Source organism: Clytia hemisphaerica, unplaced genomic scaffold (genome assembly GCF_902728285.1).
Source record: "Clytia hemisphaerica strain Z4C2 unplaced genomic scaffold, Clytia hemisphaerica genome assembly, whole genome shotgun sequence".
Taxonomy (NCBI): Eukaryota; Metazoa; Cnidaria; class Hydrozoa; order Leptothecata; family Clytiidae; genus Clytia; species Clytia hemisphaerica.
Window position 1 is genome coordinate 1,078,386 of NW_027104441.1, and position 72,089 is coordinate 1,150,474.

The 72,089-nt window shown below is 35.5% G+C and overlaps 6 protein-coding genes across 6 annotated transcripts in view; 3 read left to right on the forward strand and 3 right to left on the reverse strand.

Moving 5' to 3' along the window:
- The window catches only part of LOC136820975 (26S proteasome non-ATPase regulatory subunit 1-like), a 15,751-nt gene extending 13,543 nt beyond the window's left edge, over window positions 1-2,208 (forward strand). Inside the window, exons 27-29 of the mRNA XM_067077207.1 lie at window positions 322-567; window positions 906-981; window positions 1,878-2,208. Of these exons, the coding sequence (XP_066933308.1) occupies window positions 322-567; window positions 906-981; window positions 1,878-1,957 (402 nt within the window). The 3' untranslated portion in view covers window positions 1,958-2,208. The remainder of the gene's footprint in view (window positions 1-321; window positions 568-905; window positions 982-1,877) is intronic.
- An 8,200-nt stretch (window positions 2,209-10,408) lies between these two features.
- On the reverse strand, window positions 10,409-12,127 carry LOC136820880 (uncharacterized). Its single transcript, XM_067077119.1, has one exon. The coding sequence runs from the start codon at window positions 12,125-12,127 to the stop codon at window positions 10,409-10,411; it is 1,719 nt and encodes a 572-aa protein (XP_066933220.1).
- A 222-nt stretch (window positions 12,128-12,349) lies between these two features.
- LOC136820881 (uncharacterized) lies at window positions 12,350-13,333 on the reverse strand. The gene has a single exon (XM_067077120.1). It carries the CDS (start codon window positions 13,331-13,333, stop codon window positions 12,350-12,352), a length of 984 nt encoding a protein of 327 aa, XP_066933221.1.
- A 9,935-nt stretch (window positions 13,334-23,268) lies between these two features.
- LOC136820882 (adenosine receptor A3-like) lies at window positions 23,269-24,318 on the forward strand. Its single transcript, XM_067077121.1, has one exon. The coding sequence runs from the start codon at window positions 23,269-23,271 to the stop codon at window positions 24,316-24,318; it is 1,050 nt and encodes a 349-aa protein (XP_066933222.1).
- Window positions 24,319-26,224: 1,906 nt separating this feature from the next.
- Window positions 26,225-54,097, reverse strand: LOC136820843 (intraflagellar transport protein 80 homolog). Its single transcript, XM_067077078.1, has 25 exons — window positions 53,999-54,097; window positions 53,723-53,780; window positions 53,199-53,250; window positions 52,393-52,504; window positions 51,889-51,999; window positions 51,446-51,514; window positions 47,066-47,175; window positions 39,434-39,523; window positions 39,151-39,232; window positions 38,815-38,870; window positions 38,510-38,634; window positions 38,144-38,235; window positions 36,471-36,552; window positions 35,889-35,963; window positions 35,080-35,128; window positions 34,699-34,813; window positions 33,415-33,479; window positions 32,593-32,725; window positions 31,966-32,113; window positions 31,086-31,172; window positions 30,804-30,888; window positions 30,393-30,482; window positions 28,443-28,615; window positions 27,708-27,831; window positions 26,225-27,268 (listed from the first exon to the last, which is right to left on the reverse strand). Exons 1-25 carry the CDS (start codon window positions 54,033-54,035, stop codon window positions 27,167-27,169), a joined length of 2,322 nt encoding a protein of 773 aa, XP_066933179.1. The 5' UTR covers window positions 54,036-54,097; the 3' UTR covers window positions 26,225-27,166.
- On the forward strand, window positions 42,167-46,796 carry LOC136820951 (uncharacterized). Its single transcript, XM_067077183.1, has 6 exons — window positions 42,167-42,290; window positions 42,793-43,032; window positions 43,347-43,493; window positions 43,722-44,189; window positions 44,677-45,147; window positions 45,634-46,796. Exons 1-6 carry the CDS (start codon window positions 42,236-42,238, stop codon window positions 46,119-46,121), a joined length of 1,869 nt encoding a protein of 622 aa, XP_066933284.1. The 5' UTR covers window positions 42,167-42,235; the 3' UTR covers window positions 46,122-46,796.
- Window positions 54,098-72,089: the final 17,992 nt, after the last annotated feature.

A 72,089-nucleotide genomic window follows, 5' to 3' on the forward strand; every position in this document is an offset into this window, starting at 1 on the left:
TAACAATTCTATTTGTCCCTTCTGCCTCCTACCTCCCTCCCATTTATTCATTTTTCTCACTCGCAAACCGATATTGCTTTCCCTTACCAAACCCCATTTCTTCTTTCACGTTTCACCTTCCTCTTTTCCCTCTTTTTTCCCTTCCCCTTCTCTCTTCCCAGCTTTCCCTTCTCACTCCAACACTCAATTACTTTTAAACGTTTGATAGATGAGAAATATTTCCCATCCGGTAATTTGATGCTGAGTTATCGGACTGATACAATCGTTCGCCGAACCTGTTGCGTAATTCGTATCCTTTCACCAATCTTTCTCTATGTGCAGGACGATACTAAGTCAACATCAAAGAAAGAAGAAAAGAATGAAGCCAACAAGACGTCCGAAAAAGACGTCGACGAAAGTGAAAAGCAAACTTCAAATGACTCAAAGAAAGATTCTACTGATAAAGAAAGCGAAGAAAAGAAAAAAGAGCCTGACTTTGAAATGATCGATAATCCAGCACGAGTCATGCCAGCACAATTAAAGAAATTAACATTGCCAGCTGATTGTCGTTACAGCCCTGTAAAATCGGTAAAAACATAATGTTCGTTTGGCTAGCATCAATCAGTCGGAACCCACTTATATTCTTAGCATTCATTTATTTCATGATATTTCGGTCGAATCTTTTCCGTATTTTCTAGAGCACTTTGTGATTCTATTTATTTTACTGTTTGTTTCTAAATGTTCTTAAAAACTGAATTTGGTAGATGTTTCTTAAGAATTTGCTCGTTTTTAACTCCACAAAACCTATACTTACCAAGTTCTTATAAAGTTCCTAGTGTGATTTAGCCTCTGAAACCTTATGTATGTACCTAGCCTAGGCTTACTTTGTTTTTGTATAAAACGCGTTATTTTTTTCAACCGTATAGGTGATCAATGGTGGTGTGATCGTGATGCGTGATTTGAAGGAGACTGAACCCGAAGATTTGATCGAACCATTACCAGGTGAATTGTTGTTAATCTCACAAAATTGTAAATAAAGTTTGTATCCAAATAATCCGCAACAGAGATAAGAAATGCTGTAAATTTTGATCTAATTCAAACTAGAAAGTAATTTGTTTAGACTAATTATGGTGATAATAACACAATTCTAGATTTTATTCCCTTCTATGGAGAAACTTTTCAGAAAATCTAAAGACGCTTTTTTTCTTTTCAAAGAACGGGGATGAGATTCGATTCTAAATAAATACCGGGTGCAGCAGAAAAAACTTTGGACGTTTGGCGAGCCACTGAGGCCGAACAAAGTCTTGTTTAGACTCAAAACCACTTTTATTAGAAAGAGGACATGCTAACTTAAATTTTGCGGTATAACTTTTTAAGTTTGGTCAAGTAGTTGTCAAGTTATAAGCTTTTGAAGTCAAAATTCACTTTTCGAAAAGTGTAAAAAACACGTAAAAAAAGGTGTATTAAATTTATGCAAATAATGAAAAAATAGCTCAGTATTTGACTTATTTAACGACTTTTACGACATAATTAATTGTTAAAATACTTTTAAAAGCAGTTTTCGTTTACAACATAGTCAGTTTTTAGTAAATAGTCAGTTTTTAGAAATATTTGAAAAAAATTCTTATCGAAAACGCTTAAAAATGCTTAATTTAATGCCCTTTTATTACGTGTTTTTCACACTTTTCGAAAAGTGAATTTTAACTTCAAAAGCTTATAACTTGACAACTACTTGACCAAACTTAAAAAGTTATACCGCAAAATTTAAGTTAGTATGTCCTCTTTCTAATAAAAGTGGTTTTGAGTCTAAACAAGACTTTGTTCGGCCTCAGTGGCTCGCCAAACGTCCAAAGTTTTTTCTGCTGCACCCGGTAACATTTCTTTTTCTTTTTTTTTAGCCTCGGCCACAGTACCGGGAGCAGAAGACGAAGGTGATGAACCAGAACCACCAGAGCCTTTCGAATATACGGAAGAATAAAATTACGGAAACATCCCACCTTCACAATCTGAGAGATGAACACTTAGGATCAACGAACGGACCCCTTAAACAACGTTGTCTACGAGATAAGTATCTAATTATCTCGTCATCTGGAAAATTATTTAAATTTTTTAGAATTCTCCTCTGTAATTTTCATTATCCTTAACCTTAGGTTTGTTTATTAAAAGAATTTTTCCAAATTTTTATTGTTGAAAAGACAATAGCTAAACTTTAATGCCTTTTTATGAAAATTTATATTAGCACTTTTTCTTTTTCCAAGCTTTTCACTGTTTCGGAAATAATTATCAAGCGAGGCTTAAAAGTCATCATTCAAAATAACTTTTAAAACAAAATTGGATTTAGTCATTTCTATTTCGATGATTCTACATGAAGGCTAAACTGTTAACCAACTGTTTTGTCCAAATTTCAAATACTATAGATTTATTTCGATCACTCGCTTATTTCTTCATGCAATATTTCTTGTTTCAAAATATCACCTGCTGGTTTAATAATCTGTTCTGTGATGTACATAAAATCAAGGCATTGTTCGAAAAATGTTTTTTTCCACTTCCACCTTTTAATCGGGTGGGGTAAAAAACAGCGTGACCTAAGTGGTGCTTTAGGTCTAAATCTTCTGGTGGACCAAAATATCTTGCGATCACACGATGCCAGTGGTACTGAAAGGGTTTAACTAATTAAACCTTGGCTTGGTACTGCTTATCTATGTAGTTTGTGTAAGCAATGTGTTTGATTTTCATAACACGAACCCGTCCAACTAACAACTGGATGTGTTTGTGTGCCTGAGACAGCAACTTCTCAAATTGGAAGGTCCTCTGGTTTTATTTCGTAAAATTGACTTCTCAAAGTGACGATTTAATGGCGTGTGTTGAACTTGAACTCGATGTCTGTCTCATTGGTGTATATTGAACCAGATTGTAATGCTCTCAATGAAGCCTCCTTTTAGATGATATGTGTTTTTGAGAAACCAACCCAACAAAGTGCCGATTCAATGGTGTTGGTTGAAATAGATTTCCTTGCACTGTCTATCAACGTTTTAATTCCATTAAATCGATCGGCGCATCAAAGTGACGATTCAATTGTGTTTGTTGAACTCGATGTCCTCGCTTGGTCTCGATTCTTCATTATGGAGTCTCCTTTCAATCTAAGCAACCCATATAGAAAGAAATCCTTCAACTTCTTATTACCATAAATGAAAATAGCAGCATTGACCGCACCATTGGTGTGTATTGCGAATACACCAGCGATAAGGATGAACTCGAGATGTCCTTTCCAACGTTCTGAAGCATGCTGATGGAACACTAAATTAAAAATGATAGATGTTAGATAGATAACTGCAACGATTAACATTGTGAGCAAGATTCTCTTGGCGATTCCAGCTAGATACTGATCTTTGGTAACAGAATTTTGTCCAGCTTGTGATATTTGAGCTTTCTGAGTCATGGTTCTGGTGAATACGATGTAGCATCTTATAGCAAAAACAAAGACTATAAAATCAATAGTTAAAACAATGGAACTAGAAATGGTTGTGAATTTGTATATTGTCGATATAACTGAGATTGTCCCATCTAAGAATGATACGAGCATTAATGCCCCAGTGATTATGTTAAATTTCTTTGTAGATAGTTTCGAGTTTCTATTTCGACTCGTTTTAACGCAAACATATCTATCATACGATATGAAAACGACTATGAAACACGAGACATGCCCACAAAATGCTAATAGGAACATTGTTACCAATTCAAGCGTCTCATTGACGCGATCTTTGTATCCAGTTAGAATTACTGTTAACAAGCTAGAAACTGAGATTGCTCCAACAATATCAGATATACTCAGAAAGAATACAAGTTGTATTGATTTGTGCGAGTTTGTCGAGTCTTGATAAGACCAATAACGATAAATAGATTCAAAGATGAAGTTAATATTCCATTGATGAGTAAATTGTATGTAACCAATATTATCCGATGATAATCGGTCATGTGGAAACGCGGATAGGGTGTTTCACGGTACTCCATTCTTATAATATACACGTCTGCTTTTTCAGATGCTATAAGAGGTAATTTTTATCCTAACCTTTCAATTCTCTTGGCTATGGCAAAAAAATTCAAATTCAGCCAACTGCTAAAACTATTTTTCAACCAAAATTTTTACATTAGACCTCTCTATGCTCTCTCTACGATTTTTCCATTATCTCATACTAGAAATTTTAATAAACTCACAGTACGTAAAGTCAAAGACAGAGAAATCGAAAGACTTTAAGATAGCAAAACCCCTTAACTAAATAAAGAAATAAAAACATATTTCCCTCTCAAGGTCCTATACAGAGTGTTAATTATTTAACTATATACTTTGGTCGGATTTTTATTTATTTAACTATATATTTTGGTCGGATTTTTTTAATTAAGTCACAAAAGCGATCGTCTAAAATTATTAATATTTTAAGAAAACAGTCTTTCTTGCACCTGCAATTTAGTTTAAATACCTTTCTCATAGACCTACCTTAAAGGAAGAAATTTTGGCGGGAATTTAATTTGGCGGATGGCCAAAAAAGTTTTTTCAGAGGGAATTTAATTTGGCGGATGGACGAAAAAACTAAATTTGGCGGGAATTTAATTTGGCGGTCGCTTAAAAATTTAACCTTAAGATGGCGTCAAAACAGCAAAAAAATAGCAAAAGCACCTTAAAAGAGATCATACTGTATTTTCAAAATGTTTAATTTGGCGGGAATTTAATTTGGCGGATGGCGGAAAAAAGAAATTTTGGCGGGAACTTAATTTGGCGGATTTCAGTCAAATCCGCCAAATCCGCCAAATTTTCTTTCCGCCAAAATTTCTTCCTTTAAGGTACTGGGACCCTTTCCCACTGGAGAAATTGGCCAAAGTATCTTCCTCGGTGTTTCCTCCAATTTCTTTCCCTACTATAAATAATGGAATAAAATAAATCCTCACTGCAAATTTTTTACTATTTTTTCCATCCCCACTGAATTTTCGACTTGAAAACAAAATCCCCAGCCTTAAGAAATACGAGAACATCAATCCCCATCGAGTTTCAGTATATTTATCCCCACTGGCTGAAAAAATTCTACTGGGTCTGTGAGAAGGGGGGTGTTTCAATCACTCAGTTCCCCAAAGGAAATATTCAAAACTTTCAATTTAATCGAAATTGACCCTTTTTTATCGGATTTGAGAAACGACTACCTTAACAAAGATGGATCATTTATTTTTTAAACAAGTTTTAAAAATAAATGCACAATTTTTTGAAAATAAAACTGATTAGTATAGATGTTATCGGTCCGGTCACGTAATTTCGGGGAATCTACCCATTTCTGATTACACATTTTTTTTATAAGAACATCCAAAATTTTTGAAGCATTCGGATGCTCTTAGGCCTAAAAATGTTCTTAATATTTTGACCATCAAAGCTTGTGTTCTTATATACTTTGTTCTTACAAAAAAACTTGTAGCAGACATTATTTAGATTTTAAAATCCAAAAGCACGATAACTTGGAAAAGTTTCTTTCCTACAAACCCTTTATAAACAAAAGTAACCGAAATAAAAAGGATTTAAAAGTCAAGTATCAATAATTCGAACTTCTTTGATCCGAATTCTCTGTAACTCAAATAATATTTCTTAAACTTTAAGTTTCTGTTCCAAAAAATGTCCGCACCAGGGGATATCTGGAGGATATAGTGTCTGGAGGGGGGGGTAGTAAACTTGCTCTGTTTGGGGGTAATTTTGCTCGGTTTGAGGGTTATTTTGAATGTCCGGGGGGTTAGACCTGCTGACTGCTGAAAATATTATATAATTCTAAAAAATGTTATATCCTCCACCCCGCATATTCAATTTTTTTCTGGAAAGGCCCATTAGTTGAACGAAAGTTGTAATGATTACTTTTACATCCCTAGTTTCCTAACAAAATTGTGTTTTACAAACTAAACTTACATTAAAAACTCATTATTTTTATAGAGATGCGCAAGATATTTTTTTCTCTTGTACCAATTTGAATAGATAAGCTTGAATTTAATTTGTTATGCCTTGAATCAGGGCCTGAGCAAACATTTAAATTGATAAGTTAGTGCAAAATTTAAAATGAACCTGAAACGAAACTTGATTACAGGCTTTTTTTTTAATTAAAATATAAATTTTTTTATAAGAACATGAGGCTGAAAATTAGTCAGAACTCGAAAGAACAATCGTAAACCTCAGATTTTAACAGATTTTAAACTTGTTTTGATTTTTAAGTAAAGAAACTAAGCGTATTCAAAAGCATCGTAAGAACATTTAAGCATGAAAATCTTAAGAAATTAAGAGCAGCCAAACCTGAGCTAAAATTTACTGGTTCTATTAAAGAAAGTGTGTAGCCTTTCCTCATCCTTCAATAGAAATGTAAATTATTAGAAGCAACTTAGGTAGGAAATTAATGGTTTCAGCTCTAGCATTCGGCTATACCTTTTTGGTGCGGATTCCGTGAGAGGCTTTTTACTCTCCCTTGGATGTGAACTTGAAACCTTAGTTTTTGGTGATAGATATTTGAAGGGGGGCTTTGGATGGTTTGATTGATTAGTACTTTTGATGAGTATGCGTTTTTTTGGTTGTACAGACCAGAAAATGGAATTGGTTTGGAGGATCAAACTGATTCATATCAAAGTTGTGTCTAGTTCTCAAATAATAGTAGGGGGGATTTGTAAAACCGTGCGACTTTTTTAGTCAAAGCACTTGTTATACATTTTTGGAAAGTTAAGAGGTAAGGGAATCAAAATAACATAGGACCCAATTTTTTTTCGGGCACTTTGGTGTGATTTTCGGACAAATATGACAGCCCCAGGCAAAAATCATAGGGTCAAAATTTAATGAAAATTTTAGCTTGAGAAAAGAGAGACCTGTTGTATGTTTTTGGAAAGCTCTAAAAAAATTAAGACTAGAGATATATCGCGAGTATAGGTAATTTCTGTACCTAACTCGAGATATTGAGCTTCAAAAAGTGCAATAAGTAAACAAAATAGCCGTTTCTGGCTGAAAAAAACTATTTTCAGGGTCAATGTCTTGCACGTGACGTAACCTTTGACGTGAATGACGAGACTTATCATGTGATCGTTCTCAATAAGAGAGGAAGATTAAGCCCTGGCCTAGAATAGGCAGGGCTAAAAGTGGGCCGACTTAACCAGATCTAAGTTAGTGGTTCATGAGCTGAGGGCCAAATTTTGAGATTTTGGGCTCAACAAGGTTATACCAGACATATCATGTACCAAAAGATTCCAAATTTTACGTAGAATGGAAATTTCTATTATATGTTAGCAAGGTCAAAAAGTATGGAATCGAAATATATTCGCGCAAGTAAGACTACACGTTTTATAAGAACACATGGCTTCGATGGCCAAAATGTTAAGAACATTTTAAGGTTCTTAAGACTCTAAAACACCGCTCGATTTCTTAGGAAAACGGACCAAAATAGTCACAAAATGGTGAAAATAATAGCATATATTAAGAACTAGGCTTGAAACTCGAAACATGCGAAGGCTTCAAAATTTTTGGATGCTTTCATAAAAAATCTTGTACATATCATGAATAAAACAATACAATTTCTTAAGCATTGCTGCTATTTAAAATATTAAGTAAGAATAAAATAAATTACTGCTCGATCTTCAAAATTGTTTCGAAGGTTCCATTAAGGTCTCTAAGGTTTGGCAAAGGTAAATAATATGCGCAATCATGGAAGAAAACATTCGATTTGCATTAGCAATCACCACTTCATACACGCTCGTTTTTTTTATAAGAATGGTGTAAATCCATTTCATCATGAATATTCTTAACTTTTTTGGAAAAAGCATCCTAAAATATTCTTACAGCATTCTTAGGTTAGGATCCTAATTCAGACTAGATTTAACATTTAGTACATACGTCTCAAGCATAAAATGACACTTTTGTAAAAGAAATGAGCCTTACTTAGGGGTAATTTGCAATTTATGATTGAAAATGCTCTTAAAATGGCTTTCTTAGCTTGAATAGCAAAATTTCCTTGATGGTGATATTCTTAGCATATTCTTAATTTTTTGGCCGTTTTCATCATGGACATACAAAGTGTATTCTTATATAAAAAAGCGTGTAATGGAATGTTTCTTCCATTGTGGTTTAAATGTTTGATGAAATCCTTGCCAAAACACAAAAGACGTTTAAAGTTTTTTTTGCTGATATCATCAATTATTCTCAAATTCCAGTCAATAGTAATATTTCAATCATGTGAAAGATATGAAGATTACAGGCATTTTCATGCAACAATGGCGATCTTGGGTGTAAATTGTTCTTCAAAGTGAACGTGATTCACATTTCCATTGTTTGGTCACTAACTGTTTTTAAAGCTACGCTGTTATCGTATCTTGAGACTCTGATGCTTAACATAATATCTTCAGGGACAACCTTTGTTGTATTCGGTTTAGCAAATCGCAGTAGATTGTGTTTTAAAAATATCCTTAATTTACGATTACCATAAATAAAGATGGACGCGTTTGCAGCACTATTTGTGTGTATTGAAAATACACCAACCATTGAGATAAATTCTAAATGTCCTTTCTGTTCAATCGGTACTTTACTGTATAAAGCGAAATTCAGGAAGATAGCAGTCATATAAACCAACCCTATAATCAGGAAAGTCAATAAAATTCGTAAAACTACGCCACTTAAGATTCTTTCTTTTGATCTGGCTTGCCAAGAATTTTGTCTAACAATAGTTTTCTTCTGTCTTTTCAAAACTTTGGATAATGAAAAATAACATTTGATTGAGTACATATAAACCAAAAAGTCAATAAGCATGATAGAAAAATTAGCATATGTAGTTAAGTTATATATTGTAGCTGCCACAAACCAGGCTCCGTCAGCTATGGATAAGAGAATTATTAGCAAAATATAAATATGGATTTTCTTGTTTGACTTTTTTGGTTTGCCATTTTGACCATGTATAACACATAGATAACGATCATGTGATATAAATACAACTGTAAAACCAGAAATATGTGCTAAACATACTAATGTAAACAGTGTTGCCAGTTCAAGATTAGCACATAACTCACCAGCGAAATTCGTTAATACTGGTGTTATAAGTCCTGAGATACTCAATGATCCTAAAATATCTATGGTACTTAAAAAAAGTACAAGTTGTATTGATTTATTTTTGCGAGTTTGTTGAGTCTTGATCAGACCAATAACGAGAAATAGATTCAAAGATAAAGTTAAAATTCCATTGATGAGTAAATTGTATGTAATCAATGTTATCCGGTGATAGTCGGTCATGTGGAAACGCGGATAGGGTGTGGTTATGTTAAACATGCCCCTCAATAATATATGAAGATGAAATTGTCTTTTACAGTTCTTGATGTGTCGATTCCTACAATGTTTTGATAGAACTTAGGCTACGTCATATCTTCTTTCGTTTCGAGCGCAAAACTCCTCTTCTGGATATGAATATATATATAATATAAAACTCTGTCTTTGTAACAGACGGGTGTTCACCAATTTTGGCAAGCTCTTTGCAATCTTTCAAAGAATGATTCAAAACTAAAATAGAAATACAAAAGAAAAATAACTAACTTGAACAAAAACAAAAGTGTGAAATTGACACGCCTACTTGTGGAAAATCTAAGTTCTAGCGATAATGTATAGTATATACAAAAGAAAACTCATGTTGAAAGAAAATTGAATGCCTGAGTTTAAGTATAAGTGAAAATCTAAGTTGAAAATGTAAGTTGAAAATGTAAGTTGAAGTATAAATTGAAAGTATAAGTTGAAAGAAAAATGTAAAAATATATAAGTTCTATTTACCAGCATGCCAGGAAATTGATATTGTGATGGTCCTGAACACAAAAGAGCTTGAGCTTGAAGTTGAACAAAGTTTGATTGATTAGAAGTGCTATCAACCTAGCTTAAGAGCTAACTAACTTGAATGATGTAGCCATCTTGAATTGATTTGAAAATTGAGTTTGAGAGATGTTAACTCCTCAAAAGCTAGTTGACAACTGATGACAAAAAAACAAAGTGCTGGTTTTGTATCAAAAAGCAAAGTGGACAAAAATTATAAAAAACTAAGTTGATATGTAATAAATTATGAATAAATAAATTATTTTTTGTGTATAAATTATATAAATTATTTTAAAATTGAATTGTGTGTAAAATGCAGAACAAACCAAAGGACAAAGACCAGAACAAAGTGGACATGCAAGAAAACTTACAAAATGTGTCTAGACCCTTAGGAAAGCTCTGTCCACATGTGGCAAAAACAGAAAGACACTGAAAAAACACAGAAAACTCAAATATGTATATTTTTTGTAAATTTTGAATAAGAATAAGATAAAAGCATTTCAACCAGACCAAAACATAATAAATGAAATTTTGCATTTCATGAATTTCTTTAGTTTACACTGCCCGGCCGGCATATGCAAAATTTCAATTGCTCAAGTTATCAATATCACTTATAATCAATTCATGAAATAAAGGCAATTCATCCACAGGGTGTATCATAACCAAGCCACGTACTGCACGAAAGGTGGTACGATTGACATTTTCGGTGTGGTTACGATATTCGACTTGGCACCTTCGAATACGATCATCCTTGCTTGTTTCGACGCTTTTGATCTTTCCATATTGATATGTGTTGCATAACTGGCTTTCCTGCTTTAGGAAAAGTACAATATCACCAACTTTCAAATTAAATGTGTTATCAAACCATTTTGGCTGATGCATAAGCTTTGGCAGATGAACGGTTAGCCATACTTCAAACCAGGCATTGAATAGCTCCTCATTTTGTTTGAGAAACTTGTCGGGTTTTGAGGTGATATTGACAGGAAATGATGGACTCCTGTTATTGTTACGACCTAACAGAAGTCGGTTTGGAGTTAAGATGTCGGAGACTTCAAACTCTGAATGTCCATAGAGGGCCAGTGGTGCGTCGTTGATGGTGTTTGACAGCTGGCTGGCGACGGTTTCCCATTGAAGCACGGAGAAACGATACTTGTCAAAGTTGATGTTGAGTGATTTCTTGATTTCCTGGATTTTCCGCTCCACCTTGCCATGCATGTGATGACCGGATACAGGACAGGTTTGAAAATCGACAAGAACATCTTGAAACAGGCGGTTTTGGATATCCCGAAAGGAAAGTTTAAGCGTTCCGCATCCCTTGACTAGTTGACTTCCTTCGTCAGGTAGTAGGTACTTGGGATATCCAACTTCGCTGGCAAATCGTGTAAATGATAAGATGAATGCTGGCGTACTATAATCATCCATGATCTTGATCTTTGTAGCGGATGTTGTTGTGCAGCAAAAGATTACCATCCATATTTTGATTGTGGTACGTTTGTGGAAGTTTGAGTATGAAGTAAATGGTCCACACAAATCCACTTGTGTTGAATAGAATGGAGGGGCGATGTTCAAATTGTGGTCTGATATCGGTCCCATTTCCACATTGATTGTTTTCTTTGCGATGTATCTGCATCTTTCACAGCGTCTTCGGACGAGCTTGACAAGATCACGACCATCAATGATATAGGATATTTGAAGGACATAACGGAGAACAGTTTCAACTCCAGCATGTTTGGCAACTGGATGGTTCCAATGGACATGATCGACAATGCTGTAGGCAATCGGTGAGTGTCTGTCGACCAGTGGGACGAAGAATGATGATGCGGTGAGGTCAAGCATTATGTTGGTGAGCTTTCCAGTTGCTGTCACATTGTTTGTAGGTAGAATTCTGCCAGTGTAATGTAAGATTCCATCCTTCATTGTTGAGATTCGTTCATACTTCTTTTTCAATGAGAACGATTGTACTTCCTCTGTTGCTTTAGTGAAGAAGTATTGAAAAGTTGATTTTTCACATGGTTGAAGAGCGATACGTGACAATCTTTTCTTGCGACATGCAAAGTTTGATACAAATTGAAATATCGCGCTCATGATTGCCAATGATTTTGTCCAACCATACTTCATTGGGTTCACAAGGTACTCTGAGAAGTCGAACCGTTGATTTATGGATGAAAAGTGGATGGATGGAGGTATAGTGATTGGATCAACAATTGGGAGAATCTGTTCTTTCTTTGCAGCTTTGAGTTCTTCATTTGTGAGTTTGACTTGATCGACAGATTTCACGGGGAAGGTATCCTCAGGATCATGCATCCAATCAAACCCGTTGAACCAAGTTGAATTTGATGATACATCAGAAATGGTTGTACCTCTCCCTAGTTCCAATGTCTGCGATCATATTTTCGGTCGAGACAAACTTCCATGATGCTAGTTCAGTGAATCGGTGGACTTCAGTAACACGACTGCGGACCCATGGCTTTAGTTGCTTCTCAACACCATTGATCCAGAACAAGGCAATTTGGCTGTCTGTCAGTTTCAAGCTTGATTTGAGGTTTGATCCAAAGGCTCTTCTAACGACTTCTCCAGTGTGTGCGTTGAGAGTTGCTGCAAAGAGTTCACCTCTTGGTTGAGTAGTTCCATCTGGGATGAGTCTTGAGCGTGCGAAAACAAGTTGGCATGAAAACTTCCCACACTTTCTCTTGAAACGTGCGTAGATTGCAACACACATGCGATGTTTTTAGAAGCGTCTGCTGTATCGATTGAGTTGATCTCTAAATTGATGGCATCCTCTGGTACGATTGCACGTCTGTATTTTATTTGGGAGATTTCTTCCATCATTTTGAAATGTGAGTCCCATATTTGTCGAAGATTGTCTGGGATACGATCGTCCCATCCAATGCCAAGATCAACAAGGTGATGTAGATCAAGCTTCATTGCGGCTGTCAGTGGTGTGATTTTCCCAGATATGTCATAGAGTTCAGCTACTTTTGAGACACATTGTCTGCGAGTGAGGTTAAGTGGTACATCATTGATTTTGACAGGTTTCTTGCCTCTGACTTTCTTGGCAAAGTTTAGCTCGCTGACATCTAATGACACAACATCTTCTTCCGGATACCACTTCATTCCAGCGACACCAATGCTTTCACCATCTGATGTCAGGTCTGGCTTTGGTTTTTGGTGGGAGAATGTTATTCCTTTGAGTGAGAAACCTCCACGATTGACCACGATCTCAAGTTCATCAGCACGTTGAGTGGCAAGCTCCATTGACTTCTCACCGGATAGACAGTCGTCAACATAGATATCCTTCATGACGATTTTAGCAACTTCTGGGTAGTCTTCAGAGGACAGTCGTCCGGTTTCCCTCAGGGCTCGCTCTGATTGATTACCTGATGACTTCACACCATAGATCAATGTCTTTATGACTTTCTCTTTTGGGATTTTGGTTTTGTCAAGTTGTTCCTCCCAGATATATCGTTGTAGGCACCAATGATGTTCACGAAGACGAACTGAATTATACATCTTCCTAATGTCAGTGTGGAAGGCTGTATGATGTAGCGACCATCGTATAAGAATTTCAACTAGTCGGTTCATGTTGTTGGTTCCCTTCGCAAGGATGTCGTTCAGACTGTATCCTGAATCAGTGGGTTGCGATGCATCAAAAACGATTCTGCAGGGCGTGGATAGAGAGTTTGGCTTCCACACAGCTCTCCAGGGGATGAAGTTGACTACTTTTGGTGTTGGATAGCATCTGTTGTTGTTGTGGTGTTAAGTTCTCCACGTAATCAACGTAGCCCATTGATTGTAACTTGGCTTCTGATGTGATGACATCCTTCTTGTCTGATGGTTCCTTGTCCAACTTCCTCAGTTGTTGGAAGTATACCTTCAGTGCCTTGTGTTTGTTGTTGACAAGTTTTGTCTCAGGGTTGTGGAGTAGTGGCAGGCTTGCGTGTGAGATACGATTCTTTAACTCAACTGAAACAGATTGATTGATTAAGTGTTGCTCCACTTCTTCTTTCAGGCTGATGGATTCGATTGATTCGCTTATCTTGCACTCTTTACAGTCTCTGCAGTGAACACATCGATATGTGATTTGACTTCCGGCATTCTCAGCTTCTTCAAAGACTTTGCTGTTTCTGGTGACGAGTGCTGTTGGGTGTTGGTCGTCAAACTCCAGCATGAGGTTTTGTTGGTGATCCTTTTCAACTTTGACGTGAATTAGGTCAACTTCTGGAAGAGTAGTCAGTTGATGGCTTGATAGTTTACGATGAGTTGCAAGGAATGTATTCATTTGGTTGACTGCAATGTGATGCTGGTTGATGATGTTGAAGGCACGATGAGGGCCTCCTACAACGCCACGGCTGCCATCGCTGTTATTGAACAAGGATTGGAATATTGTCAAGCCGGTTGTCAGTTGGAACACTTCCTTTGGATGATATCGATGATACTTGATACCTAGCATGATATCTACTTCCCCACCAACGGATGATGGGAGTGATGGTAGGTCATCTGGGTTGCCTCCAGTCTTCTGAAATGCTGAGATGATATCCTCCTCCACTTGTTTGAGCTCATACGTGGGGAAGGTTGACGTGATCTTTGGAAGACAAAGTCCTTTTAATTGTGCATCATAACCGTTGTGTAGTGGGATGTTGACTTTGTAGGATCCAGAACTGTAGGTTTGAACGTTACCAACACCTCCAATTGGGATGTCACCACTATACTCTACCTTGGCTCTCTCACCAAGACGTTTGACAGCATTCTCCGAAATGACCATGTCACTACAGCCAGAATCGAAGAATATGGTAAATAGCTGGCCATCAACAATAACTGTTTGTAGGATGTAGATTGCATCATTGTCGTCGTCATTGTCAGTACTGTCAACATCTGATGGTTGTGTAGTCTTACGTCTTGAGTTGTAGGACTGAGTGTCGATATGAAATACCAGTTTGATGTCTTTGGAGAATTGTTGAAGTCTCGTTTGTCGTAGGATGCATCTTTCTTTGAAGTTCTGAAGGACTTGGTGGCATTCAGGCGTTGAGGCATGGTCTTGGCAGACGAGAACATGCTTCTTGACGTCGAAGTTGTCGTGAGATGGGTGTGGACAGGTGAACTCGCGTTGACACCGTCCCTCCTGGTGTTTTCCTTTTGATTGTTGAGCGCCTGGAAACAGACACTGTGTGCAGTAACCCTTTTGGCGTAGGGTGTTGAATCGTTGGGATGGCTTCATTTGGACGAATTCTGGACATGAGAAATATTGTAATAACTTTGAGTTATTGGGTCCATTTGTCTGGATGTGTCCTGTTGCACCACAGATGAAACACTTTGTTTGGATGATCGGATTTTTGTAGTCTGTATGGTGTGAACTTCTACCACCTCCTGATGGTCCTTGTTTGCCATTCCCTGGTGTTTGTTTACCAGTATCGCTTGTTGGTTGAGAACAGTGTAACAGTTTGAGTTGTTGGATTGAGAGCTCTGTTTCGAGGAATTTGATAAACTCCTCCCATACATCTGGCTGATTGAGTGTTTTTCCTTCAAGAAAGGAAAACCATTTGGTTTGACGTGCATCATCCATCAACTGATAGATGTCTTCAAGTGTTTTCCCATAAAAGAGAAAATTTTCAATTTGATGTTTTCGAGACAAGTTCATTGCATCACGCATAAAGTTAAGCATGCTACTGATTGTTTCAATTTGCTTCTCAGGATCACGATTACGCCATAGGCGGGTTGCCTTGTTTAATGTAGAAAGTTTCTTTGATAGAAGAAGTTTCGGATCACCATATGACGACTTTAGTCTACGCCATATTTCATCAATGTCATCAACTCCTTTAACAAGGGTAAGGGCTGGGCCTTCAAGATAGTTGTTCTTAATCAAATCAGGAAGGTGAGCAGTTGGTGTTGATTTAGCATGCAACTTGTCGAAATCAGTTTTAAATGAATAAAAGTCTGAAGATGAGTCATACCCTTTAAACTTGCTTAGTTTAATGTTCAGTTTGGATGATTGAAATTTTTGTTCTTTGGCAATCTCCTGATGTTTGAGTGTTGCTTCAAGGTTTGTAACATACATGGATTTCGAAACAACTAGTGCATCATATGAAGTAGTGACAGTTTTGATCTCATCATTTGGAAAGTTATGTTGACTTAGAAGGATTTTCTCCATCTGTTTCGAAAGATTGTTCATACTCTGTTGATTAGCAGAAATGTTGCGTTCAGCTAGAATAAGTTCGTCATAATTAAATTCAGCTGGTTTCTTGTCGAAGACTGCCTTGAGCGTTTTGATGGTTCCCTTAACCTCCTTCATTAGGAAGTCAGAGACAAGTTTGTTTTGATGAGCATCTTGTATTGGTTTATCGATAGGGCGTACTGATTGGCGACGACTATGGATGCGCTGGATAATTTCTCTTGTGTTAGTAATTGCATCATTAAAAACTTTAAGGAATGTTTTTTTTCATATACATCCTCATCTGTGATCACCTTTGAAAGTTCACTGTGGATTATCTTCAATCGATTACGCATTTTCATTAGATTCTGAAGCACATCTTCAAGTTCATTAAATGACATAAATTCAATATCGTAATCCATACCGAAGTCAGCAATGTCACTGCAAAGGACGTTATGTTCAACGGAAAGTTGCTTGATATCGTGATCCATTGTTGATTCAGTTTGTTCTTGGAGTGATAAAGTTTGAATGAGTTTTGAAAGGTTGGCGTCAGTTGAGGATGTGTCACTCTGATCACTCTCATAAAGGCTTTCGTACAAATTGAAAGTAGTTTGAAGTGATGACTTCTCAAGGTTGGTTTCACTATCACTTGATGTAGGGCTTGTTGATACAGTTGGTTGATTGGGTGGTAATCGTTGACCACTATTAGCAAATGATTTGTAATTGATTGGTTTGGTCGCAGCTTCACGTTTGCTACGGCGCATGAAGATGGTTGGCTGTTTTGAATGTAACAGACGGGTGTTCACCAATTTTGGCAAGCTCTTTGCAATCTTTCAAAGAATGATTCAAAACTAAAATAGAAATACAAAAGAAAAATAACTAACTTGAACAAAAACAAAAGTGTGAAATTGACACGCCTACTTGTGGAAAATCTAAGTTCTAGCGATAATGTATAGTATATACAAAAGAAAACTCATGTTGAAAGAAAATTGAATGCCTGAGTTTAAGTATAAGTGAAAATCTAAGTTGAAAATGTAAGTTGAAAATGTAAGTTGAAGTATAAATTGAAAGTATAAGTTGAAAGAAAAATGTAAAAATATATAAGTTCTATTTACCAGCATGCCAGGAAATTGATATTGTGATGGTCCTGAACACAAAAGAGCTTGAGCTTGAAGTTGAACAAAGTTTGATTGATTAGAAGTGCTATCAACCTAGCTTAAGAGCTAACTAACTTGAATGATGTAGCCATCTTGAATTGATTTGAAAATTGAGTTTGAGAGATGTTAACTCCTCAAAAGCTAGTTGACAACTGATGACAAAAAACAAAGTGCTGGTTTTGTATCAAAAAGCAAAGTGGACAAAAATTATAAAAAACTAAGTTGATATGTAATAAATTATGAATAAATAAATTATTTTTTGTGTATAAATTATATAAATTATTTTAAAATTGAATTGTGTGTAAAATGCAGAACAAACCAAAGGACAAAGACCAGAACAAAGTGGACATGCAAGAAAACTTACAAAATGTGTCTAGACCCTTAGGAAAGCTCTGTCCACATGTGGCAAAAACAGAAAGACACTGAAAAACACAGAAAACTCAAATATGTATATTTTTTGTAAATTTTGAATAAGAATAAGATAAAAGCATTTCAACCAGACCAAAACATAATAAATGAAATTTTGCATTTCATGAATTTCTTTAGTTTACAGTCTTTATATTAATTTCTGTCAATTATTTTCTAATGTTACATAAAATGAACTAAAGGGGAAAAATCTTATATATCTTTAAAATGTTCTATTGTATTCAGGGACAAAGTTTGAGGCTTGGGTCGGATATATATTTCATTATCAGAATTCTTTGTTTCAATTGAACCATACAGTTATTATATATAACACCTTCAAGTCATTGAAATCTTTTAATATTAAATCGTACTAAAACGCTCTAAAACCCATAGCCTACGCATTTTCGCCCCTTTTGCTTTCTCACATATTGGCTGAGTTATAGACATAAATTTAGATATTCCTTCTACTTCTACTTCAACTTCAATTTATTGCCAGGTGTAAAGGTGTAAAAAAACAAAGGGGCGCCGAATTAGTAATAAGAGGCGTCTTTATGCACCCTTTGTATTTCGGTTCCTCCCTGGGGGGGGGAGGTTTATTCGACCCCCCCCCCATTTATTTTGTGAGAAAGGAAATCAATGAACAACAATAAAAGAAATACATAAAGAGAAGAGAAAAATATAAAACTTTCAGTGTAATTTCTGTAATTTACTTTCCTAACTGGGAAACAGTAGTGAAAGCCATTGTGCGATTAGTACTAGTACAAAACATACGATTCCGAGGTAATCGTCAGTAAATCGTCAGAAAAGAATAAGGGGACAAAAGTGTCCCCCCGCCGAAGTGTGCAAAAAGTGGTAATAGTGCAATTAACGATTAATCGCACTCCTCTAAACCAATCAGATTCGAGTAATTTTGCACGGCTGACGAGTGTAGTGTATGTAATCACATAATAACTCGTACAATTCAAAAATTGCACTCGTGATTTTTTTGTTTCGAATTTCCCTCGTCCTTTCGGACTCGGAAAATTAATAACAAAAAAATCACTCGTGCAATTATATTCGAATTACTTTAGGCGTACAAACTTTCGCGAGCAGAAACTTTCGCGAGGACGAAAAATCGCCAAATTCACGACATTTACTTTCGCGAATTTAAGCGAGCATAAACTTTCGCGAATCAAGACGTAAAATTGAGAATTTTCACATGGAAAAATAGCTTAGAGGGACAAATACTTCTTGGATTGGCTTTCAAACATTTGTCCTTTGTCTTATCAGTCTTTTAACAGGCTAAAAAGTGCCATAAAGTTACATTTTATTCAAAGTTTGAAGTTTAAAACAGATTTTCTATTTTGTCAAGGATTTTTCGCGAGCATAAACTTTCGCGAATGGCCCTTCCTAGAATTTTTAAATACATTTACTTTCGCGAAAAGGGCCAAAATAATATATCTCCAGGATAAAATCCCGATAAAATTTTAAAAGATATCTTTCATCACAACAGAAAGTAAAAAAGTGCACTACTCAGAGTTTCGTGCTACTGCACTTTTCAAATGTACAAAATAAAATCTCCAGGATAGGTAGTCCCTTAAGGAGTCGTTCGATTTGTGTTCTTCGGACTTAAAACAAGCCTTGTAATGCACAAGAGTCTGCAATAATAATTTCAGACCGACTGTCGAAACTATCTATGCAAGAATTTCATTAGCCCTCTCCCAAGGGGTTTGTGTGATGGGGTGATTGGACCACAGATCTGTAAAGCCCGAAGGGCTAGATTTGCGGCCTTGGTCAAAAAGTGAAGCTCATCTTTGGAAGGATTTCCTACCAGAGTCAAGTGACTAAAATATGCAATTTCACCGGTTTGAGAGATGTGAAATAGCGTTTGCCGCCTACTTTTTTTTATCTCGCGCTCCGAAAACAATTAAAATGCTAGATCCTATCCATCGGCACGAAATTTAAAAAGTCAAATTTTTGCTTCACTTTTTTTTGCTGGAGAAAGCTTAAAGTTGCCTATCTAGCCCTTCGGGCTTTACAGATATCTGTGTATTGGACCCTGACTTGATGATGGCTTTGTGATTTATGATTTTAAAAACTGTGATTCCGTTTTGGTGTGAGAATCTTTTCAAGCATGATCTTTCATCACCGCTTATTCACAAAAGCAAAAGAAACAGTATGGCATAACAGCTCTGTTTGTTGGATACATTTTCCGTCCATGTTTTTAGAGATTTACTTCTCTTTCCTTTTCATTTGTCATCAAATCTAAAGATGTTGTCTTTATCAGCCGGGGAGACTAAGATTGTATTTGCTCGGTATCTGATTCTTGAAATCTTTTCATTACGATTTGAAAAAGCAGCACTTTCATTGATGGTTGGCTGTCCTGTAAAGCGTATTGTCTTAAGGAATAATTGTCGTAGTTTTTTATTGCCGTAGATAAAAAAACCAGCATTGACAGCTCCGTTTGTATGAATAGTAAAAAGTCCTATAAATAATAAACATTCCAAATGTCCTTTCCACTGTATCGATGCTTTGGCGATGAAAATGTTGTAGATAATGATACATGATAGATAAAGCGAGAATAAACCCCAAAGTGAAACTGTGATTCGTTTAGCAATACCGATTAGATATTGGTCTTTCATCTTGGAAGTTTCAGAATTGATTTGCGATACTTGGTTTTTCTTGACCAAAGCATTTGTAAACGATCGATAGCAATACATGGCGAAAGCAAATATCAACAAGTCAATCACCAGGCCAATGATATTGGCGGTGGTTTCGAAATTATAGATTGAAGCTGCCACGAAAAGAATACCAAAAGATAATGATATAGCTAGAATGCTTGTTGTTAGAAAGTTCATTTTTCTTGAGGATAATTTCCAGGTAGTGTTGTTGTTATGTTTTACGCATAAATATCGATCATAGGATATGAGTACCACGATGTAACTCGAGCAATGTCCCAAGCTGACCAGGAAAAATAAAGTTACCATTTCAAAATCATTGTTGACCTCATATGAGTATGTCGTTAGGAGAATCGTGATTAGACTAGAAGCTGAGATTGCTCCAACAATATCAGACATGCTTAAAAGGAGTACAAGTTGTATTGATTTGTTTTTGCGAACTGGTTGAGTCTTGATAAGACCAATAACGATAAATAGATTCAAAGATAAAGTTAATATTCCATTGATGAGTAAATTGTATGTAACCAGTGTTATCCGGTGATAGTCGGTCATGTGAAAACGTGGATACGCTGTCTCAGAAGTCTTATTCATCTTTACTATAAGTGTTTTGATGAAAAAATGAAACGAAGCCAACCGGCTGTGTCAGTAGCTTTTTCAGTTGATACTTAAATGGTAAAATATCGTCATTTTACAAAACTTTCACCAGGGTTGACTACTAGAGGTTGATTGTTGCAAAGTTGTTAAAATTGATTTTTTTGACGATAACTCTTCCCTGTTTTTATCAATTCATCTCAATGGTAAACTGCTAAGTAGGAAAAGTCTCTGAGTGAGTGTTCCAGTGAGAAGCCCAGTTGAATAATTGAGATATATTTCGCGTTTTAAAAATGTGACCATTTTTTTCTCGCAAAATGAAAGATATATTCTATTTCGGGTATAAAATTGAACCAATTTGTTTGGTCTATTCATAAGGTGCAAGGTTAGATATATTGCTTTTAGGGCTTAAAAAATTTCCCTAAAATTATTGCCAATTTATTTCACAATGTATAGAGAATATATTATAAAATACAATTAGGGTAATCAAGTGTTTTTCTTGTTAAATATGCGCACTTTTGAACTACTAATTATCTGGTTCTGCTAGTATTGGTACTTTTTCACTTAAAGCTTTCTGCTAAACCACATTACCCACAAATTTCACACCAACAATATTTCAATTCAGCTGCGTACTGAGCTTTCACTATAATGTCCGGAAGAACTCTCTCAAAATAACGGAATCTACATCCTCTGAAACTCCCTTTCATTAACTCATTAAACACCCCTGTCTCACAGCCTCGGTAAAATATTTTTCCTTATTGGGGATAAAAACTCCTATTACAATTTTCCAGTGGGGATGAAATTCCAAGGTATTTTTCCACCGGGGACGAACTTTTACTTTAAGGGTATAAAGTTTCGCGGGCAGAAAGTTTCAAGAAGTCAAAAAGTCGTGAAATTTAGCGAATTTAAGTTTCACGAATTGTTTAGCCGAAATTTCACAGATAGAACTTTCGCGAATTCTTATAAAATTTACCTTTTTTGGTAACAAAAACTCATAATACACGAAAGAATTTAGCAAACAGTGTATTTTTCGCGAAAAAAAACTTTTGCGTTTTTAAGGTTTAATCTCTGGCAGAAACTTTCGCGAAAAAGGATCAAAATCGCGAAAAATGCGAAAGTTTCTGCCCGTGAAGGTTTCTGCCCTTAAAGTAGCCAATTTTTTTCAGTGGGACTGGGATCCCAGCGGGTTTGGGACACAGGGGTGTATTAAATGCCATCACTCCTACAACCAAAAGAAAATACCAATCTCGACGTGATTTGAAAGATATTTGAGCCGTGATGCGTGATTTGGACTTTTTTTAAAAGGATGCGTGATTATCCAAATTTTTTGCTGATTTTCGTGATTGTGATTGAAGACAAAAATTGCATTAATTTTCATTCCGACAGGGTAAAAAAAAAACAGGCCAGAACGCTAAGTTGCGGCACTCCTAGGTCCAGACTTCCACCGGTACAGGATCAAAAAAATGGGGTGATCTCACAGTGGCACTTAATGGGTTAAGATCGAAAATTGGTACACCCGTAAGCTACAATCATGGTCAAAATCTATTGAGAATTTAGCTTGTTTCCTCGTTTTTCGAAATTTGGTGTTCGAGCAAGAAACTCGATTTTGGGCTATCTTTTAAATTTAATTGGATATTTCAATTTAACAAGGATTTATAGACTTCCAGGCTATATTCTGAGCCTTATTGGACCATTTTTGAACTTTTGGATCCTCAGACCTCAGGCGCTAAAGTCTTACGACAATGATTGTACGTGTTCTCATTCTCCCTCAAATCTCAGTCTAAATGTTCTTAAACTAATAATGAAAATGTGTATTGGGCTCTTCCAGAAAAAATTCGTACATGGGGGGTGGAGAATATTTTGTCCGGGGGTAGCAAAAAGTCATCAAAATTTGCCTTGTCCGGGGGGTAAATTCGCTCTGTCCGGGGGTCAGCAGATGCTTGTCCGGGGGGGGGGCCAAAAGTCACCCTGTTCGGGGGGTAAATCACTAAAAATTGTTATATCCTCCACCCCCCATGTAAAATTTTTTTTCTGGAAGAGCCCATTGCGTGATTTCAAAAACCGTTGGATGGGATTTTTTTATAAGCAATTAAACATTTTTGTACCACATTTGTTGGTTTTATGTCTTCAATTATGAAATTTCTCAAAATTTTCATTATTAATGAAATATTTTGAAATGTTGAGAGAAAAGTTATCGAAAAATTGAATCATATTTTAATTAAATTTCCATTTTGCCCATTTTTTGAAAACGGACTCCCTTCTGAACTTCGAAAAAAATGAAAACAAACAATTGTTCTATTTAGGAAACTAATTTATTTTTCTCGTTAATTTCAAATATTTATTATATTTTTGTGTGAAAAGAAAGATTTCTTCATATTTTAAAAGTACTTTCTTTCCTTTAAATAAAATTTTTGAACCTAAGAATTAACTTTAAATGCTAGTTGAGAGGTTAGAAAGTTAAAAGTTTATTCAGATTGAAACGTATAAACGATGGTGGAGTACCGTAAAACACCCTACCCGCGTTTCCACATGACTGACTATCACCGGATAACATTGGTTACATACAATTTACTCATCAATGGAATATTAACTTTATCTTTGAATCTATTTATCGTTGTTGGTCTTATCAAGACTCAACAAGCTCGCAAAAACAAATCAATACAACTTGTATTCCTTTTAAGCATATCTGATATTGTTGGAGCAATCTCAGTATCTAGTCTGGTCACACCGTTGCTGACAACCCACTCAGATGCAATCTACCTTCCTCTAGAATTGGTTACACTATTTTTGTTAGTAATCACAGGACATTTGCATTGCTTTATAATCGTCCTCATTGCATACGACAGATTCTACTGCGTTAAACAACCGATAAAGCACAGATCTGCAAAATTCTCAAGGAAAACCACAATATCATTATACATTATCCTGGCAATCTCATTATTTGATGGTTTTCTATTCGTCATTGCAACAGTATATAAATTCACCAGTGTTTCGAATCTCATCGTCTTAGCTTTTGATCTTATCATTTTTGGCTTCTCAATCAAATGTTCTGTATCTTTCACCAAAACTTTGATCAAAAATCGTAAAAACCGATTAAGTGGAATGTCCGAACCACCATCAAGCAACAAAGATCAATATCTAGTTCGAATAGCTAAACGATTCCTCATCTCTATGCTTTCCTTGACATCATTTTATTTAATATCAATTTTTGTGAATCTATTTTTCCATAAAACGGCGACTGAAACTGTACAAGGACATTTAGAATTTCTATTATTCATGGGTATTTTTGCAATACATACAAATGCTTCGCTTAATGCAGGAATCTTTATTCACGGTAATCGAAAATTAAGAAATCTTCTGAAAAGGCGATTAGACATCCGACGTAATTCTTCAGCGAATTCATCAGAAATGAAGAAGACTTTACAAATTTTACGTTTGCAAACTCGAGTGACAAATTCAGCTTCAAGTACCGATGCTGTAGATGATGGCGCTGCTCTAGGAATCCGACGTATTCAAGTTACTGAGATAAAAGGACGCTAATCATTAAGAAATTGTAGGTTTGGAAAAAATTTTGAAATTAAATAAACGGGGGGGGGGTTGGAAAATGGACCTTTAAAACCCCTAAAAAGGGTCAAAATAGACTAAATTTAGGCTTTTTAGAGTCAAACAAGGAATTTTCCTTTTTGAAGCTAGGAATTTTTTCAATAATTAATAAACGGGGGGGGGGGGGGGGGGGGGGGGGGGTCCTTATAAGGTCCGGGGGGGGTTGGAAAAAAATCGAAAAATTAACAAGCGGGGGGGGGGGGGAGGGGCCCGTTTATTTGGCACCTAAGCGTATTGTTCATTTATAAATTTTATTTATCATTATTTTCAAATTTTGAAAAATTGATTTTACCACCTGAGAAATATTCTTTCAAAACCTCGTTAAATCATCTATAAAACCTGAGTAATTAATTTGGAAAAAATCACTGAAAATAAATTTCTACGAAATTTTTCATATTTGTCCTTTACATAACGTGAATCTGGAATTAACTGAGAATAAGCAGAATTTCCCTTGTTTTTTGCTTAAAAAACCTTGGAGAAATCCAAAATTCATTCGAATTTCAAATGCTAATATAACAATTTAATGTTGCTGATTTCTGAGTAGAGGGTCTAGACCCTCTTTATCAAATCCACGGTTAAAGCAACTTAACTGGGTCTTGATATTTATTTTGTTGCGAAGTAGCGGTCATGAGAAAGTTCTCCATTAAATTCTGTAATCTATTTTCTTATGAGCACGTACAAAATATTCAAAGGTCATCTTTCAATGACGTTTGATTAAGAATACAACTCAGTATCAGTATATATAAATATATTTGACCTAGCCTCCTGAACAAGAAGTTCATTAATACTCTAGAAATAAAAACAGTAGTAGATTTTGACTCAACTTTGGAGAGTGTTATTTACCATATAAGAATAATATAGACGAACAACGAATCTCTCCTTCTTAATCAAAAATTTTGACGAGTTTCGTCTTGAAAAATTCGTTCATCCAGGAACCATACTGTTATGAAACAGTTACAAATCACTTATGACGTAAAAATGTTTAAAACAAAATTATTAATCATTAATAAAATCCAGCTGTTACCTTTATAGGATCCTTAAAATTTGTATAATATAAATATCCTGAATATTGCTGATGTAAGCAAAATTTGGCCGAAAGTTTGCACTCAGTTTTATAATATGTATGGACTAAAGGTTCAGAGGGCAATTAGGTTTCAAAACCAGTATAATTTCATAGAAACTAGTTTTTGTGAATTTCCCAGTAAGGTGTATTGTGGGCGTTCCAGGGTATAAAATCAAGGATATTTTGTTTTTAAAATTCAAAACTGAACTCAGATAAATCATAAAGAAGAAAAAAAAAGATCAGCGAGTTAACTGGTAAGCATCAGATTTTCGTTAGGGAAGTTCAGAGATACAATTTGAACTCAGAATTTGGTGAAAGAATTTAGTCAAACTTTTAATTTGTTAATATCGTTGTTTCCACCTTTTCCACCAAACCTTTGAAAAAGAACTTTAATATATAATTTTGGGTGATTCCCTTTTCAATTAAGATATAATTTTTGGCAGTTTTGTAGATATTACATATTACTATGTTAAATTCTTTTATAAAAATAATATGACTTGATTTTTTTAGGGACCAGATGCCACTAAGCAATGCTGATCAAATTGCCATCCAAAAAATTGCAACTTGTTTACAAACTATAGGAGATGATCTCAACAATCGAATGAAAAGAAGAAATTCTCCAATCAAAACTGTTATCTCCACAAGTACACGAAGACGTTCTGGTCAAAGCTCTACAAAATTGTTATGGAGATAACGATAAACATTATTTTTTTACATCGAAAACTAATACCTTAAAAACATTTTGTGTAAATAATAGGAAATTGTACTCGTTTTAGAATATCCGATAATTTATAAATTTATTTTGTGACATACTTTAATTTTTAGATTTTTTACACATGGATTAAAAACTGAAAAAAAAACATTATTTACATTGTTTGCCTTTATGTTATACATTCAAGATATTTAAAAATTATGTCATCATTTAACCTCCTCCCCGTGTATCTCAGGCTTTATGTATGATATTTATGGAAGCCAGAGAATTATCTAGTGCTATCAGAAACATAAAAAAGCTGATAATACGCAGGGCACGAGGTTAACCATCATATACATTACACACTTTACCCAACCCTCTCGCCATATTGAACTAATAGTCGTATAATATTCAGTTGCGATAGTATTTTAAAAATTTTGAAATTCCTTATAAAAAAGATTTTCTTAACAGTCAAAGAAAGATATTTCACTTCTGGGTGACCCACAAAAAAGCATACTGGTTTCATGACCAAAACCTAAAATGTGTCCGAGATAATGTAATGTGATTTTTGATACTTTCTTCTTTACAATGAAAAATGAATTTGATAATTATTAGCCATCATCACCTTACACTTTTTTGTGGATCACCATCCAATATACCTTTTTGACCGTAATCGCCTGGTCAATTTTATTATCGATCCTATCCTTATTTACACCTTTTTCTATTGTCTATAGGTGCAAAAAAAGACTGGGGCGGTTATAGGGTGGACAAAACGGACAAAAATATGCCCACACGGCAATTGGCGGCTACGGTCGAAAAGGTGTATAGCTTAGAAATAATCGATCTTTGTTCCAAATGCGAAATTTGAACGAACAAAAACTTAAGTTGAAGCCATTTTGTTGATCCTTTGAGATTTGACTTGAAGCTGAGTTTCAAAATGGCATATTATTTGAAACATCTTCCTTTTTTAGTTCTTTGCAGTGATCAGCAATGCGTGCTATTCAGATAAAAGCCAATAAGCATACCTAACGTCAACGCCCTACGTTATTGTATGGTTTAGCGTTCGGTCGCTCGCTCTCCTTTTCAATTTCCATCTCAATTTTTGCATTAATCTTCTCCCAGTCTACTTGAACCTGAAAAAACGAAAATGAAAAAGAAGTTACACAGTTTAAAGAATGCATGCAGATTGCATCCAAAAGAGTTTTATTCACTTGGTCAAATCGAGTTTTATTTGTATGTCTGTGCCGTCCGAAAACTTTGGGGCAGCCTGGAGACTTTAAAAATTGTTCCATTCGGCTGAAATTTTGCACACTTATTCCTTGGGTGAATATCTAGGGCTGTTTTTCATTTTTCAAAAATTTTGATTTTTGGGGCCTGGGGACGAGTTTTTTGCCAAAACGAGGCTAAAACGGACCAAAGTTATAATATTTGCTACCTAATACTAAATATTTGAAATGTTACAATTTGGCTTTCGAATAACAAAATATCTAAAGTTGAGCCCAGTGCGGTGCGCACGTTCGAAACATTATTATAACAAAGTCACTTGGTCAACTAGATTTTACAATTCCTTACCCCTTGAGCAAACTGCAGGAATTTTTTATTCTGTTCTTTTTTATTGCATTTCTTCATGTAACGTTCACGAAATCCAAGCACAGTATCCACGTGTGTTTTATGCTTCACTGCAATCTCTAACGCTCTTAAAGGTAAGAAAAGAAGAGTCTTAAAATTATTCATCAACCATAGTGTGCAGAGGGGTCTGAACCCCCCCCATTAATATTTCATCCCCCCCTATAAAGGTATCCCCCCTATTTTTAAAATTTTTTGATCCCGCACCATTTACAGGGGTCCGAGCCCCCAGCATATAATTTGTACTCCCAGTATTGGGGAAGAATTTTGATGAATGAAATTTTATTTTTCAGTGTGAATTCGTACCAATAGTCAATGAACTTGAAAACACTAGCAAATAAACAGTAAACTAATAACTTTTTAACCAAAAAGTTACTATCCCCCCTATTTTTATTTGATCCCCCCCTATAAGCTCAAACCCCCCATTTTAACTGGAAAATTGCCCATCCCCCCCTATAAAGCCTTCCTTGAAAACTCGGATCCCCCCCCTTAAAAAAGGGGGGGGGTTCATACTATGTCAACCATGTTGATGTTGATCAATGCTGGGTATAAGGAAGTGGTAGGAGATACGTACATTTAATAATGTCCTTCAATCTGGGCTTACATTTGTGTTCTTATAAAAGTGATTACGTAATATTACAATGTGAAGAAATAAAACCACTCGTCCACAAATAGATCTACCTGTCCCAGTTGTAGACATCCAAGTACATTTGTATGGCTCGATAAATCAATCCTGATTGTAAAAGGATAGCTTCTGCATCTTGTGTTTGACCACAGAAGATAGCCATTGCTGCATTCCGACCCTCTGGTGTTGGAATCTCTTTAATGAAGTTTATGTATTGAACTTTTTCAACCTGTAAAACGAGAGAATACATTGGACTTCTTTTATTCGAATCTCTCTGCAATTCGAATTTCTCTGTAATTCGAATCTCTCTGCAATTTGAATCTCTCTGCTATTCGAATTTCTCTGCAATTCGAATTTCTCTGTAATTCGAATCTCTCTGTAATTCGAATTTCTCTGTAATTCGAATCTCTCTGTAATTCGAATCTCTCTGTAATTCGAATCTATCTGCAATTCGAATTTCTCTGTAATTCGAATCTCTCTGTAATTCGAATTTCTCTGTAATTCGAATCTCTCTGTAATTCGAATTTCTCTGTAATGAGCTATTCCAGAAAATATTTGTACCCCCGATGTCGAGGAGATCTTTTCTTAAAAGGTGACCCCCTGGATTTTTTTCCAATTTTTCAGGACCCCTTGGACTTTTTTCTCCCATTTCTTTGGACCACCCTGGATTTTCGACTTCGTTATACTTTTTGACATCGTGATTTTCAACCCGATTTTATGACCAATTTTTGATTCTATCATTCAAAGAACCAAAACATTTTTTTCTTTTCCAGACCACCCTGAACGTCACATCTCCTCAACATAGGGGGTACAGACTATTTCTGGAATAGCCCAATTCGAACAAACAAGATTCCCCGTTCGAGTTCGAAGTAGCGAGAGTCAACTCCCTAAAGGGGTTGAAATATTAATCGTCAGTTTCTTTTAACTTCACGTGTTATCATATCTTATGCATCCTTAGAAGTAACAAGTCGCGTACTTGTCCTCTCCTCTCGTCTTTGTCTGTACACAAACCCAGTATCTACGGCTTATTTAAAAAAATCATTGCCGTTGAGGGTCTATTGTCATTGTCTTTTCACATTTGAGATTTTTCAAACCGACCGCTGCGATGGAGCGTTGGTGAGAAAGGGGAGACGACGAGGAAAGTGTTGCTATTTATAAATCAAGCTTCATAGCAGAGGTCTCCGTACAGGAGAGTATACTACGAAGCGATAAACGTGCGATACACTCTGGTACAAAATACTCTTGTCTCGGATGATTCATATTTTTTTCACAACCCTTGAAGGTTTAATCAACAAAATCGGAGAACTCGAAGCCCAAATATATCGAATATTGTTACAAATTCATTCCTCTCAAAAAAAGTTGTTACATTTCACCGATTATTTGTTTGATTTTCGCTTGAACTACGAACGATTTTGTAAAGCATATTATAAATTCATGAGCATATATAAAACTTGTGCGCGCAATCAATTCTCGCTTATAGACAAAGCCAATTCCTCCGTCTCAGGTTGAACTTCGGATTTATACAACAAATTTCTCCAAAGTAGCCGAAATTGTTGTAATTGTTTGGCTGATCTTTTGAAATGAAAAAAACCCATTGAGACGGAAGATATCCTGGGTGAAAATTTTCTGAAAAGGAGGCTAATTAAATACAGCAGAATAGACGATATCGGCTTTCCGAATTTTCCCCGAATGATTACCCATGATGCATTGCGCAAAAAAATTCACTGACAATATTGACTTACTGATTTTTTTTGCGCAATGCATCATGGGTAATCATTCGGGGAGAATTTCGTTAAGCCGATATCGTCTATTAGGACAAAAGTTAGGACAAAGAGAGAACTTTCAAAAACATTTTCCCAAAAATTAATAAGCAGGGGAGGGGTTGGAATAAGAATGTCCTGGGTGGAAAATTTTCGAAAAATTAATTAGCGGTGGGGGCGGCTATTACATACCCGAGAGTACAGTATGCATATCAAGTGATGAAGAAGTTTTAATTTTCAACACACCTCTTCGATGGCAGCGTATGCGATTTCAGCGGTCGAAAGTTCTTTATGCGACGCAGCCATTCCTGCTAGACAAGCCCATAGAGAATCCTCCTAAAAATGAAAGGGTACTCAAAGAAGTAACAAATATGTTTAGAACCTTTCAATGGATTAATTTGATATTAACTTTCAACAGTTTATTGTGACAAAGTCGTCCGCCAGCGGTTAGAAAGTTCTTTTCGTAAGGCGAGGTTCTGGGTTATTGAATTACCCAGCTGATCTTTTGACTTGACCCTATAAAAGCCAGTACGGGGTTCCTCCACATTCAAAACGATTTTATAAGGTAGGGAAAAACAGTACGTTTTCAGTCTGGATACTTTATGTGAATTCTTCTAATTCTTAAATCAAAGTAACCTATATATTTAGACGTCTTACCTTTACGAAACGGCATAGCCTAAGAGCTTCATCCCATTTCCCTTCATTGACGTATTTGTGTAAGAAGGCTGGATGCGGTGAAACACTGTATGGCGTTGACAAAGAAAATATTCATAAGGAATCTGATAATGTAGCATGAACAAAAACTTAATGTAAAGATGTTTTCCTTATAACTCTGAAATGAGTTGAAATATTATAAGTCAAAGAGTTACTAGAGACTGACAATGAGAATCTGTAGTGTATGATCAATTGTGGTAACAAAGAAATAAATTTCAATCCTACCTTGAGCTGCACATAGCACCATCACCACGTCTCATCGTACAGTAAGTGTTCACGAACCGCATGATGTGAACATCTTTACCGAATTCACTGAAATTGATAGAAAAATAGAGTAGAAAAAGAATTATGAGTCTTATAATTTCCAGTATCCATTCAACCAAAGAACAAAACTGACCCAGGGATACCAACTAAATCTAATTATTTTATTTATCAAATAACTAGCGAAAATTTTAGAGATATACTTAGGGGGACATTTGGTACCTGACACTCAAAGACACTTCAATTTTGATCTAAAGATTCAAAGTATAGAGGATTTTCATGTTTTATTAAGTTACCTTGAGGGTATAAATTTTCTCCGGGATTACATTTCGCGAATTTTCGCGAATTTCGTCTTTTTCGCGAAATATAATTCCTCGCGAAAATTTTCAAACTCTCATCTCTCGCTGAATTCGCGAAATTAAATCCTCACGAAAATTAAGTTTTTTTACACTAAAATTTCTTTCAGCTAAGAAACTCTCTTAAACGAGTCTCCATTACTCGAATGTCTCTGTAATTGCGATAAATTATCATTCCTCGTAGCCGTTCGAGTTATGGAGACCCTACTGAGCACATAGAATCTCCTAATCAAACTAACGAAAAATGTGAGAATCTGAAAAATGTGAAAAATTAAATCCCCGTGAAAATTTACAGTCGAAGTTAGTCGCGAAAATAAGTCCCGCGAAAATTAAATTATTTCGCGAGGGAAGCTGTCTCGCGAAAATTAGTTGCTGCGAAAATTAATTCCCTTAAGGTACGTAACTTCCGCCGATGGAAGCAAACGTTCAATTTACGTAAGGGATTGCCACGACAGATCCCCCAATAAAACGTTCTTACAAATGCTCACCCTTGTTCGCCAATGGTTTTAGTTTTGCGTACAAGATCTTGATCGATGTAAGCGATAGATGGATGATACCATACGGACAATCGATGATCAGAGATGGTGGCCAAAATGTTGCACGTGTCGTTCCAACGCATACTACTTACCATCGTCGCTGGGAAAGAGTGTTGTAGAATAAATAATTTGAACATATATAAATGTTTTTATAGGAAGGCTTCGATTGTCAAAATAATAAGAATAAGTTAATAACACTTTTTAGGCTTTGCGGAACCTAAAACATCCAATTGTCTTAGGAAAATGGAAAAAAATACTCGAACAGAATGGTGAAACTTTGAAACATTTTTAGGCTTGAAGCTCAATAAGTTAAGAACATCTGAGGGCTTCAAAAATTTTGGATATTCTTGTAAAAAAACGTGTAGTGTGATTCGATTTCAAGCTCGGATTCGAATTGAAAAAAAAAGGATAAATTCCAATACAATTACTTTTCCTTCAAAGCGATACAAAACAAAGTCCAAATTTTCATTCATATTTTCCTCAAAATTTACAAAATTTGCAAGAATATTAATTCACGTGTTTCAATGTGACTTTCAAACTTATAAAAAATTAATCTACAAAGTAATGCACGTCACTTACTGAGTTTAACAACTTGCTCAGCACCAAAATGCCTGATAGCTCTCAAATACAAATCACGGTTTTTATCAATGATTGCCAACTGTCGGTTAGTTGAAGAGCCTTCTTGGTTTAGTGAGATTTCAACGATTTCAACCTGATGAACAAGAAAATAGAAATTGAACATCAGATTACAATGATGGTACTGTCTGGAACTGTCTTATGATACACGCTTTTTTATAAGAACAATTTTATAAGAACAATTTTATAAGAACAATGGGGAACACGAGGCTGAAAATTGGCCAAAAGCTGGGGACAAGCTGGAGTTTTTACAAGCTCTTATTTGATTTGGTTGGTCGTTAAGATGTAATAAAAGAATCTTATTACTTTTTCTAAAGAACGCGTCATCTCTATCACTTTGAATGACCATTTAGTGAAGTATCTTGTAAAAACTCCAGCTCATCCCAAAAGCTAAGAAGAAACCTAAGCCTAAGATTTCAGAATTACTTACATAGAAAGTACTGATTTTGAACCCATTTTTCGAGTTTTTAAGAAAAGAAAATAAGCATATTAATAGGAACACCGTAAGAACGTTGAAGCCCGAAATTTTCAGGAATTAAGAACAGCCCAACTTGAGCCAAATATTACGGTTTCTTATAAACAAACGTGTAATAGCTTAATTATTAGTTTTTGATTTTCGATTAGTTTTCGATTTTCGATTAGTTTGATACTCCAAAATTAATCTGCAATGGGCAAAGACTCTCTAAAAAGAGAGTAACGCCTCAATACCAACATCACATTTATTATTGGATTAGATTGATTGGATTTAATTTCGCCTTTACTTACAGGATGTTTGACTGGTTTTCCATCTCCCACCGGTTTACCGTTCAAAGCTTCGAAGATGTACAATGCTGCAGAAAAAGAGAGAAAACAAGTGGTTATGCAAATATATAATTGATATCTACGTGAGCGTGACCATTAAACAATCATTCAGAACACAAATAGTGACGATCTATTAAAATTAGTCATTTATTTCTTATAAAAAAAAGTTTAGAAACCAAAATTTTATGCTCTTGAAATATTCTTTGATATTCAAGACTTCATGAGCAAAAAAAATATCTCATCAAAAAATTCAGTAATTTTAAGAACATTGATGTGTGCTTATTAATAGTGATTCTTATAGATAAAGATGCGTTTTTTGAGCTGAAAAATTTTTTTTCACAAAAATCTGCTTGAGCCATCTTTTATCTACTTACATGCAAAAAATCAGAAAAAATTAATGATCTAATTTTTCACAAAGTCCAAAAAACCCGTTTTTTAGCCGTTTTTTGGCCCAAATTCGCCCCCCAAATTTTTTTTTCGAAAATCGGGGCCCGTCACATTCGAGGGTTTATAGTTATGCATCTTTGTGCAAAAAATCAGAAAAAACTAATGAGCCAATATCGAGAAAAGCTAGTAACGAACGAACCAAAGAACGAACGAACCAAAGAACGAACGAACGAACGAACGAACGAACGAACGAACGAACGAACGAACGAACGAACGAACGAACGAACGAACGAACGAACGAACGAACGAACGAACGAACGAACGAACGAACGAACGAACGAACGAACGAACGAACGAACGAACGAACGAACGAACGAACGAACGAACGAACGAACGAACGAACGAACGAACGAACGAACGAACAACGGTTAATTTATATGACCTCCACCGGGGTAGGTCCAATACTTAAAAAAGATACAACGTCGAAAGGGTCAGAATTTCTATTCAAGGGAGAGGAGACAGTCAGTTGTAGATTCATAAACAGCTTAGCAAAGTTTCACAGACTGTTACACAATAAAAACCGTACAAGATTACCTTTAAAGTAAGTTATCCATCATTTCCCCGCCCCCTTTTGAACCAGCATTAAATTGGCCGGCTTCAAAGGGGTTGGAATAAAAAAAACACAATCTCACTATTTTTAGGCTAATTGTACGATTTTTTAAAGTTTAGGCGTTATTTACTGTGCTGATCGGTGTAAAGACTTATGTCAAAATTCTACAGTGGCGGATTAAGGGCCGATGTAAAAAGAGCAAACAAACCAATCAATTATTGGACAGAAATATTACTGAAAATTCAACTCACCCTTTTCATCATTTCGATCGCGTATGACGATGGTATCATTACTGGTGGCGACAATCTGTTCGTTCATCAGATCTGGTCGCATACCATTGTAACGTGGAGTACTGATCAATCGACCCTGCAATCAAAGTGAGTAAGATTTTTGGATGTCATCCGGAGCCCCAATAGCCATTTGGGTCTTATCCATTATCGAAAGATTTCCGAAACCAAACTCAAAAAATGTCAAATGAAGTACTTTTTAGATGTTTACTGGCATTGATCCCTCTAATCTAATCTTAGGCGATCTTTCATTCTTTTAAAAATAGTGGGCTTTATAAGAATCTTAGAAAGTAATAAAGCTTAGTGCCAGAAAAATGAAAATAATTTTGTTGGAAACAATCTTACCTCGTAAGAATATACTTGGAAGCTCGAATCGTCAACCAATAGAAAATGTCTGAAAATTTCAAAACAGTTTGCACTGGTTATTTGCTCAAGTAAGCTTTTTAAGCTCGCAAATCGATGGTGGACAAAACATCATATATTTTTTAGAACATGACGTTGCAGTTAGTCATTGCTTGGATATTTCAGAACGAAAACACGGCGTATGTTAAACTCTTTACCATTTCGGTGATAATGTTTTGGCTGAGTGGTGACAGAGAACTCATAAGTGTGGTATTAAGATAGATACCTTAAGGGAACTTATTTTGGCGGGAACTAATTTTGGCGAATTTGGTGAATTTAGACGAAATTCGCCAAATTTAGTTCCCGCCAAAATTAAATATTTTGCGCACTCGCCAAAATAAGTTCCCGCCAAAATTAATTTTTTTTAAGATTTTCGCCACTCGCCAAAATTAGTTCCCGCCAAAATAAGTTCCCTTAAGGTATCTTTTATAAAAAGTAGTAAGTAAGTCTACGACCGCAGTCGGAGGTGACCCGAAGGCTCCTCTTTCGATAGCTATCCACCCGAAGGTAAGGGGTGGGCGCCACTCTTTCTCCCTTGATTGCTCCATTTACCCTTAATCCTTCTCTTAATTGCTGAGCACCAAGCAGAGAGGCATCAAATACCATTTTTTGTACTAAGAACGAAGTCTTTGGTATGACAAGGCCGGGAATTGAACACATGGTATTGCGCACCGTAGTTGGGTGTTCTACCTTTGCACTACGGAGGCACATTTTTAAATACAAGACAATTCATAATAGACTACTTCACTTACTTTTCCGCCAACATGATGAGTGAGACAGAACCACTCTTCAAGTCAAAAATCATTGGTGTATTCCAGTTTTGAGTGCTGTCAAAATAAATATATATCATAAACTAAAAATATTATATTCTCTACTTAAGGGGGGCAAATCCGCAAATAAAAGGAAACGAATAAAGAACGATGAATTTGACCATCCTTATTTCCAACCATAAAAGAAAATTATAAAATACTTCCTCCAAAATATTAGTGGCCTATGTTCTTATATCAAAAGGCACATAATTACTACCCGCCTTCAAGACGCCTTTTTATAAGGACCAGTAAATTGTGGCTGAGACTCGACGACTATTCCTATTTTCGTAACTTTTATAGGCTTGAATATTTTTAATGTAAATGATTCTTAAAAAATCAGACAACAAGTAGGTTTTTAATGTTATGCAAAGCTACGTAATTTCCACTATTATTGTGGAAGCGAACGTTCGAATCTGTTGACGCGATTCCATAGGCAAATCGAACGTTTGCTTTCATAATGGCGGAAGTTACGTAACTTAACAAAACATAAAAACCTTTGTAGCATGCAATGCTTTAATCACAAACCTGTATATATAACATTGAGCTGGTGTGGTGACTACCAGATGATTGAAAGCCAATGCAAATTTCACCACACGATCTCGAAAGTCTAAAAAATGGTCAGTTTAGAACATAAGTAAATTTGACAGCAGTTTTCAGGTACCTTGTCTAACAGAATCAACTAACATTTTTTTCGAATTTTGTGAATGAACAACAAAACAAATAATTAAATTGCACTTTAAATAGATAAACAAAGCTCAAATTTTAAGAATCCATGCTAAGCTTTAAAATCATGTTAATTTTTTACTACAGTTTTTAGTTTTCCATTTCTCTCTCAAGCAGGCATTTTGGGCTTTTGGGCTTTTGTTTCCTTTGCTTTACTTCCTCTTTTTCGTAAGACACAGGAAATGTTTTTTGACTATTGCTCTTTTTTTCAAAATTGAAAATTTTTAAGATTCATTTCGATTTATGTTATTCTTATAAAAAGAATGTAATTTCTATTTGGCAAGACCGAAATAATGGGTGGTAAGTGTAAAAGAAATATTCAGAATTTTATATCATAAAATATCAACAGACTATCAATTTCAGCAATCAGTAAGACGTTGAAGTTATTCAAATTATGACATATCTAGTTAACTGTCTTTTGAAAATAGTCGAACGTACGAAACACACTGGGCTCAACTTCAGAAGCTTCAAATTGTTCATAAACCTGATTGTAGTAAAACAAACCAAAAGATTAGTGTCCAGGCCCCAAAAATCTAAAATTTCAAAAAATGAAAAAAACACCCCCAGGTTTTTATCCAAGGACCAAGCGTGCAAGATTTAAAGGAATTATACGGTGTTATATACACCCGACTCGTCTGAAACTGATGTCATCAAAATTTTAATAAAAGAGTCCTTTCAAATTTGTAAATAAAAGAAAGAAAAAAATCTTGCTCCACATTTTTCTTTATTCATTGCAAAAGATTCTATTTATTTCAATCTGCTGAATCAACATACATTATAACTATGTAAAAGGTCAATGGCTTTAACCCTATTCAACCTAGGCTTTTAGGGGCGGTTCAGAACTAGGGGGGGGGGGGGCTTTTCCTGTACCACCCCTTATCTTTTGATCTAGAGGGTCTTTTTAGATGAAATTTGGCACACAAGATCCTTGTCACGTAAGGTAACTTTTGACAAAAAATTTTTTTGATGACGTCACTCATCATGCCCAAAGTGAGCAAAAACCGAAAATTTCCTTTGTTCTTATAAATAGCTATTGTATTCTAACAAAGGCTTAGAAAAAAGTTGTCTGAGTTTAAAATGCTTATTTTATCCTAAATATTCAATAAATTACGGTTTAAATGATATATTTGACATCAAAAAATAAATTTGTATTAGAAAAGTGTCAATTTTTGTGACACCTTACTGTCAGAAATGTCATCATGCTCAAAGTGTGAAAATATTTAGGTGTCAATTTTTTTTTTTTTTTGAAGCTAAATAAAAGTTAGGAATTTACAAAAAATTTCACGGCAAAAGCTCTATTATTTCAGGAACTATTACCAATAGTTTGACCTCCGAACAGAAAGAGCCCCCCCCCTAGGCCGAATAGGGTTAAGCCAAATTTCAACCAAATTCTTCAGGCTGCCCTAAAGTTTTTGGCGAACACATAGACAGACACACAGACAGTTTCTAGCTGAGCAGGAGTTGAGAATTCTTACCGAGATTTTCTTTAGCTTCCGACAGAACATCACGGACAAAAATATGTTTTGGTTGGCTATTGACTACTTCGAAATTCTTCCATTCCAAACGGCTGAAAGAGACAGTACATGGTAAAGGATTTAAATCTATTTTTGTTGACGCTCTCTAATTCAATGTTCTACTATTCGATACGCTCCATTATTCAATAATATAGTCAACTGTATAGTATTTTTTGTATCAGAAAGAATTGCAAACCTAGCGAAACTTTTTAATGAATAAAATATCAACGTCAAAAAAAAACAGATTAAAAGTGATTCTGCTGGAATGGTACATTGAAAAATTCATGATTGAAACAAATAACTTGGAGATGAGAATTTACAAGATACCTTTCGATAACGTTTGAGACGATGACTTCAGAATTTCCACATGCTGCACAAAGTTGTGTGCCATCGTTTGACCACGCAATGTTGAAAAGAGAACCTGTATTTGGCTTCTCTAGAGAGTGTGACCACTAGAAAAAAATAAAACAAATGATTCAATTGAGATTATAATTACCATTTTCCTAGACTAAATTCATTACCTTGGGTAAGTGGAGTTCTGTTATGACTGTTATCACACTCTCTACAAATAATAAAACTTGTATGAGCTATATAGAGATGTTTTCCATGCACGATATGGTAAACATACTCACCCCAGATTTATCACAAAGTCGCAATGTGTTGTATGATCCGATAGCAAAGACCGATCCTGTGAAAAAGAAGAAATAAGGTTGGAAATTAACACTAAATTTTTTTACCGAAACCAAATATTAGCAAACAGTGTTGGAAACTTATTTGTTTGAAATGATTTGCTGGACTGCTTCGTGTATCAGAAATTGCGTTGCTTTTTATTCATTATCCCGCTTTTCTACAGTAGTACCTGTTTACTCATATCCAAGCTGGAGCAAACGTCGATAAAACGCCATAGGATTCGTAGATAAGTGTTGAACTAAGCTAGGTTGTATATTTCAATAGAAAGGTAGAGTTACCGTTAGGGCACCAAGCTAATGAGGTGATAGGATAATCATGTGCCATGCTGGTATACAGTTGACGCCCATACACATCCCAAACCTATGTAATCAAAACAAAATTTATCTTCAAATCTAAGAAAAGTCGTCTTAAAAATCAAAATGTTTCATGATTGATTGAGCAGAACTAGAACTATGAAACTTTGATAACTAAAGAAATCAATCGATGAAGAATTCTTAAAGGAACAAACAAGTGGAAGAACCAAAAAAAGTAAAGAACGAACGAACGAACGAAGATAGATACCTTATATTTACAATCTTCTCCGCCAGAGATGATGAGATTATTAACACTGTTCCAATCTACTTTCAAAACAATTCCTTCGTGTGCTTTCCACTGAAACAAGAAATAACAAGCTACATGGTGAATGGGCTTTTCCAGAAATAGTCAGTGCCCCCCTGTCGAGCATAAAGGGGGTAAAGCGTCTTTTCAAGTGAAAAATACGATATCCAGGGGTAAGCATCTTTATAAGAGAGGATATCCAGGGGGTTCGATACTTCGAAAAATCAATATCCTCAACATTGGGGGTAAAGATTTTTTCTGGAAAAGCCCCATGGATCTACCTAAAGGCTATAGTGTAATAAAAAAACATAGAAAAGAATGGCAACAATAGTCAGACAAACTAAAAATCAACAAATAATATCAAGGCAATCGCGAAAAATACTCATTTCTCCATAAATCTACTAAAGGGTATTTGTGTTTCAAAAAATAAGAAAATAAGAATTTCGCGACAAGAAAAAATTTCCGGAAAACCTTTCCCTCTATCTTTATGCAAAAAAAATGAGAAAAAATTAATGGAGCAATTTCAAAAGAAGTCCAAAATATCCCATTTTGAGGCACTCTTTGGCCTAAATTTGCCCAAAAAATTATATTTTCGAGAATCGCATTTCATCAGGATATAAATATTACCTTTTTATATATCACTGTGCAAAAAAAATAGAAAAAAATACCAAGCCAATCGCGAGAAATGCTCACTTTCCCTAAAAACGACATTAACGGCAAACAAAATTTTCTGGAAAAAAAACGACTTGAGTCATATTGTATCAAGGTTCTCTTGACCTCTATCTTTGTGCAAAAGATTAGAAAAAAACTAACGAAGCAATTTCACAAAAAGTCCAAAAAACCCTATTTTTAGGCCTTAGGGAGATTCTATACGTCCAAAAGACGTCCTTAAGGGCCGCACATTGTATCTTCCAACCCCTCTCCCTGGAGCAGTGGACGTTAAGCGTAACAAATACCTTCACCCACCTTATCAACCCTTTAACACCGGCCCTTATTGGCGTTATTCTTGGCCTCGTGGAGTAATATAGGCCGGCGTATAAGAGGCCGGCGTTAAATTAGAGCCAGCGTAAAAAGGGCCGATAAGGTACTTGTTTGTTTTCTCTGCAAAACGAGAATAGAAACCCAATAAAAACTGATTTTAAAAAAACGTGGGTGGAAATCGGAAGGTGCCATCATGTGCATTCATAAATCGATGCGGTAATGAATGGGTTCATTCCTCGAGCAAATGCACGCGCATCTCATTAAGATAATAGCCTCTATTATTTTAAATTGCTACTTTCTTATTGCTACTTATTGATGTGCCAAATGAAATGAAAATACCACCAGAAGTGATTAAAAAGATGCAAAAATGAATTTCGAAATTTCAGTCAGGACTCGAACCTTCTGACATGAAAATAATGGTGTACCTATTGTTGACAAACAAAAATGCAAAATTTCAACAGGCAAATTCTTCCTCATCTGCCAAGCCGCAAAAGAAACTAGTTTTAACTCAGTCTCAAAAGTATATGGAATAGACTAGAAAAGTCTGTCCCAAAGGCTTATGACACTTTCATTTTTATTTTGCTTTTTAACAATTTTTCAGCACTCAGGTTTTTGAAACTTAAAAAAGTCTGGCTACTTCACTCTTTCCTTTTATTCTGATTTCTCCGCAACCACTTATATTTTTTAGAAATTTGAAAAAAGAGGAATGATAATAATTATTATTATTATTACCAGTTCAGAAATCATGACCTGAGGCTAAAAAAATTTAAACTCGCTGATTTCAAATCTGGATAATGATTTTACGTTTTTTTTCTTGGATAAGTTGTCATAGCGCTATGAAGTAGCCAGAAGTTTCTAAAATCTGATTGCTGAAAAATTGTTAAAAAGTAAAAAAAAAAAAAAAGTGTCATTTAAGTTTTTGGGGCAGACTTTTCTACAGGGTGTCCGAAAAAAAATTCGGGTTGGAACATGATTCTGAGTAGAAGGTTGTTGTTGTGTGTGTTTAACAAACTGTAAGAAAATATATACCAACACAATAATTGTTTTTACAACAGTCATTATAATAAAAAAATTAACTTTTTTTACAACTTTCATGACGTTTAAAGCTATTGAGGATGGTTTCTTGTAAAAGTTATTCATAAAAGATGTCTCGTGACAATTAATATGACACAGAGAGAAACTTTGATAAACATTGCAAATTTAGTGAAACACACACAAGAACTTTCTTCCTATACAGGGTGTCCCTAATTAAAGTATCGAGTTTGAACATGCGATTGAGTAGAAAAGTTTGTGTGTGTTATCGCTAAAATGTAAGAACGTTCTCCATCACACAGGCTTATTACAAAAGGTAGTTACAAATTATAAATTAATCGTAATGACAAAGAAAATAGAGGGAGAGCTTAAAATACAATTTTGTGAACACGCACATAAAACTTTCTACTCATAGTTGTGTTTCGACTCGATACTTTAATTAGGGACACCCTGTAGAAGTGGTACGACTTGATACTTTTTTTCCGGACACCCTGTAGTTTTGTGACACGAGAAAAAGATTAATTACAGCACGCTTCTGAGTAAACCTCCTTTTAATTACCGAATTACCGGCACATAGTGGTGCCAAAACCGCTTCGAAACCTTTTTATGACTTTTTAATTGGGGACGGATAGAAATTAATTGAAGGCTTTAATGAGAATGAGAATTTGACGGGTATAAATAGCAGGGGTTCGATGAGGAATTTTCATTCTTGACTTGAACAAAGAATAAAGAAGACAAAACACAACAAGAAGAATGAACCTTTGGAAGATTTTTCTTCTCGCTGCTTGCTTCATTGCAATCGCAAATTGTAAGTACAAACCTAAATATCAGTTTTATTTTTAATTTGCTGTATACATGACAAAATTATCTGCTCTGTGTCCTTTTTAATTACCATATCATTATCAGCCACGTTTCTAAAACTATACTGTCTAAAACAGTCCATCACAGAAACTTTAACCTGATAACAGCTGTTCATAATTTTCTTACGCGCACGGTAAACCTCTGAAGGCGCTTAAAATTATACATCTGAGGAAAAAGTCCTCCTGCGGAAAATTCTACAACAAGAATCTTGTTGTGCGCCGGAAACTCAAAAAACTGATACGGCCCCCTAATCATAAACACAATCACACAACTTTGTTCCTTTTAGACGAACGCGATCCTTACGATTTGGAGATTGCATATTCGTCAGATTGTTATGTTTTCACACATCCCTTTAGAGCTTCAGCGTGGTGGGCAGAAAACATTCACAATCTGATCTCAGGTTAAGGAACTTAAGATGATTTTAAAATGAATTTGAACTCTTACTTTAGGCAAACCAGAGCGTTTGGAAGATGTTGCAAAGGACGAGAAATTGATCGAAAGCGATGAAGAAGAAGATGTTATGTTGAGCAATGACAAAGAAGAGGCGGATACAGAAGATGAACCAAAAAGCGAAGAGTTAGATGAAAAGAAAGAGGACGAATTGAGTGAGGATGTGGTTGAAAAAGAATCTGAAGAAGATGAGCTGGCAGAAGAATCAGAGGAGAATAAAGATGAACTGATTCAAAAAGGTATGGAAAATCATAAAAAAAAGTCTATTGAGGTTTTACGTGTTTCTAACCTGAAAAGATTTGTTTTTATACAACGGATTTCTATAATTCGATTCTTTCTATAATTCGAACTAAGCCTCGTAGAATACTCTCTGTAATTCGAGTCTTTCTGTTATTCGACCATAGTAGACTTCTTGTTCGAGTTCAAATTAACGAGAGTTAACTGTAATAGTGAAAAACGCGAAACTTGCAGTTAATTATTGGCAACGCTAAAATTATGGTACGGGAATTGTCCTGCAGTAATAGTCAAACAAAGCAAATACTTTAAATTTCAGCTGATGCTCCAACTCCAAACGAAGAAAAGAATGAAGAAGACGAAATCGTGGAGGACGAACATAAGGACGAAGAGAAGAGGAAGCCAGAAAATGACGAAAAGAAGATGAAGAAAGATGAAAAACTTATTCACAACGATCCACAAGTTGGTGAGTTGAGAGCCTTACTGGTATTTTTTGGGTCGACAAAATTCATTGCGAGCTAATAGGTGTTCGGTCATAAACAATAGAGCTCAGTATGCAAAAATACTGATTATCGGAGCTCTGAGGAATAATCAGGTTCCTCATGCTCGTTCCTGATGCTCAAGCATTGATGCCTTTCATAGTTTTACTCGCGAAAAAAGACTTTCAAAAGGATATTCTCCTATTTCCTTGTAGGTTATACACTTCGAAAAAATTTCATTCACGACGCTTTCGAGACTTGGTCACCAGATTATAGTGTAGGGTTTCAAATCAAACCACTCTACATCGTCAACCATTGGACCAGTATCATACATTTTACAACTGGTGGGGACTCGGGAGCTCACGGCCGTAGAGTACCAGCGGTTTTTATCGAGCCACATACCTCAAAACTTCATATTTGTACTAGTTTACATAACAGTAACAACTGGTGTGTCCATAGTGCTGCCTTGCCTCTTCACAAATATACTTATGTCTCGATTAGCCAATCTCCCAATGGGGCGAAATATATGTATCGAGTTTGGGTGAATGGCAAACAATTAACAAACGTAGAGAACAAGACTCCGAGATATTTCCAGAACATTAAAGTGTACAAAGCAGATAGATGGTACAATGCAGCGCCTGCCAATATCAGAAATCTTTACATCAGTGGTAACCAACAGTACGGTAAGGATGGATTCCTTTGTAAGGGAGGACCAAGCTATATTTATCCGCCATCCTTGATCGGAGTTTTTTTTGAATTGGTACCCGAGAAGAAGTCATTGCAATGTTAAAAATCACCAAAAGCATTTGAAAGAAAGTAGATCTAGCGCTCTCGATGCATTTACACCGCTAATGAGTAGTGCTGCCATTAGGGTACCACTTTTCAAAAAACTCCGATCAAAGATTTTGCTTGGCCGGGATTCAGAAACTTGGTCCAGGGATATATAAAGGTCAGTGGGGAGGACCCATTACTATTCAAGGTTATGAATTGGACTAAGCCAAATGCTTTAATTTTCTGTCACGGCCACTACTCGGCTCATGGGAGAAGGAGTATTACAAACATATTTGAGAAACTAAAATATAGAATTTTCAACAAGCTTGTTATTAAGGTTGCACAACCTTTGGCTTCATTAATGCTTAAACTTAACTTAATAATAAATTTCCCTTTTAGTCCGCCATCCCATCCGAAAAAGCACTCTCATCAAAACATTTCCAACCTACTTTTCCGAGTACGAAGTATCTTTCCGTATCCGCCCCACCGGAAAAGTCAGCACATGGTCCAATATACTTCACGTTACAAAAGGTGGGGATCACGGAGCACACGGAGACCGAATTCCCGGGGTCTGGTTCTGGCCAAACACCAATAAACTACTCATCGCAACATCACGTGGTAGCAACAAGAATTATTATTGGACCAGCCCAGAGTTACCGACAATCAAAGACACTGAAGTCAATATCAAGCAGAAAGTGGTCGGTTGCTGTACCCATTACTATACAATTACAATAGATAAAAAAGTAGTACTGAACGTTGTCAACAGCAACCCAAGAACTTTCCACAACGTGAGAGTTTACCAGGGCGATCCCTGGTATGCACCAGCTAAAGCGTACATCAGTAACCTTCAAGTCACAACAACCTCAGGAGGTTAGAAAATTTCGAGTTCACACTTTCATTATTTTCTGAAAAAAAAGAAGCCTTTCAAGTGTTCTGATGCAAATTCGATTTTTCCCTACTGTGCTACAAGAGTCTTGAAAGTTTAAAGTGACTAAAGTTAAAAATCAAAAACCTGGGCCCCAAAAACATCAAAATTCGCAAAGTAGAATCATAGATTTATAAAGCTCGAAGGGATAGATGCTCTTCCAAGCAAAAAGTGAATATCGCAAAAAAATATTGCTGCTATTGTTTTCGAAAACCCGCGAAGATTCTGATTGGTCAAGCGCTGGAATTCTATTGTAATGTGACGTGACTTAGGTAGGATTTCCTACCTAACCTCGGCACACTTTTCAGCAAAAGCACGATATCTAGCCATTCGGGCCTTACAAATCTACGAGTAGAATAGACCTTTTGCGTCGAAAAAGCCTTGACGCCTAGCGTAGACTATAAAAAATCCATTTCTTCTCAATGTTTCAGGTGGTTACAAACTTTCGAAGGGCAAACTCCTCCGATTCATCCCGCGCATTGAGAAGCAATGGTATATGTCTTTCGACGTCAAACACTTGGGAAGCGTCAAGAACCACTGGACCAACATTTTACACTCCACTATCGGCGGCAACGACGGAACATTCGGTTACCGTATTCCAGGAATCTGGTTCGTCCCAAACACCCGGAAGCTCCATATCTGCCACGCCATCAACAATGACCCTAGTTATTGTTTCAACACACCAAACCATGTTCCGCTCAACAAATACACTAATGTTCAGATCGCCCAAATCTACGAGACCGATTATAAGAGATATCGATACACCATCTTAATTAACAGAATACAGAGGTTCACCATCATCAACAACACACCTCGCGTTTTCCATGACGTCAGATTGTGGGGTTCAGACCCCTGGTTTAACGCAGCCAACGCGTCCATCAAGAATGTTGTTTTCAGAAGTATTCCACACAAAAAATGAGGGACTTGCATTTTTTTAAACTTCTTAAAGGGATTTTAATTATTCTTGTCTCCCGAAAAGACGGGGGTAGGAAAGTTTTCTAAATTCTAATAAACGGGGGATAATTTGAAGACAGAATTTTTTTTGACTGATATCAATTTTAACATCAAAAAATAAACTCTAACAAATGAACACGTGTAATAAGAACCAATATTAACAAAAGGGAAAATTTTAACATGTTTAAGGTCTATCTACACTGTAATAAATATTGAATTATTCGAATTTAATTAGCGAGGGGGGGTCTTAATAAGAGCGGGGGATGGATTTTTTTCTCTTAACAATTAGAGGGGGACGTCTATTCGGTAGACAAGGGTAGTGTTTGTATTATAACTTGAACTTTCTTTATTGTCTTTATAAATTTTATATCATCCACTTCTTTTTAACGATGCAAAGAATTTCGAAAATTATCATCTCCAACTCATCGTTGGTCGTTTATGAAACATTTTTTCACAGTCAGCAAATTTCTAACTAATAGCCATCAAAGTCTTATTAACGATACCCTCGTGTGTCAAAAAGGTATGCAGTGTTTTTTGTTTTTGGGAATAACTTTGAAACCAGTTGTCGTATAATAAAAAGTTTGGTATCGTTTGAAAGATATTTATTTATTTTCCACTGGTCAGTATTTCAAAATTTGTCAAAAAATTGAAGAAAAACGAAAAAGAAAATCTTCTATTTTTGATAGAAAGATGCTACGTAAATGATTTTTACATCAATCGAAAGCTGAATCATACGCAAGTCCAAAGATATGTGGATTAAGACAAAGACTTAAAAATTCTTATTGTGAGATTTGAAGGGAAATTTTGCAACCTTTTAATTCCAAATAATCATGTTACTTCAATATACGGGGATTCAGACCGTTTTGCTTACGACTCAATAAATGTCTCTGAAGCGATCTTAAAACTTACCGTATTCTGTTTGGCTGTCGGTTGCAAAGGCTTGATACACAACTGTTTGCCGTTCGTATGCAGAACAGCATCTGAGTTTGGACTCCATACGGCAGAATAGACAGGAACGGCTATAAAATGAAGGTCAAACTTAATGGTTTTGCTTTTAAATAAGAGTGATAATGGTTGCTTACTCATCAGTTTTAATTTACAAGCTTTTTGATATTGAATTGACACGGATGTGGAGCAAGATTGGTCAGAAAGAGGAAAAAAAACATTTTTATGCTTTGTTAGCACAATATAACAATAGGCAGACACTGTCCTGGTATGAAATAGGTGTCTGATATGAAACGGGAACATGATATCTGAGGAATATCTTTTGTCTTTTGTTTCCTTGCATTGAGTAGATACGTAGATACGTTGCTAGATACGAGATTTTATTGAATGAGATCAAAAATAATTCTTTAATCTCACTGGGAAACCCGAAAAAGAAGCTAATATATTTCCATATATTTTCCTTTTTATAATTAAATTTTTCTTTTGATAGAGTATCTATTACTTCTCCAGACAAATAAATATCACAATTTCATAAATGTTTTGATTATCAATAAAATTTCACTAGCAAAAACCAACCACATAGCATCCAACGAAAAGATGCGTTACAACCAAACTAGTGTGTACACAGACCCAATATTTACGACTAATTTCAAAATTCATTGCCGTAGAGGGTCTGTTGTCATTGTCATCAACCGCTGTGATGGAGTGTTGGTGAGAGAGGGAAGCGACGAGAGAAACAAAACACACAATGCGCACATAGTGTACTATAAAGCGATAAACGTGAGATACACTCTGGTACAGAGTACAACCGAACCAGGGGAAGCAATTTGTTCGATTTATTCGCTGAGACTGAAAGAAATACCATTTGTACTACCACACTGGCGTTTTCCATTAATATCCCTTATAATGAACATACGGAATTCTCTAATACGATGGAAGTACACGAACACGTTGATCACGTTATTGATGATTAACACGTTATAAACCACGCAACGTAACACGTAGAATAATAACGTTTCACGGAGCTGCGTCATATATAAGGTAACGGCGTATTGAGTCAATAGAAAAACTCTAGGAAAAGCGCCCGTAAAAATCATAAGAATAGTCAAAGTTTTGAGCGTCTTAATCGCCGTGTAATGTCTACAACGGGTGGTATTTTGTTGTTTGGCAACGCAGCTATTCGAGCGTACGAATATATCTTGGCCGTGTAAAATATTCCGCGCTTTGTAATACAAAACAACAATGACAATTATAGGAAACATAATGATAAGCGTGTAAGAACAATTTGTCATTATCTTGTAAACCGGTTTCGGCTCACGGTAATTTCGACAGTTCCGTTTTTCCGTATTAAATTCATGAATTCCGAGATACGGTATATAATTCACCAAAATTATAACCACGGTCAAGATGAAAGCCATTATAGCCTGAAAATTGGTGATTTGCTTTCGAAGCGGTCGCGCGATACGTCTGAAGCGGTCGAACGACAACCAAAATAACATCCACAAAGAAACATCTGATGAGATCAGAGGGATAAAGTAAACATAGCGACATGCAAACTTCCCGAGAGCCGAGCGATCTTTTTCATTGAGTGATAACAACAGAATCATGATTTCGTGAAATAAACACGTGACTAAATCCACGATGGCAATAAGTGAGATAAAGACTTGATAACTCGTTCTTCGTGTCCCGCCGCTACATCGCGGCCGTCCGAACAGGAAGAACAACAAGATAAGTATATTACCAGGTATTCCGATCAAGAAAAATGTAGTTCGGAGGAAAAGTTCAAGGTATAGAATGAGAGCCATATCGAAATGAAAGTATATCCTTTCAAAGAATTGTCAATATTGAGGCGGTAACCAAAATATCTCCCGATCAATTATATATTAAAACTTTCAGGAACAGTTTACTAAAATCGAAAAGTTATACCGTCCGACCTCAAAGAATTTCTGAAAAAGTAAACATACATTTTCCCAAAGAAATTTCTGATTTCTTCTGATTTTATATACATTGAATAATTTTATTACGCCCTATATAATGAAAAGTAATCGAAAGAAATTTAGGCCTAAATTACAGAAAGATTAGTTTTTTTTCTCTTTGAAGGAATTTCATTTTCTCTATTTTCACAGTGAGGCGTTAGATAAGCATAAATATATGAAATGTTATACTTTTCTATGAAAACGTAAATCAAAATTTAAAAATTAACACAATTTCATAAAGTTTTCATTTTGAAAATAGGGCGATATTCTTAAAATTAATCTGTTTACATCTAAAGAAAACTACAAAAACAAGGCGCGACAACCCTGACGTGATGGTATCTATATGAACCAGAGAGGATGAAAACGCAATGGCTGTAAAACATGGGTAATAACAATTCCTATTGTAATTTCCATTAACTGCTTCAATACTAATGAAGAATATCACTTTTGTTTTCGAACTACATCATACACTACTTTAATTCTATTATCTAAATGTTTTGATTGAAAAATTATGAAGCAAAATTTTCACCTTCCCCTATAAAAACAAAAGAAATTCGATTTATTCTTCCCATTTAATTCCCAAGAAGTCGTGAAATGAAATCACGAAACCAAATGAAAGAAAAGTATGGGAAAATGACGCCATAGAAAATATCTGTTGTAACACTGAATAAGAGAAAGAAATCATCAAAATGTTAACTGAAAAAAGATGTCATTGGTCTATTCTTCTCATATTACATTACCCATTAAGAAGGAAGGGGTAGGGAAGCCCAAATACCCTAGACTACGTCATATCTTCATACAATTCGAGCGTAAAACTCCTACTCTTCGGGATATGCGCACTGCTCTTGTTTTGAATATTGAATTTCTCCGTATAAATCGAATGCGCACTGGGGTTTTAATGAAACAGCAGAGAGTTTCGAAACCTAAGCCAACCAGCTGTGTTTTAAACATTCATTTATTTGAAATCTCTATTGATAAACATCTTATGTTAAAGTGGCCGCCTATAACAGAGCCCATAGACCTAGAGAAAGGCCTGAAAGCCATGAGCTGTCTATTGTGTAGACTAGAATCCCAGCCCTTATAGAAACTATTATGAATTCTTATAGTTTTTGTAAACCTCAGAGAGACTGGGAAGGTCCAAAACCCGACCCTCTCCGTTGGGAGGGGGGTCACATAGACAGTGACGATATCAATCGAACAATCAATCGAAAATTTCAGTATTTTAGATTTGATTTGATTGTAACTCGATCGAAGAAGTACGAACACACGTACAATCGAAAGACATTCTGATGGAAAGGTAAATTTTAAGCCAACCCAGTTTATTTTTGGCTTAAGAAAACCCAGTCCAGTTAATGTGGATCAATTTAAAAGGAAATAAGCATATTATCAGGCAAAATGTGAATGAGGTAAATATTCAAAATACGAGAGCTCCACCCTATCACAAACATATCAAATCATTTAAAGAAAGGGTTGGTGACATTTTTGAGAGGGTGAGATAGGAAGTTGAAACCCCTGTTCCCACTTTGAATTATAAAACACGCGTTCGTTATACTAATTCTAGTGAAGTCGTCAGAGGTCAACGGAGAGATTTTTTTCTTTCTTTAAAAAAAATAGAAACACACCACGAACAGATATTATTACCTACAAAACAGAACAGATGTTACTAACTACAAAACATCTTTTAGCAACCTCCCTCGCTAAGAGTTAAAACGCCGCATCACCGAAATAGGTAATAGAGAGTTTCCGCAGTCACAACGGGAACTGCAACGGCAACGTGAAAACGTGTGAAATCGCATATAGGTGTGAAAAAATATATCAGCATTCCCGTTGTGGATCATTGATTCCGCAATTATTTTAAATATAATGTATAACTACAAGGTCTATCATTGTTTTAAAGTAACGAAAAAATGGTAAATCTTGGAGAAAATCTCGAAGCTTTTCTTTTTCAATGCAAACTAAAAATACTGTATTGGTCAGAATTATTTTGTAATGTTATAGTAACGAGATTAGTAACAAACTGAACAAACCAGAACAAATTTAAAATCAGGATTTCAAAAATTCAATACTTGAAACTTACACAGTACAAGAAAAAAAGCAAAGAGTTATAAAAAGTTTAAAGATTCTCGAAATATATTTTTCAAAAATGTCTCAATTTCATGCTTGAAGTTTTTTTTTAGAAATGTCACTTTGTCTGACAACGCCAAAATGAGTGTTTTGCCGTCGGGCACGAGAAGAGAAAACGGCTAATTGGGGTTTACTCAGAGTTTTGACAGCTAAAAAGGTGTGCATTTGATGTTTTCACGTTGCCGTTGGAGTTGTAGTTGTGACTGCGGAAACTCTCTAATGCAATAGAAAAAGGAAAACTTACCGAGAGAAACGAGAGTGGATCGAAGCATACCACTTCTAGACCAAACTTTCACTTGACCATCTTCACCAGCTGAAAAAAGAAACAAAAAATACTTAGAACTGATTCGTCATTGTGAAAAATGTTGTACACTTTAATTTAAGTTTTGAAAAGCATGGCCGATAACTCTGCCATGACCAAAAAAAGATTTGAATCATGAAGATAGATTTTGTGACATCTTTTATTGTATATTGATGCGAAAAAGATGCGAATCTGTGCTATAAATACTTGCCCTTGAGCATAAATTTTAATCAAATAGCAATAATTCATGAATAAAGAAAAAGACTATAACTTTGTAAGTAAAGAGATAAGTAACCGCGAAAATATGTTAAATTTGAATGAGATCAACTTTCCCATAAATTTTTTTTTTCGGGAGGAAGATATAATAAGTCCATCCTGACTCATACCTGTTAGTAGAGCATTTCCATCATAGCTCCATTTCCCTGACAGGATAGCACCGCGGTGTGCATCTATGGTTTTCTCTACTCTCCCATTCTTCGAAATGAACAGAAATCGCCCTGAAAACAAAAACCGATAAAAACATGATTTGGATGATCAATAAGAGAAACAAGACAATCATATGTCTTCCAACTTAACCAAACCCTGCTATCAAGGAAACTATTACGAGATTACTGTTGGAAGCAAGATAACGTGCAAGGGGAGCCAGAGAAAGCCACATCTCTCAGTACCATCCGTCCATACTAATAAAACGTTCATTTTGGATCTAGTACATGAACGATCGGTTTTTTTATTGATTTTGGGTCTGCGTTTTACATTTCATTTTCGAAACAAGAGTACAAATTTAACAACTAAAATTGTATTTCTCAAAATTTGTGGATTTATGGACCAATCAGAGTCATGTGATTATGTTTCCGTGTTCCTGCGTGTTCATGAGAAAAGTATTTTCTTACCATCAGTGAGTGTTAGTGCATATACTTCAGAACCGCCTTGTTTTTTACCACCAATACTCTTGGGAAACCAATGCAGATCTGTCGCATACACATCTTCCCCTAGTTGAACAACCTGTCAGGAAAGCAAATAAATACAATATCAAATCTAAATTATTGTGCAATAAATTTTGAACTATCATGTAGTGAAGTATATAATAGGACCAGGTGCACAATAAATGAGTGAATTTTCTTGAGATTCTAACAGATGAAACAGGAGGATTAACATACTCAGAGCCTCACGATGAGGTCCTTGGGAAAAACTTTTGGTTAAATCAAACCTGAAAGGTATATTTTTGCCCTAAAACAGACGAGCGTCCGGGCACTGCACTCAGCAGCACATCAAACCTATCAAAGCTATTCAAAGTCTTTGAAAGTTATCTCCATGTGCTTTAGCCAAAGGGCCTCACTGAGTATGTTAATCTTTATAAAATTCTGCTTCTAGAGGTACCTAAAAAATGTATGCGGAATTTTTTTATAGGTCGAGTCTAATTCTGCTAGACTAAAAGAAATCTAAAAATTGGAATCCAACAAGTCAAGTCAGCATGGACAAACTCAAATCCAGGAAAGCTAGACAATTTCAAAAAGTATAAAAAGAAACATAACCCAAAAATAATCATACTAGTTGAAAATAATGGCATAAGACACATCGAAATATTCCTGTAACATCGAACATTGTTTCCTTATCTTTTGTATTTGAAAACCAAGGAGATGATCATTTTTGGGTTATATTTTTCGTATACAAAATTTTTAAACAAATTGAAACTTACAACAGTAGCATCTCCTGATATTTGATTGATTTTCACAACTTTGTGGTCATCTCTGAGGAAAAAAAACGAAGAATACATTTTTGTGACATTAAGATTGGCCAAAAAAGAGGTGTCATTTGACATCTAAAGTTTAGATGACCCCAGCCCCACTGAAAAATATAGTTAAAAATATGGCCAAAATTCCCAGCAGATATCCCTGGAAGTAAAAACATCCTACAATTTCAGCCCCACTGGTAATTGACTTTGTTTTCATTTGCAAATAAAAGTCATTGAAAAAATTGCAGTCAAAAACCATCCCCACTTTTTGACCTGAAAACAATTTAGATTTTCTACCCCATTATGGGAAGTAAATCCACTCGGCTATGAGACAGGGGTGTTTCAGAATTAAACTAAAAAATTTGTCTCAAGAACTTTGAAAATTATATTAGAATCAAAGTTTAAAAAGTCAACTTCTAAATTTTCATCTACAGTATAATTATTATGAAAATCAATATAAATAATGTATTAAAATAAAAAAAACATACCCTGCTAGGTAAACTTCATCTGAATTGAGCCAACCAACACAAGTTACAAAATCAGTTAGTAAACATATCAGTCAAGAATAATAACTTGCAGACAAAAACATTTAAAATAAATATATTTGGACTATCCCTGATTTCCTTACAGCCTGTATAATGTGACGGATGACCCTAGACTATTGGTGATTCTTTTTGTATGTATCAGTCACCAAAATAAAACAATTAAAGTGAAATAATTGAAGCAAATAATGATGAAAGACAACAATGATATGAAAAGGATATAGTTTGTGTCCTTCAAATATTCTGTATTCAGCCTCATTCCTTTTGGATTGTTTTTCCAAAATAAATAATGTATTTTTTGCTTTATATTTTCTTCACATACCTAAATAAATTAAAATATCATTATTTGAAAACTTTAAATGAGGAATCAATAGGAATTTTAAAACAAAGTATCAAATCCAATAGCAAAGCGCTTTCATCCAATCAGAAAGATTATTGAATTATCTAGTAATGTTTGATTTAGTTTGCTCAACAATCAAACGCACCAAGATCTGAAGATGACAAAAAGTGGCTGTACTGCAACAAGTCTATATATTAATAGCCATGCTCTGTAGACTATGTGTTACCACTTTCGTTTTCGCAAGGAATGTCTTTGTTCTTGATATAGTTTGTTATGATTGATAGATTAGATAAAGCCTGGTTTAGATTTTACTCAGCCTTTGTTTTGAAATTTAAGGCCCATCTACATTCAGTAACTTTAATTTCTGCCTGGGCTTGCCCGCCCATTTGTTTTTCTCTTTTTTTTTTTAATGTTTTGGAATGTGATTATTAACGATTGTATTCATTAATGACATTTAAAATATTTTCAAAAAAACAAATTCCCTTTTATATAGAAAATAACATTTCAGATGTAAATCAAAACATAAAAATAAAAAAATTTGTCAAACAACAACAGGCAATAAAAAGCAAGAAAAAAAATAGTCCACCTCTTTTCTCATATAAAAACATTCAAGTCGTTGTTACTGTCAAAAAGTGTCTACGTAATTTTGCATGTTTAAATCCAAGGGTTGAAGTTATGACAAGGGTTTAAAAAAATTTCTAATTGTCTTATTTTTTTTTTTAACTTGATAAAAACAACGAGTTACACTATTCTTTGTGGCTCTTTTCCGATTTTTCCTGAAGAATTCAAGTCTAGTCGCGGTGTCTGCCAGCACTGTGATTCCTACTCCTTCGGGCGTAGGACACATCATAAATGCATTCGGTGGGCTCATATCAACTGGACTGTATATTTAAGGCGAGCAAAGCGAGAAAAATATCTACTTGTCATAACATGTCACGATAACTTTCACTGATAGCGTGTTCTTGTTAACTTTTTGTTTTCATTCAAAATGACTGGACACCGGTTGGAGAATTAGGGAACGACCACCGCCTAACCGCCTTTAGTGCTACACTAGTGTGTAACTTGCAGCGCAAGTGACGTCGGATGTTCCATCGTTTTGCCATTAATTTGGTTTTCATCGCTCCAAACATTTGCGTGTGTTCCAGTACAAATTTTTTTCATATTTCTATTTAAAAGCCTTCTCGGTGCGAAAGAGAAATTGTGTATTTTTTAATACGCAGCACATTAGCTCAAATCAAATGACTTTGGACGTTCGGTGAAATGGTGGCAAAATTGTTGTCCCATGTTTTGTCAGATAGTCCCAAGTTAGAGCAGTTGACGGTTGTTCTAATAGTTGTTTTGGAGAACGTGACAGCCTTTTGAATAACAAATTACTTCAACATACCGGGTGCACCAAAAAAACGTATACAGGTTTGTCGAGATATTGTTGTTAAAATCTCTACCTTATAGATGAATAATACAAAGTGATAAACAATAATATATGATAGCCAGTGGGGCTTTATGTGTAATCTGTAAATGGTAAACGTTCATATTGATTCTTGTGTTGGTTCAAGTTGGATTGTGTTCATCAAGTCTTCTGTTGGGAAGACTTATTATATTGGTTTATATTGCATCCGGTCAAGCAAGGATCAGCAATCACTAGGTTGGTAAATACCTATTTAACATTTGGTAGCAGAGGGAACAACGATCCACTATGGCAAACAAGAATGATATCAAAGCCCCGCCGGCATTGAAGGAGGATGTTCCTTACGAAAACTGGAAGAAGGAAATAACCATTTGGCAGCTCTTCACTTCGTTGGAGAAGAAGAAGCAGGGCTTGGCAATTTTATTATCTCTTGAAGGCAAAGCAAGGGAAGCTGCGCTGGAGTTAGAGGTGGACGAGTTAAATAAAGATGATGGTGTGAGCAAGGTGCTTGCACAACTAGATAAACTGTATCTCAAAGATAAGCTGCAACTCTCGTTTCAAGCATATGACAGTTTTCGGAAGTTTAAACGACCCAATGATATGCCAATTGCAGATTTTGTTGTCGAGTTTGAACGCCTGTACAACAAAGCCAAAGCTTACGAAATGATTCTTCCTGATGGTATCTTAGCGTACGAGTTCCTCAATAATGCAAACATCTCAGATTCACACGAAAAGTTAATTAGAGCAACAATGACTGAGCTATCTTACAATTCAATGAAAGACCAACTACGCAAGGTTTTTGGAGATTTGAGCCTCTCGGTATCTTCAAACAAGAGCAAGGATGTAGGTGCTGTAAACAATCAGGTGAAGTTTGAGTCGCGAGATGAGATGACATTTGAGACAACAAGCAGAGACGAGGAAGCAGAAGAAGTTTACTATGGAAATTACCGTGATAGATCAAATCGTGGTGGAAGATCTCGACCTAATCGTGGACGATTCAATTTTAGAGGTAGAGGAGAGGAGGTCGTGGACAGCATGGTGGTGCGGAAAGAAGACATCAAGATGGAAAACCAAGACGAAACCCATCTGGACCAGACGGTGCTCCTTCAACTTGTATGGTTTGTGGATCAGTGTTTCATTGGGCCAGGGATTGTCCTGATTCATATGACAATCTAATGAAGCACAAGAACAAGAGCAAAGAAGATGACGAGATAGCCTTATTTAGTGACACTTTAAAGCAGTTTGTGGGAGAAACCCTTGGCACAGCAGTGTTGGACTCTGGATGTACAAAGAATGTATGTGGAAAAACGTGGCTTGGATGCTATCTAGAGACACTGGACAAAAATCAACTATCAACTGTGAAGGAATTCAAAAGCAGCACAAGCTTCAAGTTTGGCAATGGAGATAGTGTGGAATCCTTGAAGAAAGTAAAGGTACCAGCATAATTTGGAGGAAAGAATGTATTTATCGAAACTGATGTCATCGATGGAGACTTACCTTTACTTTTGAGCAAAGATGCCATGAAAAAGGCTGAAATGAATATTGATTTCATCCACGACAACGTCACAATTTTTGGACAAACTCAAAAGCTTATGTTCACTTCCTCTGGTCACTATTGCATCCCACTCGGATATTGCACAGATGATCTCAACAGCAACAGAAAATCTGAATGCGATAGTTTGGCTTTATTTGGTTCTACAAACTCAGTAGGAGAGAAGAAAGGAATGATGCAAAAACTACACAGACAGTTTAGTCATGCGCCCTATCACCGAATCAAAAGTCTTTTGAAAGATGCTGGCGTTGATGATCAAGAAAATATTGACGTTCTGAAAAAGGTGTGCGAGTCTTGCAAGATATGTCAAGTGTACAAAAAGACACCCCAAAGACCTGTTGTTGGTTTGTCGATGGCACATCACTTAAACGAAACTGTTGCTATGGACTTGAAGGAGTGGAAAGAAGGATCCTCTAAAACATGGTTTTTGCATCTAGTTGATCATGCAACTCGGTACAGTGCATCATCGGTCATCAAGAGCAAGAAGAAAGAAGTTATCGTTGGACAGTTATTTGACATCTGGATAAAGATTTTTGGTTACCCAAATAAGTTTCTTGTTGACAATGGGGGTGAGTTCGACAATCAAGAGTTCCAAGATTTTTGTGAAAATCTCAATATCAAAATCAAGACTACAGCTGCTGAAAGCCCATGGAGCAATGGATTGGTTGAGCGACATAATGGAATCATTGGAGAGAATGTTACCAAGATTGTGAGGGATGTAGATTGTGAATTACGAATCGCATTATCGTGGGCAGTTAGCGCAAAGAATGCATTACACAATATCCATGGTTTCAGTCCTAATCAGCTTGTTTTTGGTAGAAATCCGAATTTCCCATCAGTAAAACCGACAAACTACCTGCGCTTGAAGGAAAGACAACAAGTGAAGTCGTACGTGACAACTTAAACGCCATGCACTCAGCAAGAAAGGCCTTTGTAGCTTCTGAAGCATCAGAGAAGATTCGAAGAGCTCTGCGACACAATGTTGGAAGTTCTGTGGATGTGAAATATGTCACTCAGGACTCTGTGTATTACAAAAGGAAAAATGATCCAAAATGGAAAGGTCCGGGTACAGTAATTGGGCAAGATGGTCAACAGGTGTTGGTTAAACATGGAAGTGTGTATGTGCGTGTACACCCTTGCCGACTCATGCTCGAGAAGTCAGAAGTTCAATACAACCCACCAAGAAATCAGGAGGATGTACCAAATCCAGATGCACCATCAACTCCTAGACAGCTCCCTCAAGGTGTGGACAGCGATTCCGATGATGATGACACACAAGAAATAACACCGACAAACAATGTTGAGCAACAAACTGAAGAGAATGGTATCGCTAGATCAGTAGCTGGACAAATGCAAGATAGTGTGGTACAGAAAAATGTCACACTACCGAAACCAAAACAAAAAGTTAAATATCTTCCAAGGGATGATACCAATTGGAAAACTGTAGAAGTCATTTCTCGGGCTGGTAAAGCAAATGGAAAATACAAATACAAACATTGGCTCAATATTAAAAATGAAGACAATACAGTCGAGTGCATTGATTGGAAGAACAGTGTTCAAGAATGGCATCCAAATGAATCAAGTGATGAGGAGGCTAATGGCATAAATGGTGCAATAATTGAGGATTCCCAAGAAGCTGAAACCGTCTTTTACTCTGTCAACGGAATGGATGTTGACCCAGTTTTGCTGAACGAATCTAAAGAAAAAGAGCTGGCAAATTGGAGAAGAAACAACGTTTACCAAGAAGTTCCCGATGCTGGACAAAAGTGTGTGTCAACAAGATGGGTGTTCACTGAAAAGTTTATTGATGGAAAGAAAGAAATCAATCAAATCTAGATTAGTGGCAAGAGGGTTTGAAGAAGACAGCTCGTTTCAAGTCAATCAATTCACCAACCTGTAGTAAAGAAGCTTTGAGACTTGCTTCAACCTTGATGATGACAAATGGATGGAAATGTAACAGCATCGATCGATGTTCGTGCAGCCTTTCTCCAAGGCAAACAAATCGATAGGGATGTGTTTTATTAAGCCCCCACCAGAAGTTGAAAACAAAAACATCTGGAAACTGAATGTTTGTGTGTATGGACTATCAGATGCACCAAGAGCATGGTACCTTCGTGTCAAAGAGGTTTTGGCCTCACTTGGGGCTCGATGTTGCAAACACGATGCAGGATTATTCTACTCTCACAAAAATGGAAGTCTACAAGGGATAATTGTCATTCATGTAGACGATTTCTTCTGGGGTGGCACCATGGATTTTGTGCAGAAAGTTATCCAACCATTCAAACAAACGTTCGAGATTGGAACAGAAGAAACTGGTTCGTTCAAGTATCTTGGACTCAATATCACACAGACAAAGAATGGAATCCAAATTGAACAAACACGATACTGTCAATCAATAAAGCCTATTCCTGTCAGCAAAGAGAGAAAAACCCAAAGGAATCTACCACTAGGAAGTGGTGAAACAAAGCAGCTACGTATGCTGGTTGGTCAGATGAATTGGGCTGCTACGCAAACCAGACCAGATATTTTGTTTGATTGCTGTGAACTTGCATCAAAGATGAAGAATGCTACTGTAGCCGACATCCTAGATGCTAATAAAGTGTTGTGTTGAAGAAATTGCAAAATGATGTCATGATCAAGCTCCCACCATTGAAAGACATCAATCACCTAAAATTTGTTGTGCATTCTGATGCATCCTATGCCAACCTTAATGATGGAGGATCACAAGGAGGCTATATCATACTGCTATCAGACGATATCTCAAAGAAACTGTCACCAATTGCTTGGCAGTCAAAGAGGATCAAAAGAGTGGTAAAGAGCACTCTTGCAGCTGAAATGCTGGCACTTGTAGAAGCAGCTGAATCGTGCTATTGGCTCCAAAGCATTCTCAATGAGGTTTTGGGAACTGAAGGTTGTAGAATTGAGTGTTATATTGACAGTCAATCACTGTATAATGCTGCTAATTCAACAACGTCATTGTCTGATAAAAGACTACGAGTTGACGTTGCAATCATTCGTGAAATGTTGCAAAATAATGAGATTTCAAAACTTGTTTGGGTTCCCTCAAAATCTCAATTAGCTGATTGCTTAACGAAGAAGGGTGCTAATACCTCTTCGATTGTCAATGTGTTGACAACGAATCAGCTTTAATGTAAAAATTTACCTGTTAATAATGATGTAATATACTATTCTCTTCTTTTATGAATGAAAAACAACAAAACACAAAAAAATGAGTAAAAAAAAAAAAAAAAGAAAAAAAAAAAGAAGAGATATGAAGAGAAGAAACGAAACGAAATGGTAAATGTTCAAAGATGTATATAATGTATATATTGAAAACTTTGTCGTTCAACTATCCTGCCAAGACACAACGGTAGAACCTGCACTTTGCAGGGGGTCACCAGGGATGGGAACGAAATTGATTTTGTTGGTTGAATATGACTTTGTCAAAAATACAAAAAAGACAAAGAAAGGGGAGATTGTTAATCTCTACCTTATAGATGAATAATACAAAGTGATAAACAATAATATATGATAGCCAGTGGGGCTTTATGTGTAATCTGTAAATGGTAAACGTTCATATTGATTCTTGTGTTGGTTCAAGTTGGATTGTGTTCATCAAGTCTTCTGTTGGGAAGACTTATTATATTGGTTTATATTGCATCCGGTCAAGCAAGGATCAGCAATCACTAGGTTGGTAAATACCTATTTAACAATTGTGAGCTTCAGGATTTATATTTTTTGTTCATTCTTTTTTTAATGTATAGAGGATGCTCTAACTTGAATTTTGAGCTATTATTTTACATTAAATTTGACAAAGTAGTTTGAAAGTTATTTCCAAAAAACTGACTTTCTTTCAATGTCGAAATTTCAGAAAATCATTAAAAACAGCAATCACACTATAATAAATAAGACAAAGTGACAAAAACACAATTTCATTGTTTTTTTTAATTCTTTTTTCTCTTATCTTATATTTTGCCAACAGTTTGTCCATCTTATTTGCACATCATGGACATTTCCAACGCCAGCAAACTCAATGCAGACCCAAGTTCTATCCAAAAAACTTTTTCAGCTTTTCCGAAAATATTACTCCACATGGGAATAGCTTGTTTTAACATATTCTTAAATTCCGTAATGAGGTTTGATGAACAAAGTTGTATTTTTTGGTATTTTTATGTAGGTAAGTGTCAAAAGAAAAGTTTGCTTGCTGTTTTTGATGATTTTTTTTAATTTCTACATTAAAATAATTTTGGTGTTTCTAATCTGCGAAATACAGCTCGCTTGTAAAATTATTCTAATACACCCTTCCTGGGGTGTTGTTTGGGATTTTATGTTTGAGATTGAGTGCTTCCCTTAGATAGAACTAGATTAATCATACCTCATGGAAAATTTTACCAGCTAAAAATGCCGTGCGGCTCGGCAATCGTTCCGTACGAGGACGTCCTGCAGCGTACCTTGCGGGGCCCGTAGGGGGCCACTTGATTTCGAAACGACAGTTATGTGCCGCACAAAATCTGATTTTCAAAATTGTACCCTTACAGTGCAGTTCAATATGGCTGAAAAGGTATCCTGTCAGTGCATTTTCTCTTGATTTAACCAACCCTTATAGTGCACTATACTTCTCAGCTGTAAATCTGCGTGAAAGAAGAAGCTTGGGAAATTTTCTGTTTCAAAGAAAAACTGAGAAAATTATTCTTATCAGCTGTAATTATCAGACAATAGAAACTTTTTCAAACAAACGAGAAGTAAAAACCTTTCTTTTTAACAATTATTTTGAATTTTAGTCCAGGAAAAAATGGCCAAAAACCCACCTTGAACGGAACTTTGTGAACCATGGTTTTTTAGCTTCCTATGTACCTATAGATTACGGTTTGGGATGGTTTTCAGGCTGAATAGGTGATAAAACCCTAAAATTTGACCTAAAACGGGGTCTTCTTCTCCCTTTGATATGCTTGACGTCTCCAGAAAGTTTCAAGTTGTGAGACCTACCCAGTCCGGCGCTAGGGGAGGGGTCATTTACGGTCCAGTAACGCCCTTCTAACTTATCAGGACTTCGGACCTTTTTTTTCGGAATCTACACCCAAAAAACATCATACCACTGGGCCATCTTCAGGCCATGCGCTAAGGAAACTTCTCAGGGATGTCATACCTTTGCTAGCTTGGCTTGGCCCAGAGCTCAATAGGGACCCCTCAGAGTGTACGTCAGCATGAGTTGTAGAAACGTCTCACTGCTTTCCATCCCACTGGGGACTCCAAGCTGGTCTGGTACGAGTTCTGACCCCCTTTCCATGAACTTTTCAGGACTTCAGACCACTTTTTTTGGAATCTACACCTATCAAAACCTACGGGGACGCGCAATGTACGCTGCAGGATGTCCCCGTACGGGCGATTCCCTGGCCGTCAGCGTTTTTAGCAGGTCAAATTTCCTGTGAGGTATATTTATTTAATCTATTCTATCTAAGGGAAACACGCAAACATAAAATCCCTTACAACACCCCGGGAAAGGTGTATTAGAATGATTTTACAAGCGAGTGCATTCCTTTATATACGAAAAAACAGCCAATGAGGTAGCCGATTGCTGATTATAGGTATTATGGGTGGTTATGGGTGATTAGGCGGCAATCACAAATATCTTCATTTCGCGTCCTCGTTGGGTCTTAAAAGTGAGTCGGTCGGTCGGTCGGTCGTAAAAATTTTCGGGTTTACATAACGACCCAAAATGGCACATGTAATGATAAACAAAGTCAAAATGCCGCGGATGCGCTACAGTAAAAATCGCTCGCAAAAAATTGCCATTAATGAAACTTTTGAATGAAGAAAACATCATCGACAGAAAAAGTCCGACAAATTTACCGACTCACCGACTCAATTCTACTCAATTTTCGAGAGTCGGTCGGGCGACGCGAAACGAATATATTTGTGATTGTCGCCTTATGGATGATCATGGGTCATTATGGCATGGCTGTATCTGCGGATTAGAAACACAGAAATAATTTTCGAACCTGTTTTTAGTAAGTAAGTAAGTAAGTATTTATTTACTTTTTTAACACATCTGAAAATGATACAAGAGGCGGAATCAACAAAATAAAAAGGAAGGAGACCTTATAGCTAAGCTAATCAAAAAAGATGCGGCCACCTAAGTGCCGAAAAAATTGAAGCAATAAAAATAGAATAAATTTTTTATAGTTTTTTTTTTTTTGCTTTCTTGGTTGGGGAGGGGGTGTGCTCAGTATTCCCCAATACAGTGAGTGAAGGCAAGAGATTTAATGATATCATAATCAGATGAGCTCAAGGTTATATCAGGGTATGATCGCTGGAAACAATTCCATTGTGTTATGCAGGTCTTAGTAAATGATTTGTTACCAAAAGTTATAGTGTTAAAGGAAGGAACAAAAAGAAGTTTCAATTTGCTCCTCTGGTACCTTGATTATCATCACCATCAGCATCAAGCTGAATGAAGTTAAAAAATTGCAGAAGATCGAAAGGTAATCTGTTGTTCAAGAATTTGTGAACAAAAGAAATATTAAGGCATCTGACAAGGTCGAAGATTTTGAGAATTTTAAGATCTGAGAAAAGTGGAGAAGAAGGGCATTGAGAGTTATTAAAGGTAATGAGACGTAAGGCTTTCTTTTGAAGAATAAAGATAGGTTTAGATGTAGTATTATCAGTGAGTTAATTTTGAAACAGCTGTTTCAAACCTAATGTATGATGATAGCTCAAAATTCAACTTAGAGCATCCTCTATGCGATAAAAAAAGAATGAACAAAAAATATAAATCCTGAAGCTCACAATATCTCGATATCAGTATTCAAATATTTGCAATTTTGAAAAGACAAGACAAGGGAACTTTTGGATTGTTTTAAGAGTACCGTAAGTTTGTCTATTAATATTGACATCCTTCGTCTAATAGACCTTTTTTCAAAGAGGCCACCCTGTTGAATAATTATGTAGTCCAGCAGAAAAACAATGATACCCCCATGCATAATTATTACAATATGCATGAAACAGTAATTATATCATTGTTTGTATGGCTGGACTACATAATTATTCAACAGGGTTGCCTCTTTGAAAAAGGTCTATTCAGACATCCTTCTTTAGAGATGTGGCGATTATTATGGGGCTCACGTCTTATGCCACTTTTTATAATAATACAGTCGAGGATTATACCCTGAATAAGAGATATACTCTATTTAAGAGAAGGTCTCTTAAGTAGGAGATTTCTTTCTCTTAACTAGGAGACTTTTCTTTCTTCGTTAAATTTTGGCCTTCCAATCATTTTGCGCAAGTTTTGAACTTCATAGATCGACTGAGCACGTTTTTTTCTTCCTTTTAGCAAAATTTGGTTGAGTTCTGCTTATGCTTCGTGGACCTAGGATGGCTAGGGTCTATCAATCTAAAGGCCGATCTACATCATGAGAATTTCGTGAAAAGCAATAATATAGATCGGGCCATATTTAAGAAACGCGTTTAAGCGCGGTCAAAACGCGGGTCGAACAGAAAGAGAGTCGCTCTTGTCTCTCCTAAATAAGAAGGGGGTTGAGAAAAAACGCGTTTTGAAGGTCGAGAGTGTTTCTTCATTATTTACATTACATGCAAATGAGGCTATTTATGGTTTTTCGAAGTTTGAAAAAGAATGAAAAGATATTTTATTTTGGTTTTTGGGTCATCGGAATCACGGAAACTTGATCTTTCACGTGATCTTATTTTCATATTGCGCAAATAGTCTGCTCTGAAGTAAATTGGTTAAACATACAGAATTCTCCTAGTTTAGGTAACGTTCTCTTAAATAAGAGACTGAAAATCTCCTAAATAAGGTAATCCTCTAACTTGGGTATTCTCTTATTTAGGTTATAATCCTCGACTGTAATAGATCGATAGAGTAGAGACAGGATAAATATAAAAGCTTGAATCACTGATTAAAAATAAAAAAGGATTATTCCTCTCTGACTGTCTGACCACTAAGCAAAGAAAAACAGTTTCAACCTTTCTATCAATTTCAGCTGAGAATTAGAAGAGGGATGCCAACATTAATTTATAGACCAAAAGTTTTTTATGATGATATATCGGTTAAACCTTGTTCTCACTTTTCAGATCAGCCTGTGAAAAGAGAGTGATAATGTGGATTAGATGAAGTATAAATAAACTTTAGAAGTGAAAAAAATAGCTTACAAGAAATCATAAAAACAAAATAAAGTTTGGAAAATCTCACAAAATGTCCTGAAACAGTGAAACAGCAAATCAAATCTCAACACACCAGATTTGTTATTTCAAGATGGCGGAATTTGTTTACGCGACGACGTAGATTCCAGTCCATGAATCGTAGAAAGGATATTTAACAGAACCTAGTGCGAGTTGTATTGTATATTTCATTAGGCTAGCTCTTAAAATGGGGGAAAATCCTTTTTTAACTCGCTAAAAATTCCTCCGAAAAAGGAGGCGGGTGAAATGTTCCTGTGGAAAATCAGCGATCAGCAGTAAAAACACCGGATGAAGATCTGAAGTAACTACTCCATAGAATGATGCTCCAAGGGTATTAAATTATTTCATTAATTGGGTCTTGGGAATCTTATTTTTTAATTTCAGCACTAACATTTCCATCTCTTTATTCGTTAAGACTCTGAGGTTGTAGACTATCAATGTTTGTGTTTTTTCATTCCATTTTATAGTTTGTATAATATATGAAGTAAGTGTTCTTAAAAATCCCATTTATACTGCCATCATAGCAACCTATTAATTAAAACTCTTTCTGAATTGGTTTGGTTTGTTCTATTTTTAATACAATTTGAAAGAATTACTTTTAGACAGTCTGACAGTGAATACTTCTTTTTGGTAATGTAAATAAAGGCTGCAACAGAAAAATTAGATCACTTTCACTTTCACTTTCTTTCACTTGCTGGTATCCCTTTTGCTGGGAAAATTCTAGTTGTCATCAACGATCCTGTTGTTTTGTTTCCGCAGAAATTCTAAGTCCCGAATAGCGTGGATATTAAATTTACAGACCAGAATAATCAACCGTAGTAGGGTTACCCAATAAGATACTATTTACTCGATCGGGAAACGATTTGATATTTTTTATCAAAACGCACATCCTCTTTGGGATATGCATTTTAGACTTGATCTTCAAATCTTCAAATGAAAAGGAAAATTTTGAGAAAAGGGGAAGCTATAAAAGGCACCTCATAAAATATTTTAAATTTAGATATCGATTGACCAGAGGATTTATTTAAAAGTTCACCGCAGTGGAAAACTTTAAATAAAAGAAAGACATTCTACGGTTCTACTTTAATTTTTTTTCTTAACCTTTTCCAGGCATGAATTTGCTTTTGTATATCGAATTGCTTTATTGCGTACAAAAGTTTACGAAGTTTGATATAGGATGCGTTTTCCAATTGGGTAAATAATAGTGGTTATGAACGAAAACGAGTCTCATGTTCACAAGCCAAAAGAAAGGTTTTTTAAACACGCCAATTATATGATTATACACCATCCACTCATTCAAACAATTGCATAAGAACAGTGGTTATCATGCATTGCGCTACTAGCACTTGGGGAGCCAATTGGTTAATTTTGTTTCCCGCCCGCATTTCATAACAATACGCATAACAAGAAATCATAAACTTACGTCATGAGTTTATTCTGGTCTGTAAACTTAATACCCATGCTCTTCGGGACTTAGAATTTTTGCGGAAAAAAAACAACAGGATCGTTGATGACAACTAGAATTTTCCCTTTTGCTGTGAATGGTTTAAAAAAATCTGCAATAAATGGCATTCAACAGTTCTCCTGGGGGGGATTCAAATAAGGGATTCAAATAAGGCCCATAACTAGGTCTTAGAAATTGGACTTTTTCAGTGCAGAGAAAATTTAGTCAAATTTGAGTAAATTTGGCTGAAAAATCTACCGTGAGCCAGAGGCTAGGCTATCCCTCAAACAAATGACCTGGCTGGTCATTAAAATACAAAATTAAATAAAAATAAAACTGGTAGAGTAGAGCTGCAAGCGGAGCTGCGTGGTTCATTTGTTTTGAAATTTTCCTGCTTAGATTGGTCAGTCGTCATTTGAGGGCTATGCATGTTAGCCTCCACTGATGCAAGTTACCCGGTACTAAGGTGCATTTTCTTGAAAGAAATATGGTCAGGTTATCTAAATTTTACCGTGAGATTGGGTAACTTGCATCAGTGGAGGCAAACATCACAAGTGTTACGCGTAAGCCAAATCGTGTATTATGAACAACCTCTAAATTGCCAAGTACAGGAGAAAAAAAATCGAAATTCAAAATGGCGGCCAAGCCCACGATGATAACTATCAAAAATCTTCGTTTTTTATTCAGCTATTGCAGCTCAATAAATCAATGAAATAATTTGAAATAAAAAGTAAACAAACCTCTTGAACCTTTCATGAATCCAAATAAATAAAAGTATTCATCTAAAGTGAAGATTACATTTCAAAATTCACACGTGACCAGAATTTTTATCCAGGGAAATGCCGTGGCCGCAATGTTTTGCTTTAGTGAGATTGACCATTTTGTTGTTTAGATTTGAGCGGGCGAAATTTCTGTACAAACCAAAATATGGCTTCGTTGGAATACTGGTTGAAACACTTGTGACATGCATAGCCCTCAAATGAATGACCTGTCTGGTGATTAAAATACAACTACGCAGCTCCGCTCGCAGCTCTACTCTACCATTTTTTTTTTATTTAACTTTTTATTCCTGTATAATACAGATGCAGTGCAGGGAGTGATTAAAGCTAAGAAATTGCCTACCCTAAGTATCAGACTTCAAGTTTTCAAAGATAAATTATTAATGAATTTGGAGCTGTGGTCCTGTTATCCTGCAGGATAATTTGCACCCAGAATTAAAAAAAATAGTTAAACCATCGCATCAAATTGGTGTTGCGATTTTTGTCATCTCAGAGAAGAAGTCATTGCATTGTTTTTTCGCGCGCGTTCTATTTTGCGCCAATCAAATTGCGTCACGTATTCGAAAGATGCGAAAATGTTGCAATCAAAATCAAAACAAAAATTTCCATTTGTGACTTTGTCAGTTTGGCTTTTGAAAAGAACACATTGAGCTTTTCAAAAAATAAAACCTTTAATTATTACTCTCATTCTAAAAAATAAAACCTGAGAATGAAGGAAAGTTGTAAAATTAATTAAGTGGAGATTTGATTGGAAAGAGGTATGTATGTAGAGAAATGGAATGCCTTTTTTGCTTCAGTTTTCGCTGTAGACTTTCCTGCCTTCGAAATTCAGTTTTCGAAGGTAGCCTTTATTATTTATCCCAACTTTATTCTTATCAAATGGTGATTCAATTTTGGATATCAAAAACTCCCAAGGATGACCAGTAAGTTTTTATTTAATTTGGAGATGAAAAAAATGGCAAAAAAAGGCTGAGCTAGAGAGAACTGTCGGCCATTTGTACGAAAAAGGGATTCCTTTTTCGAAGTTTTTCTTCCAGTAAGACTATTTTATACAGTACAATATTTGAAAATTAAGCTGCTAGTTTGAAAATCAAACCCAGCTCGATGGATAATTTACTTTGTAGATCAATGTAAAATATGTTTTGGATTTGTAAATGCTTTGAGTTCTTTATAAAATTAAAAACTAATACTCATGCCAAAATTTCCTATGTCCTTTACGTCAAAATCTAGATTTTAGAAAAGTTACACAAAACTTTTATCATGCCATCTCTTCTCGTTCAAAAACCACCACATTCCTCATAAGGAAACCCCATAACATTATACATATTTGGAAAGCCCTTTGATTATACTTTTCGAATGGTTTGTCACTCTAATTATTCTATATGGCTAAAAGCGGGTTTTCCCTTGACTTGTAAACAAACATTGAAACTTTCGACGTAAAACATGCAACATTTTCAAAACGAAAATTCTGTAGAATGTTGACCTTAAAGTATATTGAGCAATAAGCAAAAAGCTCGTCCCAAAAAATCTGAAAAATGGCAAAAAATGAAGTTTTCAGAATGTCAAAAATTTTTATATAGACATAAAGAATATCATTTCATGAACAATATGTGAAAAAATCAGAGCAGGAACATGCTCCATTGAAAAGTTATGACCAGATTTCCGATTTCCAGGCTAAAATCCCTGGAAAGCTCACAAAAATCAAGATTTTTACAAAATGGGCATATAAAGGCTACAAAGTAGTTTACCTTACCAAATGTTTTTAAAAATTGATAATTTTCAAGTTACTGAAGAAATTAAGTCATTTCAGATGTCCAATGGAGTTTTTAGGGGGTCTAAAATTCTGTTGCGCCGTGACGGAAAATCATAATTTCTAAATAAAATTGAACAAAGCAGAATTTTTTCAGTTTTTAAATGTTTAAAATATTAGACCTATTAGGACTGTTGAGAATCACTAAAGGAATTCACTCTAAAACACCAAGGTAATTCTTTAGGTTACTTTAAAGTTTGTGTTGCGCCGTGACGGAAAATCCAGGTTGGCGTTTTAAAATTATCTTTTCTCCAAAACTTGTTCATCAATCAACTTGATGTTTATATTACATGCTTTTAAACAAGTCATCTGGTAAATATTTAGCTGCTAAAATTTAATTTTAGACTTAGTCATACCTTAGAAATAGCCAATGGAAAAATACTAACAGATTTTTTTTCAAAAATGTTTCATTCTCATTTTTTTCCAAAATGTCCATATTTTTTAAACAGTGCTAATTTTTCAGTATATGATTTTTGATCTTCGAAAATACATGCCTTGGGAAATATTTAATAATTGTTTTGATGGCAATATGTTGAAATACGATGAGAATAATATATTATTCATATTCGTGATTTTCATTGTTTCATCAAATTTTAAGCCAAAATGGGCCATTTATTGACCTTTCAAGAACCAATATCTTTCCAGCACATTCACAAAACCCCATGATGTTATATATCATTGAAAGCAAAATTTTTCATAGATTCTGAATATCTAATTCTTAAAATTCACAATTTTGTTGGGTGAGAGCTATAGTGCTTTAAGTAGTTTTTTCAACAGCTGGGACGAGCTTTTTGCTTATTGCTATTGTTATTATACATTTTTGAATAGCCCTAAGCCTGAACTTTCAGAAACGATTGTCACTATTAAAAGATAAAACTGCCATGATTCACTGTAAACCTTGGAACACGATAGAATTTCAGATTTTTGTTAAAAAAGTCAGTGAAGTTCAGAGGCTGTAGTAGTACACAAATCTTTAGAGTTAAGAGTCCAAATAAAAACCAATTGGTAGACAAATTATTGTATTTTTCAGAAATATATACATTTCATAACTAAAAGTGATTATAAACACCTAAAAAAGTGATATTAGAGTGGGCTAAATCGTTAAATATGACCCGCGCGCCATTTCTGATGTGATTTCGAACGTTTTACCCCCGTCTTTTTGACGTTTATGATTCGAACGTCAAAATTAGGAAACCCCATTTGGCGCGATGCAATGAAAATAACTGAAGCTACCTCCAGCTGAATGTAATTTTCTTTTAAGTAACGATCTTCTAAATTGAAAAGCTATCCAATATTGACAAATCAACCTATCCCTTCCATTTCTAGACGGAAAATGACTTAGTTTCCAATACTATTCAGTTTTGTCTCCCATTTCCCCACGTTTCCAAATCGCTTCCTAGGCATTTCCATATCGTTTCCACCCGTTTCTCTGTCGTTTCTCCTCGTTTCCTGGGCGTTTCACGTTTTAGTAAGTACGGTTATTTGGTATAGAAAAAAGTAAACCCCTATTAACCATATATTTTTGGAATCGTCTTAATGAGCTTTTTCATATTTTGTTATAAGTTTAGTGATGATTCCCAGACCTCATTTCCTCTTTAATGTCCGAGTTTGTGGACTTTGTATCCTAATGATTGTAATGTCTGATTTTAGGCACACTGTGTGGAGGTGTGGACATTCTTTTTAAGAAAAATGGTCGGAAAATGATACCATGGTACCATGTCTACAAAAAGGTCTATTAACTTAAGTTTTTAGTAGAGACGCCCAAGAAATATGACTTTCTGTAGATATTTTGCATTTTATTTTGTTTAAAAAATTTAACACTATAAGGATTATCAATTTCAGGACTCCCAGATGTCCTAATTTTAATTTTTTTTGAGAAATTTGGAAAAATATTACAGTAATTTGCTAATTATTGTCCAAAGTATTTTAGTTTTTTGTTTTTTCTTATTATTGATTATTTTGTCCTTGTCCTCCTAATAATCAGTTTAATCAAAATGTAGCTTGAAATAACTTTTTTTTACTTCTTTTACTACTTTTCTTACTCCTATCTTTACCTAACATTAAAGTTTTGCAGATAACTTTGATTGTAAACTATTTATTATTATCTTATATCTTTATTAAATACAAATTTTGTATTTCTTACAGTAGATTATTAAAGATAGTATTCATTTGGAAATATTTTCCATCTTGTTCTTAACATTGAAAATAATTCCATGTCTGAATGCTTATAAAAGTTTAATCTGATTTTGAAGGATAAAGCAGTATGTAAAATGATCTTGTTTTGTATTTTGAATCTCAGCATCTCACCGCATGCGATTAACGACAGTCACACTGTCTTGTCACATCTAAAACATAGTTTACATCAGCTTTTAATTAGAAAGAAATTATGTGATAATCAGAATTATTACTATATAATGATCGGAATTTTTAAAAGCAGCATATCATTTCGTGTGCAATTAAATTTGAGTAGTTGTGGGCTGGCTTAGATAAGACATGATTGTTAACTTCCTCTATAGAACTGCTAACTATGCTATTTTCCAATTTTTTTATGTCTTGACGTGAAATCTTAAAGTCATTTCAAGTGTTTTGTCATGATTCAAGTAGGTGTCGTCTTTTTTCCTATAATGTTAGAAAGATAGAAAGAAGCATACCAAATGTGATGGAGGAGAATATTTTTCTGAAACTTGAATTTACTCTTTGACAAAAGGTTATTTTGTTTATTTTGTGGCTTGTTGACTAACTTCTCAAATTTCACACTGTTAGAAATGTTGAGATGTATTGTTTGGA

Coding starts and splice junctions, on each gene's coding strand:
- LOC136820880 (XM_067077119.1), bottom strand. CDS start 12,127: ATGCATGATCCTGAGGATACCTTCCCCGTGAAATCTGTCGATCAAGTC.
- LOC136820881 (XM_067077120.1), bottom strand. CDS start 13,333: ATGTATAATTCAGTTCGTCTTCGTGAACATCATTGGTGCCTACAACGA.
- LOC136820882 (XM_067077121.1), top strand. CDS start 23,269: ATGGTGGAGTACCGTAAAACACCCTACCCGCGTTTCCACATGACTGAC.
- LOC136820951 (XM_067077183.1), top strand. CDS start 42,236: ATGAACCTTTGGAAGATTTTTCTTCTCGCTGCTTGCTTCATTGCAATC. Junction 43,494..43,721: donor TCACAACGATCCACAAGTTG/GTGAGTTGAGAG, acceptor ATTTCCTTGTAG/GTTATACACTTCGAAAAAAT. Junction 44,190..44,676: donor CAGTGGTAACCAACAGTACG/GTAAGGATGGAT, acceptor TTTCCCTTTTAG/TCCGCCATCCCATCCGAAAA.
- LOC136820843 (XM_067077078.1), bottom strand. CDS start 54,035: ATGAGGCTGAATACAGAATATTTGAAGGACACAAACT. Junction 38,236..38,509: donor GTCTCAAACGTTATCGAAAG/GTATCTTGTAAA, acceptor TGTCTCTTTCAG/CCGTTTGGAATGGAAGAATT. Junction 32,114..32,592: donor TGAGCAAGTTGTTAAACTCA/GTAAGTGACGTG, acceptor ACTCTTTCCCAG/CGACGATGGTAAGTAGTATG.